This window comes from Lycium barbarum, chromosome 5 (assembly GCF_019175385.1).
Source record: "Lycium barbarum isolate Lr01 chromosome 5, ASM1917538v2, whole genome shotgun sequence".
In the NCBI taxonomy this organism is placed as follows: Eukaryota; Viridiplantae; Streptophyta; class Magnoliopsida; order Solanales; family Solanaceae; genus Lycium; species Lycium barbarum.
This window is the reverse complement of record NC_083341.1, coordinates 123,364,759-123,436,847: the sequence shown is the minus strand read 5'-3', so window position 1 is coordinate 123,436,847 and position 72,089 is coordinate 123,364,759. Positions and strand designations below refer to the sequence as shown.

Below are 72,089 nucleotides of genomic sequence, written 5' to 3'. Positions count from 1 at the left end.
TTCAACTTTCAAATATCTTTTTTCAAACAATATTTTTTTCTTTTTTTGAAATATCACCCTATTCATGTTCAAACGCCTACTTATTATTGTAAAGTACACAAAAGTGCAGTACAAAATTTTACTATCTAAAGTACACGAAAGTGCAGTACAAAATTTAACTCAAGGCTGCGTTCAGGGAGAGCTGATTTTATTCTGCATCATAGAAAGGGGAATCTAGAGTTATATTACTATTTGTTACTCCTATGTAATGTAATGGCTGAAGACCTCCTGAAAAAAGATGTGTGCAGCATTGAATATTGAAGAAAACAAGAGAAATAAAAGAGATCAATGATCTAATCAAATAATAGATATCTACTTGGATTTGATTTTGCCAAATACATCATAATTGGGTACTCTTTCATATAGCGCAACCCATTTTTTTTTTTTTAATCTTTTTCAAAGATGATATATCTTCTCAAATTCAATTCTATTTCCGTGATTAACAACATAACGGTAGTAATACATAGTTTCCAGGCAATTTTTTTTTCTTTTTTGCTATGACCAGCACTGAAAATACGCTGATAAAATTTAAAGTGGACACACGACTGTTCCAAGTTGATGCAAGAAACACACAACAGAGAATGACATGACAGACATTACTAATTAATTAGCAATTAGTAGCAAGATCGACACAAGCATTTGAGGACAAATTAAAATTACATACTAAGATCAATAAAATAAAACGTGACATAAACATGATTTGTTTTTCTTATATGTATAGGGACATCACTTACACCATCCTGTTCACAAGTTCCCAACGCACCCTCTACTAATACTAAAACTAAACCTTTCAAGAAAATAAAGCCCAACGTAGTTCTTTACATAACAAAATTAGCCACTGATCAATACTTTGCCTTCCCTTTTTCTTCTTTACACAAAGTGAAATGCTTGAATACTAAAAAATTGAACGTAAATGAACCATCCTTCAGTGAGTAATACCTTTGGCTCTTCAAGAAATTTCTAACAATTCACATTTTTGAACTCCTTTCACAGAATAAATCAAGCAGCGCGGATCATCATCAACAACTCTCTTTCTGCTTTCAGGCTATCGCCAAAATCCACTGTTCTTTTTATTCTTTCTATGGCAATACGAGCAGCTTCTCTCTCTCTTTGCCGTTGTGTCTTCATGAACTCGACTTTCACGTTCTCTTCACACAATTGATTTTCTTTTTTCTTCTTGATTTGTAGTTCATCAAGTCCACGTAATTGTTGTTCGGACTTGAAGATTACATTAGCGAATCGTTTCTTGAGCATCGCAGCTCGGATTTGTTTGTTTTCTTTTTCTAACACCGTAACATCAAGATCACCGGAATCAGAAACTTGAGAGATTTTCCTTTTCCGGCAGCAAGCCATCTTAGTTGCTACGGCAAATTTTGACTGAGAATAAAGCATTATGTTTACTAAGCCCTAAGCACTGTACATGTAAAAGATTTGAGCATATAGAAATTTTACTACGTGCATTACGAAATATATTTATATAGGTAACATTAGGATTTCCGATTTCCTATAGGAATAAGGTGAGAGTTTCCTAAACCAACAAAGCTAGTTACTGAATCAAATATGGAAACTTTCAAAAGTAAAAAAAACATTAACCAATTTAATGCAACCTAGTTTCTTGAACTAACGCGTTTCCTAAATATTTAATTTCTTAAACTATCAAAGTGCAGTTGTGCAATTAACTGTAGGCGGTGTTGTTAAATTATTTCTACTAAATCAAGGAATAATTTCTTCGTTTTTCTTTACCTTGTTATTTCTTATATTATTGATTTTTTTTTAATTTCCTGTTACGGTAATTAATGCACATAAAAGGGAGCCCATTATAGGAGAAACTTATTACAAGTGAAATGATATTATAAGAAAGACCCACGTAAAAGTTTCACAGGGTATATTTTATTTGAATATCGCTATTTAATTTGTACCTACTTTTTTTTTAAAAAAAGTACCTACTTTAATTATATTTGAAACAACTTCAGACATGTGGTGTCTTCCTCACGCTTTAAAATGTTTGAAGTTATATATGGCTGAAGCATTTTTTTCCTCATTCAGCCATATATAGTTAAAATTAGGTAGAAATGGTTGTATTTCAATCACATGTGCCTGAAATTCTGTCACGCCCCGAACCATGGCCTGGGCGAAACACGGCACTCGGTGCCTTACTGCATGTGACCGAGCGAACCACATGGCTTGCTGAATCATCATGAGGCATAACATGAGCGGAATATAACGTGAATGCATGATGAGCCTTTATAAAACGTAGTAAGTCATAATACTTAATAAAAATACTTGTTTAAACATGAGTGCGGAAATAACATGAATGAGCCAAAATGGCTATACGACTCCGAATGTCTGACATAACATAACTGACTTGTCTAGTCTATGAAACCTCTATCATGAGTCTGACTGGAAAACATACTTACTGGGACAAGGCCCCCAGCATACCTTAGATGCATAACTGACATAAATAGAAGTAAAGAAACAACCCCGAATGGGATGGGGCTCACCAAAAGCTGATACGAGCAATGTCCTAATGAGCAACTCTGTTGTCCTGTCGATCAATACCTGCATCGTGAAATGCAGGCCCCCGGGCAATAGAAAGGGGACGTCAGCACATTGAATGTGCTGGTATGTAAAGCAACTGAAATAAATAACTTGGGACATGAAATAATAATGATAGGAACTGAAACCTGGTCATGAACATGAATACATACATATATATAAAACATGGTAAAAATATCATACGTAGGGAGAGCAATAACTTATAACCGATACATGGTCTGGTGCTTGTGTCCAGCTAGCAAAACACTCAGTCCTTGCTAGGGAACATGAGATTTAATAAAGTATGAAAGGATCCAGTCATTATGAGAGATCGTCCGGGACATGGGTGGAGCGATCCTCATCCTACGGTGGCTACGTAGTTTCAGGCTATCTGAAGCCCTCCTCGGTAATTAAAGCAACTCCCAAAAACATGAACATAACATAGTTGGCTAAGAAGCCCATGATTTTCGTGAATTAACTTGTACTTGTCTTGTAATCATGATTTCACGAAATAACTTGTAAAATAAGTGGCACTTGCTGCCCATGGTTTTCATGAATATAACTTGTTTGTACATGGATATCATGAATTATAGCTTGCTTGCATGAACTTGTAAAACATATATAGTATTTTCTTGAAATAACATAATATATCATAAACTAGCATGCATGAACCCATGGAATCAGATATATGGGTTATTCATAGATTACAGATAGATTCTTAATAATCATAAAGAAATATTAAGAACTCAATGATGGAATTATAACAATTCATAGATAATATAATCATGGATATGGACCTAGGGTTATCATGAGCATGGTATAGAAACCCTAGTTTTCGTAAAGAATCATAATGTATGGATTATGAGGCGTGGGGAAGAACAATGATGTTCCCACACGTAGATAGTAACTCTACATACCTTAGTCGCTCCAAAACTTGAATTAAAGACTTGAGCTTTGAAGAAGATTTCCAAAATCTTGAATTCTTGAACCTTGAGATGGGGTTTCTTGAAAACCCTAATTTTGGAATGATGATTCTTGTTTAGATGACAAGGATAAATATTAGAATTGACTTGGAATGATTAGAGTAGGCTTACCTTGGTGTTCTTGATGATGGGAGAGAATAGAAGGTCGTTCTAGGGCTTGGGGGTGTGAAGAATGAAGTGAAAAAGCCTTAAAACGAAGTTTTATAATTGTTGTTGAACCCATTTTACGCCCTATTTTACGGTCCATAAAGGTTTTACGGACCGTATATGTAACCGCACATCCATTACAGTGATTTGGGCTTTCTGGACCAATTTTACGGTTGGAATATACGGCCCGTATAATTTTCACGGCCCGTATGTTCTACCGTATATCGGCAGAACACTATTTTAGTAAAACGGTCATAACTCTTTGTACAGATATCTGTTTGGCCTCCATAATATACCGTTGGAAAGGTAATTCAAAGATCTACAACTTTCAAGAGGAAATTTTCCCAAATTCCTTAAGTATTGTTCCGTATACGCATTTTAATGGAGACATAGTGCAAACTCACTTGAAAACACGCTCCGTAGGGTAGCTTCCGACTTTCTTTTGCTCATGGACTCTTCTCATGGCTTGATTGGGTTTCAAACACCATTTATATAATACTAAAATTGGGTTCATTATACCCCCGTCTTATGAGTCAAATCTTAGCCCGAATGCATGAGGTGTTACAAATTCAAGAAAAAATGACTAAATCAGAATTTCATCGATATGAAGCTTCACACACTGCATATCTAAAATTGTTCCAAAATGAGTAGACTTACAAACGTTTACGCACTCCGAATATATTTTAAATAGTGGTCCCAAAATCGAGTATACGTGCACTTCAGCAAGTACCAGGCCAATGCAAATCCGAAAAAGAGGCCAGAGAGCATCACAACATTTACCCTCAATCTAAAATGGTTGTGCCTCTATCACTCTATGAGAGCATTTGTTTGAATCGAATCTTTCAGTCTTTCGAATTTTATGAAATTTATATCCAAGAGGAGTTAGCTAGTCTATTGCAGATTAGAGATGTCACATGCACCCCCTACCAGGAGTATGACGGGCTCCGACCCGTAGGCCGGAAACCACCTGACTTATCCATTACTTTGAACATTATAATCCATAACTCAAAGAACACCTACACGCAGAAAAGGCCCAACATAGGAATATCCGCTCATTCAGCACATATGTACATGTGTGGACCGACAAGGTCGCCACAACATAACGTATATCATAAAGCCGACAAGACTAACAATAAAGTATCAAGAGCTCAAAATAAGTTGGTACATTCATTGGGACTGCAATTAATTAATTGCTTGGATAATTGGTTATTTTACCCAATCTATTGGGCTATCCACGGCACCATATTTTGGGCAATCTTTGTTCTTGGACACGGAAGTGGAGCTAAGTAGCCTCCAGGGCGTTCGACCCCCTTGACGAAAAATTACTGTATATACAAGTTTTTTTTAAAATGTATATACAGTAGATGTTGAACTCTCTTGGCTTCTTCGTGTATTTACTTCTTCATATACTCCACGTTGGACATGATGGTGGGCATGGCAGCTTTTCAGACAGCCAGTTGCTAAATAATGTAATTGGTCACATACTACATTCTGCTATTCTGGTAACCTATCCTCCCCACAAAACTCACCATCAGAACCAAGGAAATGTGGAGACGGATGAGTCTTGGGTGCAAATGCCGGAAAAGCTATACAAGAAATTAAAGTGGGTAATTCAACAAAGATTCTAACATACAAGATCCCATTTCCGTTGTTAGCATATCCAATGTACTTGATGAACAGAAGTCCAGGAAAATCTGGTTCTCATTTCAACCCATACAGTGATTTGTTTCAACCCCATGAGAGAAAATATATTGTAACATCAACTGTATCAGCGGACTATCATGGCAGCTCTCCTCGTTTACGTATGCGCCCTCTTTGGTACTCTCTAAATCTTAACCATTTATGGCGCTCCTTATTTGATTTTTGTAATGTGGTCGGACTTTGTTACTTGCATCACCATGGCTACGAGAAGAAGCTTCCCTGGTACCGTGGCAAGGAATGGAGTTACACCACTGATATCGACATATCTGAGATCGCCAAATGCTCAGGAGTTCCTCTATCCAATCATTTTCCTTCTTCTTGACGTCTTGTTGCTGGATATCTCGTTCGCACACATCTTTCGTTTGTTTCCCAGGCCTCTAGTGAGTTACAGACAGAGTTTGAAGAGGGGGTCTAACCACAGTTGATAGAGACTACGGATTGTTCAATAACATACATCATGATATTGGAACACATGTTATTCACCATCTATTTCCTCAGATAACACATTATCACTTGAGAGAAGCGACAAAAGCAGCAAAAGTAGTACTTGGGAAGTATTACAGAGAGCCAAAAAGCAATCAGGGGCAATTCCTTTTCACTTGGTGAAGGATATTACAAGGAGCATGAAACAGGATCAATATGTTAGCGATTCTGGGGAGATTGTTTTCTATCAGAACGATCCACACCTCTTCCAATCTTCTCCTCCAAAGCAAGACTGAATCAATCTCTGCAACTCACATGGGGGTGAGAGAGAGAGAGAGAGAGAGAGAAATCAAGAGAAACTCGCAACCTACTTAATTGACTAGTTTCAGAAACTTGGTCATAGCTATAGTTTTGTAATGCCAAACAATTGAAAAACAGATTTGAGGGCTAGAAAAACTAAGTTATCCTACGTAACCCCTGCTCATACTTAAACCTTTCAAGAAAATCAAGCCCAACGTAGTTCTATAAAATATTACTGGCTAACTAAATATGTTTTTTTTTTAAAAAAAAATCACAAACCAATACTTGAATTAAACGTAAGGAGAACGAAAATAATCCAAATCAGCACATGTTAATGTACCAAATAACTCAACCAGTACCCATGTACCTGAGAATTTTCTCAGATTTGGCTTGGCAAACAGGGGCAGTAAATTACTACAGCTGCAAAATGATTAAAAAAATTCTGTTACAATTGCTTGGACAATGAGCGCCAACGCTCAATACAACCAATATATACAAATTAAATCAACTGCTAAATTAAGGGGAGACTCAGATATTCCTGTAACCCCCCCCCCCCCCCCCCCCCAGCCCCCTTACTTTGTGCTAGCCAGGAAAATGTGAATCTATAGCTCTATCTATCAAGCAAGGGAAAATATATTTGTGTTGGTTTTTAATTAAAACATGGTGCCACAAAAAGGTTAAAAGTATTGATTGAAATTTCTCTCAAATTTTATTAAGCATAGAGGGTTTAAATATCTAACTTAACAACAGAAAATTTGCAGAATAATTTCAAAAGCCTAAAATGGCTCAACAACCTAAACAAATCTAATAGAAATTTGAAATTCAAATCCATCCTAAAACTGAGCAACTTATTATGTTAAAAGTTACTGCAGTAACTAAAAGCAATTTTCGAATATAATCAAATATAATAGTTTGAGCAATATTAAATGTACATATCATAGATGTACTTTCAGATGTGTAATGAGCTAGTTAACTATGGTTCTCAATTTTGTTTGAGAGGGCAGCCTCGACGATAAGCATGAAGGAATCGACAAAATCATCGCCAAGCTGATTAGGATCTGGAGTCATTCCTTCTTCAACTGCTATAACAAATGTTAACTTCTTGGCATAGCTACACGCATGAACCATTAGCCCCTATATGCAATTGAATTTAGCGATTTAGCGATATTGATATAAGTAGTTTATTTTTTCTTTAAATAGAACAGTATGAAAAATATAGAAGATTCATATATATAATTGATCTCGACTAGTTTAATTTGTGACTGGGGCATAGTAGATAACCGGTTGATTAAAGATACTTACAGTGGGATGTCCATAACATGTTGGGGCAACAAATGTCAATGGATGACCTGACCAAGAAACTTCTTCAAGCGGACCAATTACGTGTGAAAAGATTAGTGTTGTTCGGGATAGAATTCTTTCACAAAGTGTTGTCGCACCCTATGTTCCATGCGAAGGTAAAGAAAATATGTTAGGTCTAGATTACAAGGATAACTAATAAAGGAAATGGAAAAATAAAAATAAAGAATCAAACATATCCTCTTTGTTGAAAATTAAGTGACTAAGAGAAAAAGTGCAGTACCCTTAAGCCAAAGAACTTGAGGAAGAAGTGTAAACTATAAAAGATGCATCGAGACTCAAGAGAATGCTTCTTTCGATCCATTGATGTCTTAGCTTTGCGAACATAATCCAGAGGATTCTCTAATTCAGCTATAGTTAAGGGAATTAAGCTAAAGCTGAAACAATTTCCTTGTATCACTATGGCGTTCTTCTCAATCATTTCAGCTATAGCCTGCCATATGGTCATGTACGTTTATTGATTAGGCACATATATAATCTAAATCTTTTACATATCAATAACACGATTATATATCAATCTTTATTGAGCCCCTTTTTGCTAATACAACAACATTCATGTATGGGTAATTGAATAAAAAAATATCAATCTTTAAAGCAAAATATTTCTACATCAATGATCAATCTTTTGAACTCTATAACCAATCCAGAAGATCTTCCTTTTTAACGGGTATATGAAGAAATACTCACTTGAACTCCTAAAGCCGGTCTCAAATTCATTAGAACAGTCGCTCTGCATCTCATTCGTTCCAGCGAAAATTTCCTCTTACCTTCAACTTCTACTGTCATGTCAGGAAGAAACACATTATAAAGTTTGACTAGTATGGTTAAAAGCAAACTTACATTGTTATATGCAGCCACGAATTAAATATAAGCTTTCAACCTTAACTACTTAAAAAAAAAGATTAATTCCATAGCAAAAGTAACCTTCTATACGACTTTCACCTAGAATTTTATAGGTTTTGATTTCTGATCAAGATCGACTTTTCTATTCTGTTTGTAGGAGTACTTATTTTCTAACAAGTATACAGTGAGCTAATAAGGAGCTTAATTACCGTATCTTCGGTGGATATAACGAGATAATGCTGCTTGTGTTATCCCCAGTATAACGTCATTAACCGTCTAATTTTGCAAGAGAGAAGAAAAACATGAGCTTAGGTTAGAAATAAAGGCCAAAACAGTGAAACAGAGTTACTTTCAAAATTCAAACTAGAATACTCTGGTGAAAAGATAGAGAAATGCACCCAAAATTGAGTTTCTTTGGGAACATTCTACAGCTAGATTACGGCAGTTATGCACATAACTTATAGAACAATATTCCAAAATCAGCATTTCATTTCCGTTCTCTAAACTTTTACAATAGAAAATTGCATCTATCTAATTCCACTATCTCATTGCAATAATTTAGGGGTTGTTTGGTAGTTAGTTAGGAGCTAAGTTATTCATGTATTAAATTCTGCATATTAATATTATGTTTGGTAGCATTCTTTTGCTCTGTATAAAAATAAATACACCTAATACAGTGTTTGGTTTGCAATTTAGAAACCCGCATAGCTAATACATATATAAGTTATGAAGGAATTTATGTATCACTTTATGCAGGATAGGAGATAAAATAACTAATACAAGAATAACTAAACTCTGTATAACTAATCCCTATATAAAGTAGTACATAAATTCCCCTCATAGCTAATCCATGCAATACTACATGCATAACTCTAACTAGCTACCAAACGCCCCTTAGGATCTTAGAGTAAATTAACTCCTATTTTTTGTGAAAGATTACTAACTGGTACACTCGAATAGAATGTCCAGGGGCGGAGGCAGGTAGGGTTTAGGGGGTTCATCCTAACCCCCTTCGGCGAAAAATTACACTGTTTATATATGGTTAAAATTATTTTTTATGTATATATAGTGGATGTTAAACCCCATTTGACTTATTCATGTGTTTACCTCTTCGTATTCTGAAACCCTCCCCCCCCCAGAATATCGTGGCTCCACCACTGAGAATGCCCTATATATATGTATTTCGGAATTATTGGGAATATGCTATCACAGTACGTAAGATCACCCTTGGACGTAGGATGTGTTAGCTAGGTGCTGCCATACTCAGCTAATTAATCTCTCTAACGAAACGACTCCTTACAGTTTCTAAAATTGCATATATATATATATATATATATATATATATATATATATATATATTTTATGTTATTTTATTTTAAAAAAAAAAAAATTCCCCTCTTTCACGGAACTACAAAAATGACCTTAAAGGATTGTTTTTCCATCATAGTTCCGCGCCCACCGCGACAAGCTAAAAATCTAACTCATAGCATATTACTAGATGGCCTATGCCCGTGCTGTGCACGGGCCCAACACTTCGGATTATTGTGTATCTATGTATATGTAGTTGTGTTTAGATAGTGATTATACATATATATATATATATATATATATATATATATATATATATAACATTGTAGTTTGTGCTCCGTATCTAAAACTTTATTATATTCGTGTTTGCTACGAAAATTTATTAATACTTTTTAAAAGAGAAGACTTGTTTAAAAGAAAACTATTTTCCTCTCTTTGAGATAAAATAATAGCAATATTTAAGCATCAGTTGATACTTTCAATTTTAATTCGATTAATTTAAAGATGTAAAATACTTATTGTTTTTTATTGACTTTTGATTTGGATAATTTTAATTCAAATTATTAAATTAATTTTACATGTTTAAAACGAAACAAAGTAGAAATTGATTTTCTATTTAAACGAAGAAATGCTATTTTTTAATTTTTGGTAAATATTCTCAGTTTAGCTTATTTTACTTGTCATGTTGTCTTTTGCATGGTTTTTAAGGAAATGTGAATTAGAATTATTCATTTGATATTAATCTCTTTTCACATTTATTAGAGTAAGAATAAAAATAAAAAAGTAATTAAATTATATTTTAAGTATATTTAGTTTAGTAAACATAACAAATAAATGACATGGCGGAATAGCAAATACAGCAATTAAATATTTTGAAGATACTTTGGGAATTACATGAATATTATTTGATTTTTTAATATATGGGGTGCACGTTCCCTTTTTTTTTTTTTTTGACGTTGCCTTTTTTTTTTAAATATGGGGTCCACTTTTTTTTATGAGTTCGGAGAGGGTGGGGTCCACTTTTTTTATGAGTTTGGAGAGGGTGGGGTCCACCCTCCCTTTTTTTTTTAAGAGTGACTGACGACGAAGCATGGGTAAATCGAAGCTTCTATATAGTAGAAAAATAGAAATATAATAAAGTATTCCTATCTACTTTTTAGAAGAGTTGGTAATATAAAGTATAAAAAGTCATTTTTTTGTCCTTAAATAAAAAAGTGGGTGGGACCACAAAGGATTTTTTTGCCGTTAAATAAAAAAGTAGGACCGAACACGGACGACGATCTTGCCTCTATAAACCGACTCTTCTATATAGTAGTAATAGTAAAGTAATACATATAATTTTTTTATCAAATTTGATTTGGATAATTCTAATTCAAATTAATATATTAATTTTACATGTTTAAAATGAAACAAATAGAAATTGTAAATATTTTTTGTTTAACTCATTTTACTTGTCATGTTATTTTTCACACGTTTTTTTAAGGAAACGTCAATTAGAATTAGAATTTCACTAATTTATCTTATTAATTATTTGATCTCCATTTAATATTATTTTTTCTTTTATGACATTAATCTCTTTTCACATTTATTAGAGTAAGGAAAAAATAAAAAAATAATTAGATTCTATTTTATTTTAATATATAAGTATTTTAAATATGTTGTTGTACAATAATTTCATTTGCTCCCACTAATGGGTTGATACGCATGTGGCAATGAATCCATCATTATTGATTTAATTGTTTGATTTTCTAAGCATTTATTTTTAACATTATTTGTTCTTTTTAATATGGGTTTTACTTTTTTTTTTTTTAATATTGCTTGATTTTTTTAGTATGGGGTCTACTTTTTTTTTTTCATGTGAGTTTGGATGTGGTGGGTTCCACTTTTTTTTTGCTCTTTGTTATTTTTTTTTTAAATACTGTCTGGTGTTTAATATGGGGCCATGAAGAACTTCTATTTTTTAGTTTTTATTAAATATTTTTTGTTTAACTCATTTTACTTGTCACGTTGTTTTTTACACGATTTTTTAAGGAAACGTCAATTAGAATTATAATTTCACTAATTTACCTTATTAATTATTTGATCTCCATGTAATATTTATTTTTCTTTTATGACATTAATCTCTTTTCACATTTATTAGAGTAAGGAAAAAATGAAAAAGTAATTAAAATCTATCTTATTTTAATATATAAGTATTTTAAGTATGTTGCTGTACAATAATTTCATTTGCTCCCACTAATGGGTTGATACGCATGTGGCAATGAATCCATCATTATTGATTTAATTGTTTGATTTTCTAGGCACTTTTTTTTTCACATTGTTTTTTTCTTAATATGGCATTCACTTTTTTTTTAATATTGCTTGATTTTGTTAATATGGGGTCCACTTTTTTTGTGGCCTTTTTTGTTTAACTCATTTTACTTGTCATGTTGTTTTTTACGCGATTCTTTTAAGGAAACGTCAATTAGAATTATAATTTTATTAATTTACCTTATTAATTATTTGATCTCCATTTAATATTATTTTTTCTTTTATGACATTAATCTCTTTTCATATTTATTAGAGTAAGGAAAAAATGAAAAAGTAATTAAATTCTATCTTATTTTAATATATAAGTATTTTAAGTATGTTGCTGTACAATAATTTCATTTGCTCCCACTAATGGATTGATACGCATGTGGCAATAAATCCATCATTATTGATTTAATTGTTTGATTTTCTAAGCACTTTTGCATTTTAAGTATGTTGCTGTATAATAATTTCATTTGCTCCCTCTAATGGGTTAATATGCATGTGGCAATGAATCGATCATTATTGATTTAATTGTTTGATTTTCTAAGCACTTTTTTCTTTTTAACATTGTTTGTTTTTTTAATATAGGATTCACTTTTTTTTTTCAATATTGCTTGATTTTGTTAATATGGGATCCACTTTTTTTTTTTCTCGTGAGTTTGGATGTGGTGGATTCCACTTTTTTTTTTTTTAATTACTGGTTGGTGTTTAATATGGGGCCCAATTTTTTTTTAATATTAGTTGTTGTTTAATATATATGGGGCCCACAATTTTTTATTTTTGAAACGGACGATACACGGTTTTTTAATGAAACGTCAATTAGAATTATAATTTCACTAATATACCTTATTAATTATTTGATCTCCATTTAATATTATTTTTTCTTTTATGACATTAATCTATTTTCACATTTATTAGAGTAAGGAAAAAATGAAAAAGTAATTAAATTCTATCTTATTTTAATATATAAGTATTTTAAGTATGTTGTTGTATCCTGTATAATAATTTCATTTGCTCCCACTAATAGGTTGATACGCATGTGACAATAAATCCATCATTATTGATTTAATTGTTTGATTTTCTAAGCACTTAATTTTTTAACATTGTTTGTTTTTTTAATATGGGATTCATTTTTTTTTTAATATTGCTTGTTTTTGTTAATATGGGATCCACGTTTTTTTTAATTACTGGTTGGTGTTTAATATGGGGCCCAATTTTTTTTAATATTAGTTATTGTTTAATATATATGGGGCATTGTTTTTTAATTATTAGTTGTTGTTTAAAATAATAATATATATGGGGCCCACAATTTTTTTGGGGCCCTCAATTTTTTATTACGGACGACGAAAAATGATCCCACTCGTGCTTCTATATAGTGTAAATACTGCATGTAGGACAAGAACTTATTGACCCCCAGATGTGCTTTCCTAGTTTAAGCAATCAATAAAAAGAGATAAAATTAAAAGGCAATCACGAAAGAAACTATATATAGTCTCACAGACAAAAGCTTAAATCCATGAAAATGGATTAATATGTGTTGTATGTGATATTTAAGACCATAAGATTTAAAAGACTTTTTTATTTTTTAAAACTTTGTATCCAGTCAAACTAAGACACGTAAGATCAAATGTAGGAGTATATACTTACAACATTTGTTGCATTCTTAACAAATTTAATGTCGTTCAAACTAACAGTCCGATAGATAAATCTGTGACGATTGGACTTAAATCCTTGTGCAACTGTAAAAGGTGATTGAGAGTCCTTCAAGAAGAGCATTGTAGCTGTAAGCCGCAAAATATCCACAACCGTATTGAACAAAAGTTTGATGAGCAACCACAACTTTACGAGGTACTTCCATATCAACGACCAAATATTTTCTCGATTATTTATTGATAAGTTCGATTTGTCCTTAGAGGAAGAAGAAACTGGGAGTGTCGGCAAAGAAGTAGGATCTGAACTTGTCCGAAAAAGAGAGAGTAAGAGGGAAATGAGTGAAACTCCATCCCCAAGCGAATGGTGAAAACGGAAAATAGAAGTTGCCTCGGCATCGGATGTTTTCACGTTAAGGATGTGAAGATCCCATAAAGATTTCGACATGTCAATAGTTGTCGTGCTTAGGTTTGATATATAATCTTCCACAAACTTGTCCGTGTCCATATTAATACCAGCGATCTGAGGTACTATAACATGATCATCTATATTCACTGCCGTGGGAACTAATCGTATTTCTCGGCTGCCATCACTTTCATCCATAACCTGTTGTGAGTTGTGACAACACAAATTGACAAACTTCATATTTTGTACGTCAACCTTGTAAATTAAAGACGTTACAGTACTATCGGGTTATATATTTAGAAAAATAATTGCCGGCAACAGCTAAGACTTGAAGTAACCTAAGGATCGGACAACTTCGAGCATTAAGCTCTCTGCTCTCGCTATGCTCAGGTCCACATTGAGTCTTATGAACACAGCTTTGCATTTCTGCCGAAAGCTGTTTTCACTATTTGAACCCATGAGACTTGCACTGATGTACAGTATTAATCAAGACTACATGATACAGTAGTTACCTAGCTGCTCCAAATTAAACAATCTCGTAGGCTAGTCACTGACTTCGTCATTACTTAATTTGTCAAAAAGGAGCAAATTTTTACCATTTCAAAGTCAATTCTGCCTTACAGATAAAATAGTGCACCCGATATATGACTCAAGTCTCAAGCATTTTTGTATATATATATATATATATATATATATATATATATATATATATATATATATATATATGTAGTACCTTATTTGTGCTAACAGCATTTTTTAGCTACTATAAGTAGAAGTAGTTATGCGAACTAAACTTTTGTAAGTACCTGCAAACTGGAAAAGCGTGGGTGTTTAAGCAACTTGTGTTGTATTTCAGCTTTGATGGCATCAACCTTAATTGGTACTTTCCATCCCATGATTGCTACAATGCATACATTGTAGTTAGGTTCATGAAACATTCGAGAAGGTGGACTCAGTAATATTGCTTCTTCTTCTTCTCCATTTTCATCTAATTTCTTTGATATTCGTATAGGCTTGAGAACCATCTTGTTATCACCAGAGTACTCCATATCTTATACTCTATTAATTATGTGAAGATGATCACTAGCTGAACTACGAGGCGAATATTGCTGATAAGAGGCTCCAATTATTTAAAGAAAAAAAGGAAGCTTTATTGGGTACACAGAGAAACCAAAGTAGGTAGATTTTTCTTTGAGTAGATATATTTCAACCATAAAAAGTACGCTCTCATTAAATAGAATTTACATTCATTTTATATAGGAATATGTTTTCCATTGTAGTGCTGATACAAAAGGCTCCAATTATTTAAAGAAGAAAGGAATTTATTGAGCGCGCACAGAGCAAAGACTATTGGGCACGCACCGCGTCGGCAATGACATAAAGCCATTTGTGATCTATCCAGGAAAGTGAACTGCCCGAAAAGCAAAGCATTATTTCGAGGTACTAGAGGGAAAGATCACCACAACAAAATTTTCTCTAAGAATAAGATCGGTTACACCGCATATACAAAATGATACTGGGTACAAAATAGTCAAGGTGGGCATTGAAAGATCATGATCTCTCGCAAGCAAAGATAGTTTCTAAGCAATTTGGTCGATCGCTATCAGCCTCGTTTTTCTTAAAGCGGGATGGGCTCTAAGACAATTTCCACAACGAGTGAAGGCCACAAACCGACCACCATTTTAAGACTAACAATTTTTCTTTATTGAAAATAGGGGCAGAGAAATTTAGGAAAACAATTTTTTTTTATGAACGCCATAAAGTAAAGTTCTCAAATTTTTGTTTTTCCTTTGATATACATATAATCATGTTATTATTGGTTGCATTTTAGGGAATGAGAACCCCTAAATCTTATTTCATGACTTCACAGGGTACAACAATCCTTGGTTGCATTTTAGGGAACTAAAACCCCTAAATCTTATTTCATGACTTCACATGGTACAACAATCCCTGGTTGCATTTTAGGAAACTAAAACCCCTACCTTTTTTCATGATTTCACAGGGTACAACATCCCTGGTTGCATTTTAGGGATCTAAAACCCCTACCTTTTTTTTATGCCGTCACAGGGTACAACATCCCCTGGTTGCATTTTAGGGAACTAAAACCCCTACTTTTCTTTTCATGACTTCATAGGGTACGACATTCCCTGGTTGCATTTTAGGGAACAAAAATCCTTGCTTTTCTCATATTTTCATAGGTTAACTACCTCAGAATAAAGTCATATTTTCATAGGTTGACTACCTCAAAATACAGTCATGTTTTAAAAATTTCAGGTTGACTACCTCCGAATAAAGTCATATTTTCAGGTTGACTACCTCAGAATACAGTCACGTATTTAAATTTCAGGTTGACTACCTCCGAATAAAGTCATATTTTCATAGGTTGATTACCTCAAAATACAGTCACGTATTTAAATTTTAGGTTGACTACCTCTGAATAAAGTCATTTTTTCGTAGGTTGACTACCTCAGAATAAAGTCATGTTTTTAAATTTCAGGTTGACTACCTCCAAATAAAGTCATATTTTTAGGTTGACTACTTCTAAATAAAGTCATATTTTCAGGCTGACTACCTCAGAATACAGTCACGTATTTAAATTTCAGGTTGAATGCCTCCGAATAAAGTCATATTTTCAGGTTGACTATCTCATAATACAGTCACGTATTTAAAATTCAGGTTGACTACCTCCAAATAAAGTCATATTTTCAAGTTGACTACCTCAAAATACGGTCACATATTTAAATTCAGGTTGACTACCTCCAAATAAAGTCATATTTTCGGGCTGACTACCTCAAAATACAGTCACATATTTAAATTTCAGGTTGACTACCTCCAAATAAAGTCATATTTTCATAGGTTGACTACCTCAGAATAAAGTCATGTTTTTAAATTTCAGGTTGACTACCTCCAAATAAAGTCATATTTTCAGGTTGACTACCTCAGAATACAGTCACGTATTTAAAATTCAGGTTGACTACCTTCAAATAAAGTCATATTTTTGTCATATTTTCAGGTTGGCTACCTCAAAATACAGTCACATATTTAAAATTCAGGTTGACTACCTCCAAATAAAGTCATATTTTCATAGGTTTGACTACCTCAGAATAAAGTCACATTTTTAAATTTCAGGTTGACTACCTCCAAATACAATCATATTTTTAAAATTTTGGGTTGGTTGCTTCCAAATACAGTCATATTTTTAAAATTTTAGGTTGACTACCCTCAGAATATTGTCATGCTTTCAGGTCGACTACCTCAAAATAAAGTCATGTTTTTAAATTTCGAGTTGACTATCTCCGAATATAGTCCCAAGTGGTTTATGATTTTGCTAACACTCACAAAATTTTCCTAGTACAAACTAGGGCAGAAAAATTTTGTTCGTTTTTGTTTGTCTTTGGTGGCTTGCAGGTTCGCCCGCAAGCACAGAATTGATATTCAAGAATGAAGTTCCATATTTGGTCAGAGAAAGAAGAATGTTCAATCTCGAAGGCTGCTAGAGTTAGCTTTGACACATAAGGCGGCCCAACGTCTCAAGATACATCTTCTGAACTTGTAATCAAGAAACAAGCATTCAAGAATATTCTACGAACTGTTATTCGGAAGAGCATCAACAACTTATTCCAAGTTGCAATTTGAAGTCTCAAATTCTAACTTCAAGATCATACTTTGAGATCAAGGTACCCACTGAAAGAAGGTGAGGTGATAACTGAAGATCCAAGTGAAGGTCTAAAGGAAGATTCAAGACAAGTAGAGTAAATAGGATTTTGTATTTCCGTTCTTCTTTTGTTGTATTTTTCATTTCTTTAATGTAATAACAGGAGCCACGAACCGGAACCACGAAGGGACCTCACTCGATCATCCAACTCACCATTCCATCCTTTTACCCACTTGAACTACACGTGATCTGATTCCCTTATAACCCGGGATATGTAGGATGCCCAAAACCAGGACTCGGTCACATCCTTTTCTTTTATATCTTTTTGCCTTTCAAATAATGGTCAGGTCAAAAATCAGTCACAGTGTTCACTTCTTTGCCTGAAAACTCTTCATGTTTCCAAGCAAAGAGGGACATTCTGTGAACACCTAATTTTTGACCAAACATAAGTTTTTACACCATTTTTAGCGTTTAAATATTTCTTTTAGGTTTAATTAAATATTTTAATTTTTAATTCATTTTTAGTAATTCTTACTTTTAAAAGATCAAAAGCTACAAATATAGAGTCACATTTTAGGATAAGTTTTGTTTTAAAAAAAAAGAAAGAAAGGAAGTTTACAAAATATGTTTTCTTATAATTTAAGTTTTGATAAATAAGCTAGTGGTTTTAGTATTTCGCTTAGTTACGTTTTCTTTATTTTGGACTAGCTATTTAACTATTCTATATTTTTTAAAAAGTGATTAGTTAGCATTTTTATCTTCTTTTTTTTTTTTTTAAAAGTATCCATACTCACCTAAACAAACTAATCTGTTACAAATTCAAATCCTCCTAAGTCCCATTTCCTTTACGTCTAACCAATCCTCCCAATTCTTTTAAACCCCAAACCAATCCTCCCAATTCTTTTAAACCCCTCACCCCTTTAAACTCTCCCCAAACATTATCCTCTAACCTTCCACTCCCACACGTCCCTTTAATTATGCAGAACACCCACACACATACACTATAAATAAGGCAACACAACACACAGGAACGGGGAGGAGAACAAAAAAAAAAAAAAAAAACACGGAGAAACATAAAAACGGCAAACACACAAAAAAATAAAGGTTTTCTTTAAAGTTCGAGTTCGAGATTTCCGTTTGCGGTTTCGAGTTCGTGGACTTGAAGTTAGTCGTTAGTAACTGGGAAATCGGTAGAATATTGTAGCTTCATATTATTATTTTTCAGCGAGATATTTTCGCAAAAGGTAACACTCAGTCTTCTTTGTATAGTTCAATATCATGATTATATGAGACGTATCGCTTTTTAATTATCGTTTCTGTTTATTAAGCCCGAAGGATAAATAAACTCATCATATGTGTATACTTTAGCAACCGTCCACTGTTTAGCAAGAATAGAATGGAATAGCAGTATTTGTACGCTAATATTGGCATAATTAGCTTTAAAGGTAATTAATATCAAGATATAAAGATGAACTCAAAATTTTATGGTATCCTAACTAGAAGTTTAAATCTATTTTAGTTGACTGCCCGTATAATCTCAATTTATTTCCATCCTTTCAATTAATCTGCCAATGGGATAATACTTAGTATATTTTTAGCCTAAAGAGAACTTTCATTTAGTTAAATTTTCTTTGGTTATGAATTTTGAATCTGGATATTTGGTTTGAATGGTTTTTATGGGGAATCATTATTTCTATGCAATCAAAGTTAACAATGTTTATTTTATTATTAGTTTTATTCTTCTTTCGAATACATGAACTAACTACTGATTATCATTCTTTGATTATATTTTATTTCCCATCAATGATATCTTATGCACTGTGGTAACATCTTTGTTAATGGATGTCAAGATTAAAATATATGTTTTTTGTCTATACATTAGATAATCAGAATCATGCGTACACTAAGAATATTACTTGTACTATATTTATATCATAAAAAATAAATCATAATATATTAATTTACATAATATAATTTATATATCCATTTTTCCCTTTCTCTGTTGCAATTGGTAGTTTGTTTATGTGACTTTATCCGCGATTTTCTTCCAATTTAGTGCGATCTGTTGGTTTTAAAATATATCTAAAAATATGCTGGGTTTCTTCGATATAATATGAGTGGAAAAGGGACCAAATAATCATCATGGTTTAAGCAAGAAAAGTAGGTTAAAAATTCTAGGTGCGATACACAAGTTAAGGTCGCGTTTACGCGTCTAGCTGGCGTATGTCGAGGTTGAGGTCGCAACTACGCGTCTTAGTCAAGACTAGTAAAAGGTCAATAATATTTAAGCAAATCATAGGCATAGCTAAATAAATACATTTTATCCAAAATAATTTAAGCCGAACACAAGTTGATAAAGCGACCGTGCTAGAATCACGGGACTTAGAGAATGCCTAATACCTTCTCCCCGATCAACAGAATTCCTTACCCGGACTTTTGTTTTTGCAGACCAATAATTAAAGAGTCAATTTTCCTTTTGATCAGGGAATCAATAAGGTGACTTGGAACACCAAAACTCAATTCCAAGTGACGACTGAATAAATAAAATAATCCCTTTTCAAAACGTCACTTTAATTGGAAAAACCCTTTTAAATAAATCTAAAACTAATTTGTTTTTATTTATTTATGGTAAAAAAAAAGGGGGTGTGACAATATTTGTGAGGAAGTACGAAACTGTAGGAAGAGGGAGACTGAGAGATTTTCTTTAAATATATTTATGGATAAAATAATCTGTAGCTATAATTGTGGAATTACTACTAATATTTTTGGAAGCAAATTAAATGAAATATTTATTATTCAAACTATGGTTAGAACCTTGATTTAGTTAATTAAATCTTAACCATTAATTTTAACTCATGCCATGTGTCTCTCATCCAAGTAAGAACTTGGGAAAAATGGAGACATAAAAATGGAGAGGAGCCCCATCTGACATCAAGGGTCATGTAAATATAGGAGTAATGAATGCAGTGATCTCTTACCTCTTTTAAATCCGCAGACATACATGAAAAGAAATAAGAATCTTAAGTCCGCATTTAAAATCGGTGGTTGGTGCAATAAGAACTCTCAATTTAAGTTCTTGTGCCATTCGTTATCCGACAAGTATCTGAGAGTTGCTGCTGACAATCGAGGAAAGTGTTGTCACTTTTCTGACGATACAAACTTGTGGGCTAATAAGTGAACCAAAATCTTTCCAGATTAGGTGAAACGATAATCGGCATTAAACTTTAGATATGAGATAATAGTTTTTGTTTTCTTTTTTTCTTCTGATCCTATCTTTATACAGAATAATTTGGAAGTTAACTAGGGAGTCTCGATTCAACTGAACAGACTTCCCAACTAAATTTCACATATGAAATAATGTAGATTAGCTCCAAAATTTTGAATTGTTACTTTAAAACTATATTATTTGCTTGTGTTTTGATTAATTATAAGGAGTCGTTACATTCGCTGAAAGACTTCAAATATAATTGTATCACGGCCACCAAAGATAAAAGTGATGGGAATTAAGAGAGAGAGAGAGAGGAAGCATCTACCTACATGATAAGTGGTTGTTGCGGAATAATTCACCTGTTATACATCAGTGTGACTTATATGTAGATGTGTCTTGTTATGTACACAACTTGGATCTTATTAGGAAGTATAGTCAGACCTCTCTATAACTGCACCCGCATATAACAGCATCTCTCTATAACAACTAAGATTTTTCGGAATCGATTTTTTATGTTATATTTTACTTCTCTATAACAATATTTCACCTATAACAGCAACAACCAACTTTATAGCAGTACACTCTTTGTAAAATTATCCCCATATAACAGCTATCTTCTTTTTTTGGTAATATAATAATTAGCCATCTTTATAAAAATAGAATATCTATGATTACCAATAATAAGAGTGAAATTTTGACCAAATATTTGATCATTTAATACACTATTTATGACAAAAATTATCATATGAATATATATATATATATATATATATATATATATATATATATATATATATATATATATATATATATTTTCATCATTAAACGATTTTCCTTCGTTATACAAAGTATGATTAAGTTTAGAATTTGACAATTAAAAATGAAAATTAGATTTTATGCATCTTTTTTGCCTATAATAGCGAAGTATTATTTAAATGTCAATGCTGTTATAGTTGTATAACAGCCATTGTCTATAACAGCTAAAAATTTCGGACCCAACCATGCTGTTATAGAGAGGTTTAACTGTATCTTATATTGTTGACAATAACATAGGTACACATGGATAATAGTTCTACTTCATGGATGTTACGACAATCTTATGTGACCAAATATAATATTTTGAGCAATAAATGTACATATCACAACTGTACTCGTCAATGATTTATTGAGGAGCTTTCAAATGTCTAATGGGCTAGTCAACCTTGGTTCTCAATTTTGAGAGGGCGGCCTCTTTGATATGCATAAATGAACCGACAAAATCATCGCCAAGCTGGTTCGGATTTGGAATTATTTCTCCATCAACTGCCATAACAAATGTTAACTTCTTGGCGTAACTACACGCATGAATCATTAGCCCCTACAATATGCATGCATTTGAATTTAGAGATTTTGACCTTAGAAGATTGGTATAACTTATCTCAACTAATTTGTGACTGAGCATAGTTAATAATCGATTTGATTAAAGAAACTTACAGTTGGATGTCCATAACATGTTGGTGCAAGGAATGTCAATGGATGGCCTGCCAAAGATACTTCTTCAAGCGGACCGGCTACATTTGAAAAGATTAGTGTTGTTTGAGATAGAATTCTTTCAGCAAGTCTTGTCGCACCCTATGTGCATGCCAGAGCAAAAGAAGAAGAAGTTAGGTCTAGATTACAAGGACGACTAATAAAGGAAATAGAAAAAATTATAAAGAATCAAACATCACCTCTTTGTTGAGAAGTGAGTAAGAGAAAAAGAGTAGTACCCGAGAGCCAAAGAACTTGAGGATCAGTTGTAAAATATAAAAGGTGCATCCCGTCTCAAGAGAATGCTTCTTTCGATCCATAGCTATCTTACCTTTGCGAACATAATCGAGAGGACTCTTTAATTGGGCTAGAGTTAAGGGAATTATGGCAAAGCCGAAACAATTTCCTTGTATCACTGTGGCATTCTCCTCAACCATTTCAGCTACAGCCTGCCACATATATTTTTTTTTAATAAAAAACAATTACATATCTGATTATGTAAGATTATGTGAACTTAATTAATCAGGAACATATAATCTGATATTTTTACATTGAATTAACAACATTGTATATCAATCTTTAAGCAAAATATTTCTACATCAATCAAGTGAACTCTATAGATAATCTTCGAAGGTCTTCATTTTTAACATGTACATGAAGAAATACTCACTTTAACTCCTAAAGCTAGTTTCAGATTTACTGTAACAGGGGCTCTGCATCTCATTCGTTCTAGCGAAAACTTCCTCTTGCCTTCAACTTCTACGGTCATGTTAGGAATAAACACATTAAAAAGTTTGACTAGCATGGTTAAAAAGCAACCTTACATTATTACATGCAATCACAAATTAAATATACACTACCCTTTTTATTTTTTTGGAAAAGGGCCAAATATATCCCTGCACTATTGGAAATTGGCTAAATATACACCTCGTAATATTTTGGGTCCAAATATACCCTTACCGTTATACTTTGAGCACAAATATACACCTCTCCCGTGAAAGTTGTCCACCTTGAACATCCTATGCTACATGGCAATGATATTTGATAAGGTGGATGCCACTTGGCATTGCCACCTCATCACCCCTAACCCATTTTATACGTTCCATCTTTCACCACTAAAATTTCCACCCTCCACCACCATTTCCACCATGAAGTAAGCAAAAAATAATCCAACAAAACTGGCAAGCACAATCAATTAAAAAAAGAAGTGGTAAAGTTGCCCTACGTATTCAAGCCGTGGCTGAGTATATGATTTGGGAGATTTTGCTTGTTTTGTTAGAAATAATTCACTGATAGTATCAAACTTAGTAAAAGACGGTGTATTTTCCTCAGGGTTAGATCTTGTTTCAGTGCAACTGGGACCTTTCATATCCTAGTTTTACTCATATTGTTTTGTGGTGCTTCACTTCATGTCTCTCTTGCCTTTTGTTTGGTGTCAGAGAAATTTTCATTTTTTGCATTTAAAACCGCTTTAGCTTAGAGATTCTGATTTTGACATGGTGGAAATGGTGGTGGAGAGTGGAAATTTTAGTGGTGGAAGATGGGAGGAATAAAATGGATTAGGAGTGATGTGGTGGCAATGCCAAGTGGCATCAATCTCATCAAATATCATTGCCATGTAACATAGGATGTCCAAGGTGGACAACTTTAACGGTGGAGGGGTATATTTGTGCCCAAAGTATAATGGTAAGGGTATATTAGGACCTAAAGTATAACGAGGGGTATATTTGGCCCATTTCCAATAGTACAGGGGTATATTTGGCCCTTTTCCGTTCTTTTTTTTGGTCGAACACTTTCAACCTTAATTACGTAGCTAAAAATAAAAATATTAGTTCTTAAAGTACCCTTTTGACTCTCCCCTAACATGATTTATAGGTTTTGAGTTCTGGGCAAGATACATCGATTTATCTATTATGTTTGTTTACTTATTTCTTGTGATGAAATACATCTTATACCCTTTACAATCTGTTATTGTGGTATTTACAGGGAAAATATGGGTTGCAAATTTAGACAAAAAGAGATAAATAGAGAGGATATCATGAAATCTAAAATTTGTGTAGCTAGAGTGTGCAATTGAGCATGAAGTCTTTTGTAAAATTAAAGATGGAGCTTAATTACTGTATATTCGGTGAATATAACGGGATAAAGCTGCTTATGTTATCCCCAGTATAACGTCATTAATTGTCCAAATTTACAAGAGAAGAATACAAAATGGGGCTTAGGCCCCAGCCATAAAGGCCAAAACAGTGAAATAAAGTTACTTTCAAAATTCAAAATAGAATAAACTAGTGAAATAGAGAAATGCACTCAAAATCCAGTTTCTTCAGGAAATTCTACTACTAGCTAGATTAAGGCAGTCATGCACATTACTTACCGAACAATATTCCAAAATCAGAATTTCATTTTTGTCCTCTGCACTATTGCCTAGGCTTGGAGCACCCTAGGAAATATATATATCCACCCACCCCGTCTCAATTTATGTAACACATTTTTCTTAATTAGTTTTAAAAATAATGTCACATTTCAATATTAAAAGTAATTTAATTCTAAAATTAGAACTTTACACCTTAATGAGACGATTTATTTCACACAAATGTCTAAATCTTATTTTAGACTACAAGTTTCAAAAGTTTTATATTTTAAAAAAACTCCATACCCAATCAGATTGTACCACATCAATTTGGACGTAGGGAGTACAGGAGAGCAAATATGTCATCTGACCCTTAAAGTTTCTAAAATAGCATATAGTTCAAATCTCTTTCCCATCATAGTTGCCCACTGCGACAAAATGAAACAGATGGAGTATATACTTACAGTGTTTGTTGCACTTTTAACAAATTTAATGTCGTCAAAGCTAACAGTCCGATAGATAAATCTTTGACGATTGGACCTATGTGCAACCATGAAAGGTGATTGAGAGTCCTTCAAGAAGAGCGTTGTCGTTGTAATTAGCAAAACATCCACAACTGTATTGAATAAAAGTTTGACGAGCAACCACAACTTTACGAGGTATTGCCATATCGACGACCAAATATCTTCTCTATTGCTTATTGACAAATTTGATTTGTCCTTAGAAGAAGATGAAACTGGGAGTGTCGGCAGATAAGAAGGATCAGAAATTGTCCAAAAACAAGAGAGTAAGAGGGACATGAGGGAAACTCCATCCCCAAGAGAATGATGAATACGGCTAATTGAAGTTGCCTTAGCCTGTGAGGTTTTCACATTAAGGGCGTGAAAATCCCACAGAGGTTTCGACATGTCAATAGTTGTGGTGCTTAGGTTTGATATATACTCCTCGACCAATTTGTCAGTATCCATTTTATCATCGGCGATTTGAGGCACTATGATATGATCATCTATGTTCACTGTCGTGGGAACCCATCTCATTTCTCCTCTTCCAGCACTCTCGTCCATAACCTATTAACGTTTCAACGCAAATTGGAAACTTCAACTTAAATTTTATACATCAACCTTATAATTAAAGATGTTACAGTACTATCTGGCCATATATTTAGAAAAACAACTCCAAATAATAATTAGTTGGGGCATTAAGCTCTCAGGGAAGGGTTGGACCTTACTTTACATTTCTGCAAGAGGTTGTTTGTTTGGCCTGAACCCCTGACCTGCTATAATAAACTAAATAACATTGATATATTTTAAGTTGTCATTACATATAAGCTAGACACTGAATTAAGTGCCAAAACTACATGATAGTAGATAGCTGTCTAAAGCAACTTGTACGCTAGTTACTGACTTCGTCATTACTTAATAATTTTTGTCAAGGGAACAATTTTTTATTGTTGCAGAGTAACTTCTGCCTTATCAGATACAATAATGCACCCGACATGACTCAAGCACTTTTCTATATGCTTAAAGTTTACTCAGCCGTTTCACTTTAATTGACACAATCGTAATACGAGGGCCAAATTTATTTTCGGTGAATAACAAAGAATCATCAAGTTCTTTTTTCAAATTAAAGAAAAAGCAATGTAAGTCACAATAGTTAACAATTTAAAATATTAAAGAAGTGTTTAAAATATGGTAACAAAAAACGCATTTGAATCTTCAAATAGTAAAGTGTCACATAAAATGGAACAGATGAAATAGTACCTTATTTGTGCTAAATGCACAAACCGGTATCAATTTTCCTACAAGTTTAATTTAAGATTTACAATATGAATTAACAATGCAAAAACACCATCAGATTATTTGTAAGGGAACTATTCTGTAAACCAAACTTTTGTTAATTACTTGCAAACTAGAAAAGCGTGGGTGTTTAAGCAACTTGCGTTGTATTTCAGCTTTGATGGCATCAACCTCAATTGGTACTTTCCAGCCCATAATAGCTACAATGTAAACATTGTAGTTAGGCTCATGAAACATTCGAGTTGGTGGACTCAGTAATATTGCTTCTTTTTCTTCATTAAAATTCTTTGATATTCGGATTGGTTTGAGAATTATCTTTTCTCCACCACGCTCCATGTATAGAACCAATATTTATTAAATGATGATATCTGATTAACCCAACTATGAGGCCAATATTGCTGATAAAAGGTTCCAATTATATTTAAAGAAGAAAGGAATATTTATTGGGTGTAGACAATTTTTTTCTTCTTTTTTGAGTAGAGAGATTTCAACCGTACAAGGAAGCTCTCATTAAAAGCACAACTGTCTTGATAATTTACTTTTGGGAAAGTTATGGTTTAGAAACATTGCATCTTCTTAGTTATTGCCAAATTGGTTGCTACTTCCTTCGTCTCAACATAGTTATCATTTTTTTATTTACACGTCACTTGAGAAAACATTAATAAGGGGTAGCATTTTGACTATTTTATCCATAAGAAAGCATTACTATAAGAATATCATTTTGACTATTTTACTCCATTTTCAATGTTGTTATTCATACAAAGGGTAAAATGGGAAAAAAACCTACTTACTTGTATCTTGGTTAGTTAAAATGGCAAGTATATTTAGATGTATAATTTTAATAAGGACGACAAGTAATTTGAGACGGAAGGAATATCTATATGCTCTACCTTTTTTTCCGGTGGAAATGATAGAAGTATGAAATAGGTCAATCTCTCCTATTGAGTCACGTGAAGATGCAGAATAAAAAAGAACTCATTTATTCGTCTTATTTATTATTATTATTATTATTATTATTATTATTATTATTATTATATGTTAGACAAATTAATCTTATCGTTGGAACCCCCTTTTATTATTAAAAATAATATAATAATATAATTTTTGATAAAGGGCTGCTTCTCCAATGTCGTATCAAATTCGCGTGGCTATTGAGAACGAATTAAATCAGATGGTTCTATTTCTCAATCTTTCTGACTTGCTCCTATGAAACCAAGGTCGAAAAGATTGAAAAAATCAGTCATTCACAACCACTGATGAAGGATTCCTCGAAAAGTTAAGGATTGTAATCCTTTTTAGAATCGAATGGATTCGTTTGAAAGAGGTGTAGCGCAGTTTGGTAGCGCCTTTGTTTTCGGTAAAAAATGTCACGGGTTCAAATCTTGTCATCCCTACCTATTCTTAACGCCCATTAAGAAATCAATAAACACGATGTGGAGTCTACTAAACTACCTCAATTTATTAAATGTTTTTAAGAATTGAGCAATATTAAAGAGGACTATTTCTTTAATGCTAAGGGCATAGTTGGAAACACTTGCCAATTTTAATCTTGAATTCCTCAGGTGACAACACTTATTTTGGACAAATTCTTTTTGCTAGGACGACACTTATTTTTGGACCAAAGGAGTATAAAGGAATAATGAATGCAATGCTAATATTCTCTTATCTCTTAGATCCTCAGATATACATAATAAAAATCTTAAATCCGCATTTAAAACTCGGTGGTTGGTGCAATCAAAACCTTAAACACAAGTTTAATGGTTATCCTTGTGCCATTTGCTCTACGAAGAGCAGAAAGAAATAGCCGACAGCTGGGAAAATTACTGTGACTTGTTTTTGAAAGTTTTCTTTTCAAATATTACTCAAATCAAAAGCGAATATTGTTCAAGATATTTGGGGTACACATGTCGATGGTAACTCGATGTGGATCCTTCAACAGAGACTTAAATCTCTTGGAAGGAGACTTAGCAAGTGGTCCAAAAGGACATTGGCAATATATACTAAAAAGTTGAGGAATGAGAAGATGAGGTGCTAAGGCTTGAGGAGGTGGATATTGTCCAAAGCTTTGAGAAATCTAGGACTGATCTTAATAAGGCTCAGGCAGAATATGTCAAGTGGATGACAATGCAAGAGTCCCTCCTCAAACAAAAAGCTCATGTCAAGTGGTTTGAGGAAGGATATTGTAACAGTAGCTACTTCCATAATTTTATCAAGGATAAAAGAAGGAGACTCCAGCTTCACAGAATTAAATACCATAGAGGCAACTGGCTAGAAGATAATGATAAAATATCTAAGGCTGCAATCAGACACTTTGAGAAACTGTTTAGTCAAAGGCCTTCTTCAGTAAATCCTTGCACTCTGGACTATATCCCAGAGTGCATAACAGATGAAAACCTATAATTATTCCCTTAACAATATGTTATTGTGGTATTTACATGAAGAAATTGGTGTAGCAAATTTAGACTAAAATAGATAAATAGAGGATAATCCATCATGAAATCTACTCTTGAGATAGCTATAGTGCAATTGAGCACGCGGACCTACTTGGTTAAAGATGAACTCCAGAAATGTACATAAAATAACATTTCTAATTGTTAGAAAATAATATCGGGGCAAGTCAACAACTAATTGTGTACCTTTCGATTGCAGAGGAAATAGTTGAACTCACCACCAAAACAATTGCTCCAAGTCGAACTTCATCTCTCTTGGAAACAGAGTATTCTTCAAAAACTAGATGTCACCTTTTGGGTGTTTTTGAGGAAGAAAAAACAGAAAGGATTTTTGCTTTTTTTCTGTAAGTTCCATTCTCTATAGCAACTGTTACCCTTATATGAGGAGAAGAAAAAAAAAAGAACTGCCTTTGAAAGGAACCATTCCATTCTTGTATCCACGTTTAGGAGCAGTTTTATTTATTTTATTTTTAATTTTTTTGTCACACCCCAATCCCGATAGGGCATGATGGGCACCCGACCCTTACTTAGAGCCGAGCGAACCCGCTGTTTCTTGTTATAATCATAATCTCACAGGACTCTTAAGTCATGAAATAAAATGCATAATGAAAGCTTTTCGAAAACATTCTTTTCGTCTTTCTCGAATCAAATAAAATCTGTAATCATATGAACCTGTAAAGTAATGCATAATGACACATCGACTTAAATAGCCGCTTACAATACTGGCATACTGTATACATGACTCTGTCTGCAAAGTCTCTAACATAAATCAATATACCATAATATAGATACTCTGACTCGGCAACACTCCGGAAAGAAATGGAGCTCGCCAATCCAGCTGGAACATCTTCTAGCAATTTCCACTACTCATCTGTATACACCTGCGTGGCATGAAACGTAGCGTCCACAAGAAGGGACATCAGTACGAATAATGTACTGAGTATGTAAGGCATGAGTAACAACATAACATAGACATGAAAGTAACAAGGAATAAGAGAGGTAACCTGTACATATGAATGCCTCGTGGGGCGGATGTCATGCATGCTTAGCCTTTTTAAAAAAACATTTCAATACATATACATAGTAACATGCCCGACCATTAAGGCGCGATGTCATATATATAATATCCTGCCCGGCCATTAAGGCTCGGTGTCATATATATAGTATCCTGACCGACCATTAAGGCTCGGTGTTATCATCATTAGCCCGCGTCCGGGCCTCCTGCGTTCGGGGCAATATCATAACATGCCCACTGCAGTGGTGTGCACATCTACGTACCTGCCCGGCCGACTATAGCGCGGCGCGGTGTGAGAAAATACATATATATATATATATATATATATATATATATATATATATATATATATATATATATATATATATATATATATATATATAAAGCATGCATCAGAGCCAAGTAAAAGCCATAAGTACATCGGAGTGACGTAAGGTCGGTAACCTCCGATTATATTATGGAATAATCATCGTCGCTTTGTCTCACCTTGAAGGAACAATTATTATAAGGTGAGACTATTAATAAAGAATAGCATTTAGAGAAAACATAGAATAAGATCATAAATTTCATAAGGCATCAATTCATATACTTTTGGAATCTTAAAAAGAATAGTCATCATCCATGAATAAAATTGAGACATCAAGAAATAGTTCAACATTCTTATATCGTCATTGAAAATCATAAACTTGGAACCTTTAAACATGAAATTATTCTCATCATAGTCATCATAGAAATATTCTCACCCTTGACATCATCGTTGTCATTGTAAAACATATCCATCGTTGTTGTCATAAAAGCTTACGGAGTCATAAACCTCTGGTTTAGGTAATACGAACATTTTGGAAAACATTCATGAATTATTAGGAAGGGGTTATGCCTTGGAATCATGAAAATCTAACTTTTGGAAATAAGGAGGCTATGAACACATTTATGGAGTTATAATCATAGGAGTCATGCCTTGAAAGAAAGGGACGAGCCTTAACATACCTGAAGGATAATTTCTCGACTTCCAACTTACTTCCTGTCTTGCAATTCACTTAAGCTTATTTGTATCCTCGCAATCTACATATAAAACCATTCATAATACTGTTAGGCTCGTCATCGTGCACTTGTCTCAAAACTTTAATTAAAATCCTTTTAGATTCTGTCGAAATTCGGGCAGCATCTCCCCTGTTTATATGCCTAGCCCGAAATCATTATATCAACAACAACAATACCAACATCATCAATACCATTATCCATACCAATATACTCCCTAAAACATCTCACACGATGTCTTCTAAATTTCTCAACTAACCAACTTGTGATACGACTATTTGAATACTTTATTTCCGTAAAGAAGCTGAAATTAATACCAACAACATCAATAAAACATCCTCAACATTCTACAAAATAAATATATGTATTTTTATCCAATATTCTCTTCAAACCACAATCCACAAATCAACAACATCAACACAACAAACTATAACCTTATTCTTGTAATTATTCCTTAATAAATGATAATAAAGAAAGAAATTCAATGGTTCATACCTTGTATTTACTAGAGTGACAATATCTTCAATATTCACTTGTTCCCAAGCCACTCCAACACCAAACGAAATTATGAGGGTTTACCCCTTTTATAAGGGCTGAGGCAGCGTCACTGTAGCTACAGTACTGTAGCAGTCCTGTTTCTGCGTTGACAGCTCAGTTGGTAACATCTATAATTCTCTACTCCGATGTCCTATCGACGAGCGGTTTGTTGCATTAGAAACTAGACTCGCCGAAATTCATTTTAGGATTTTGAAACACCTTAAAACTCCAAATATACATGGAGATATACCCCTCCAAAGTTGACTAAAAATCTGCCCAACATTTCTCAATTTTTTGTCGAACTTATTTTCTTCAACTTGCTTGGTCTCGAAATCTGCCGAAACTCTCCATACACGATGCTTATCATTTATTATACATGATAATAGCCATGTTCTTGTGTTTCAAAATAGTCTTTTCCGATTACGGCTTACGAGGTCGTAATTCGTCCTTTTACTTCATTGTTACATACTTCTCACGGCTTGTACCTTCCAAAGCGTCATGGGACGTCTCCGACACTCCATTACTACGGTGATGTACGTGTCATGCTCATGCTCTGAAGGTGCGGGGTATAACATTTTTTTAGCTATAGGGTAACTTCTCCCAATAATTATCCTTTCTAAAACGGGCCGGGTCAGTCCACATGGGCGACCCAGACCTAAATATCCAACATCTCCCACATGGTGGACTAGACACAAACCAATACCATGTCAATAACACACGGTATTCATACAGACAAATAGTTCGTGCGACCTGCAAGCATCAAGAGCTACACCTATTAAGGTTTTACAAGAGCTCCATGTAGGAATTCAATCACATGCGGAAAATTTCACTGCTAGCTAGCATGAGAATTTTATTACTCGCAATACTCCAGACTTCATCTGCTACACCAGTAGCTAGTTATCTGATCCCTCGTCCTCTATAGAGGTGAACTCGAGTTCATGTTTAACTTTATATCCACAATTACACTTTATACCCTTATGGTAAATGTAATGGCCGGCCTGTGAATACAAGTTAAATTACTAATTTCTTTAATTGTCTTCCCTTTCTACTCGAATCTATCTATTTCAGATGAACTACTTTCCTAGACATGCACCGCATTGCCGAATCACTCATGGCTATTAGTGACATGCTAAAGTAGCAACACTGATTGAAACTTCAAGAAACACTCAAAGGTCAAAGGGTATTCCAATGAAAAGTTAATGTAACTTTTCAGGGTCTAACACAATGAAAAAGCAGGGATCCATTCTTCCATTAACCCATCGGTCACTTAGCACATGTGGTATGAAACACGTGATACGGTGTTCTCACCTTCTAGCGGCACGTGTGTCTCATTCATTTACTTATTCAACACCGTACAGATCTTGATCTAGACACCTCCAGATCTCTAACCTGAGCTTCTCTCTTCAATGATCCTCAAATCCATCTTCTTAGAGAAACTCATAACTGGCTTACAAACAAGTCATAACATGGTGGTGGAACTCATCTCTTCACGTTACTCAACGTAAGAAGCAATTGCTCGTGTGAGAGAGCCAATTTCGCGACTTGTTCGACACACTTTATCACTAAAATTACATCATCACATGCATATAAGCTATGAACACAAATTCAAGAGTAGAATATTGATGAAAATATCATAACAACTAAGTCATTTTATAATATAGAAATATAATTATGTCCTATGCAGACCTAAAGCCATAACGTGTTTCTCAAACAAGTCTCTAGATATCGCCTTTGTAAAAGGATCAACTATCATTTCTCGCATAGGTATGTATTGTAAAGTTACGTCTCCACTTGCTACTGTGTCTCTTACAAAGTTATACTTGATGTCAATGTGTTTGGTTTTGCTGTGATACTTAGGATCCTTTGTGTATGCAATAGCCGCTTGACTATCACAATGTAAAATCATTGATCCTTGAGAATTCTTTGTTATGCCCAAATGCTCAAAGAATCTTTTTAACGAAACAACTTCTTGTACTGCAGATGCACAAGCGACAAACTCAGCTTCCATAGTTGAAAGAGCTGTGCAAGTTTGTTTCTTACTTTTCCATGAAATAGCACCACCATTAAGTAAGAAAGCATAACCGGATGTCGATTTTCTATCGTTCCGCTCACCACTCCAATCAGCATTTGTATATTCTCTCAAGTGTAAATCATTTCCACTATAACATAGTGAATAATCAACAGTTCCTTTCACGTATCCGAAGATCCTCTTGACAACTTTCCAATGATCCCTTCCAGGATTAGACTGATACCTACTAACCAGACCTTTTGGCATAACAAATGTCCGGACGAGTACACATCATAGCGTACATCAAGCTCCCGACCGCACTAGAATATGGAACTCGAGACATGTCTTTTTTTTCTTTTTTTTCAGACTCTAGACACATTTCAAGGCTTAAAGTCTTACCGCTTGATATAGAAGTATCCATGGGTTTGCAAATATTCATTCGAAAGCGTTCCAAAATTTTCTTTATATAAGTTTCTTGAGATAGACTCAAAGACTTCTTAGAATGATCTCTTTGGATCTTAACCCCCAATATATAATCCGCTTCACCCATGTCTTTCATGTCAAATGACTTTGAAAGCCATGACTTGATGGTTTTCACATACTCCAAATTATTTTTGGCTAATAAAATATCATCCACGTAAAGGGAAAGAATTACAAACATTCCATTGTATTACTTCACATAGATGCAATGGTCTTAATCGATCATGGTGAAATCATATGAAATTACCTCTTTGTGAAATCTCAAATACCACTGCCTTGAAGACTACTTCAGGCCATAAATAGATCTTTTTTAATTTGCAGACTTTCTTTTCTTGGCCTTTAACGATGAAACCTACAGGTTGTTCCATTTAGATTTCCTCGTATAGTTCTCCATTGAGAAAAGCTGTCTTGACGTCCATTTGGTGTAACTCTAGATCCAGACGTGCAACAATAGCCAAAAGTAACCGAATTGAGGTAAACTTCACAACTGGTGAAAAGGTTTCCTCATAATCTATTCCAGCTTGTTGGGTAAAACCTTTTACGACCAATCGTGCCTTGTATCCTTCTATTGACCCCTCCGCTTTACATTTAACCTTGAGAACCCATTTGTTCCTAATATCTCTACGCGCAGAAGGAAGGTCAACCAGATCCCAGACTTTGTTGGTTCTCATGGACTCCAATTCTTCTTTCATTACTTTCATCCATTCATCTTTTCCAGGACTTGCCAAAGCCTCAGTCACAGAATTAGGCTCATCCAATTCTGTGGGAGATACCAAGGAAACGTAATCTTCAATCTCGTGTGATCGTTTAGGTATACCTTTTCTAGTACTTTTACGCAATTAAAGTTCAGATTCCTCAATAGGATTATGGGATTCAAAACTCCCACTTGGATCAGGAACCGATCTTTGATCTATTAAACTATCAAACATGTCTGAAGACATTGTCTGGTCATCTGAATTCAATATTTCATAAAGAGGCTTTCCTTCCTTTATTTCGCCCTTTTTGGGAAATCATTCTCTAGAAATGTGACATCTTATGATTCAATTTCAGTTGTACTCCATCTTTTAATTCACCAATGAACACATACCCTTTGGAGTGTTCTGAGTATCTTATAAAGATACATTTCTTCCCTTTTGGAATTAGTTTTCCAAACTTACCAAAATGATTTTTACATATGCAACACAACCCCAAAGTCATAGATCAATCAGGTTCGGTTTCTGACCAGCCCATAGCTCATAGGGAGTGGAAGTAACTGATTTAGAAGGCACTTTATTTAGTATATAGGCCGCAGTCAATAACGCATCTCCCCAAAAAGAGATCGGTAAATTTTCCAGCGCCATCATTGACCTTGTTATGTCTAATAATGTGATATTCCTCTTTTCTGCTTCACCATTTTATTGAGGTGTGTGAGGAGTAGTTAACTGCCTGGTAATGCCTTTTTCATTACATAATTCTTCAAACTGTTTTGATAAATATTCACAGCCTCTATCGGTTCTTAAAGTCTTTATACTTTTATCTAATTGATTCTCAACTTCATTCATATATCTTCTACAACATTCAAGCGCTTCAGATTTGTGAGAAATCAAATAGACGTAACCGAAACGCGTGAAATCATCAATAAACGTAATGAAATACATAGCACCAGACCTTGCTCTCACATTCATTAGACCACAGATATTAGAATGAATTAATTGCAATGGGGAATCTGCTCTCTTAGCCTTCCCAAATGGTTTACGTGTAATCTTTCCGGCAAGACCATTTTCATAAGTTGGCATTTCAATTTTGGAGAAAGGACCTAAATGCCCTTCCTTTGCCAATATATTCATCTGGTCCTGCCCTATATGACCTAATCTTGCATGCAATGTAATAACATCAACATCACTGTTACTAGAATAACATGTCATTACACAACGGTCAACATAATAGTCATAAGTTGAAGGATTATAATCTAAACGATAAAACCATCATAACGAAGTCCAAAACCATAAAAAATATTGTCTTGAGTAATTCTAACACCATTGCGACTAAATTTAAATCAAAACCCAGATCTAGAAAAACAGACACAGATACTAGGTTACGTCAGATCTCTGGAGCATATAGGACGCCATGCAACATCAAAGTTCGGCCACCACGCAAGTGCCTATCCCCTTGACTTCAAGCTTTGCATTATTTCCTACATATATCCACCTTGATCCAGGTGAGACTCGACGAAAATCCACAAATGTTTCTCGATCACGACTCACATGGTCGGTGGCCTCTGAGTCTACAATCCACACGGGATAAGATTCAGTTAATAAAACAGTGCTAGAAACATATGTAGCACTTAGAGAAGCATTTTGAAATGCTACCTTTTTCGGCTCGAGACACTCTGCCCTAGAACATGGCAGTTGTAGCATTTCATCTTACTCTTGTCTTTCTTCTTGAAAAACTGTTTTCCCTTCTTAGGATTTGGCTTGTTCCTTTTCTTGGAGGGTCCTTCTCCGATCTCCTTACCCTTTCCGTCATTTTTCCAATTCTTCTTGCGCTTGAAGCCAGAAGACTTTATGCCACTTGATTCTACCACATAGGCATTGGATACAGTTTTGGCAGTACCAAGATGCTCGTCTTCAAGCTCGACATGATGGGCAACATCAGAAAAAGTTTTGGTGCTATCATTATGGGTTAAGTTAACCTTCAAGTGTTCCCAACTATTGGAAAGAGATTGGATCACTGCCTGAACCTGCTGATCATCAGAGAGAACATGACCAACACTTTTGAGTTGAGCAATCATGTTAGACATCACCCTAAGGTGTTGTTTGACATTGTGATCATGACGCTTCTTGTAAGTGTCAAATTTGATAGTCAGCTGTCTAAGGCGGGTCACAGTAGTACCCCCATATGTCTCTCGTAAGTGTGCCCACATAGCATGAGCAGTAGGGTATTCCCCATATTCGTGAATGAGATCATCAACAACAGAACTCATAATAATTCCATGTGCAGTAGAATCTTTCTTTTTCCACGCATTGTAAGTTTCTAGATCTCTTCTGTGTTGGGTAGTGTTACCCTCTTCTAGGTGAATCAAAACATGATTAATACCTTCCAGAGCATCTTGCTCTTCCGGTACATACCACATTTTACGACTCCAGATATCGTAATTCTCACCATTTAGTTTCTCACCCTTGTTTAAATCAGCAACGATGCTCTTAGATGCCATATCTGTTGAATGAGACAATTAAGCAAGTTTTTACTCATCAATATTTACCCTTAAAGTAAAAGCATGTGATATATACATTCAAGCAAATCAATTTTCATAAAGGTTTCACATCTAGTGTAAAATCGAAAGGTCACAAAAGTTTCCAATTATCATCTACGAACTAAATGTATAACCAAAATTAAAATCATTTCTTAATGTGTATCTGATTATATTCGAGACTAGAATCACACAGATTCTTTAAGTCTTATCCCTTTACAACATTATGTTAATGCATATCAATTAATAATAAATAAATATTCATATGCATATATCAACAGAAAAGATAAACAAAGATATGTTCATAAAAGGAATTTACACAATTACAAGTCAAATTCAGGTTCTGCCATTGGTTCTTACAGTACTCGTGCAATTTTGTTAGATTTGGAATTACAACATATAAATTACAACTTGTAGTAGAATATCTCCAATGGTGCGTTTCTTTTGCTAAAAACTTATTCATGGGATTGTTTAATTAATTCATACTAGTCTCTAATAGATGCTGGTTGCATGTATTTAGTATAGAGTTTTAGCAAATTAATCATGGTTAATTAATTAATTCATATTTTTACTTCATTAAATCAATTAACCAAGATATATTAAACTGATTCGATATATGCATCTGATACTTGTAAGTGTACGTTTTAAGTGCATTAGCTAAGCTCCACAAAAAGGAGGGGCAAATAACCGAATAGCACATTTGACTGATCATAATCATATCACAATTCACAAACAAGAAGTAAAGAAAACTGATGATCACTAGAATAATTACTTGAATTACAAGAAAAAATTTAAATACTACTCCCTCAGTCCCAAAAAGATTGTCCTCTTTTGACTTGACACAAAGGTTAAGAAATAAAGGAAGACTTTTGAAATGTGTGGTACAAAACAAGTCTTAGATATTTGTGTGGCTGTAAATCATCTCATAAAGTTAAATTGTTTCTAAATATAGAAAGGGAAAATCTTTTTGGGACAGACTAAAAAGGAAAGGAGGACAATTTTTTTGGGACAGAAGGAATATAAGTTAAAATTAGGCGTGTCAAAATTAACTCCCCAAACTCACATAGGTTTGGGCGGTGCGCCCATTTTGACCCGTCCAATTCAGTTCATTTTAAAATCAGACTGATATGTCGTCCAAATTGACTCATGACAAACTTTATCAAAATGTTTTTCAAAAGATATTTTTTAAAAATTTGATATGTTATATATACAGATAATTAAATATTATACAGTCAAACCGCTTTATAATGACAGTGTTTGTCCGGAAATTTCATCATTGTTGTAGGGAGGTGTTATGTATGCATACTGACATTTGATATTTAGATCCCATTTAGCTGTTATAAATAAAAGTACGCAAACAATTATTTTTTTTGTAGTTCGAAGATTAAATTACTTGTAAAATTTTAAAATCTCAACTGATTTTCATATCTCATTAATTAAAAGTTAAAAAGACTAATAAATTATTAATAAATCCATAACTAATTGTACCATACCGATGAAGAATTAAAATCTAAGGAACATATGCATTTTAAGTTAATTGAGAATTTAAATATTTCAAGTTTGACATAAGAGTTCTACAATTGTATGTTTTTCATAAATTTCAATCTCTTAGTGATAATATAATGTTTAAGTTGACAAAGAATTTTTTTAAAACTTTCAGCAAAAGGGAATTAAATAGTTTTCCCTTGAATGTTGTTTAAGAGCTTAATAGTTGACTCTTTTATCTCGCCCCAAGTAGCAGTAGGCTGATACTCTTCGTAATATATTTCTTACAAAATCTTAGAGTATTACACAATATTTGAGTATGCTGTTATAGAGAGGTAATTTTACAAAGAATGTATCGTTATAGGTAGAATGTTGCTATAAAGAAGTAGAATATAACATGAAAAATCGGTTCCGGAGAAAATCAGGCAGTTATAATGAAATAATGTTAGAACGAATAGCAATTATAGAGAGGTTTGATTGTAATAGGCACTTAAACAAATTATTTAAAAAATGAACAAAGAAATTGAAACTTGGTATTACACACTACCTTAATAAATTTAGGAAACACACGTTTTGGAACTCTTTTTTCCTATAGGAATGGAATTTAGGAAACACACGTTTTAGAAGTTTTAGAACTCCTTTTCCGATAGGAAGAGGAAAGCTTAATCCTGCCTATATATATATTACATTCTTCTTCTACTTGTTCTCGCAAAGTTTATAGTTACACACTTCATTATTAGCCAAAAATTCGGTTTTTACTTATAGTAATCTATACTTTGTTCATGTAAGATGACTTGTTGCAACAAGAAAAAGGAAATGTGGGAAAATGAATTGCTCGAAGAAATCGAAAAAGGGAAGAAGTCTTTGCACTCACATGGCCCGAGAGAAAAAGAAATTTTGTTGCTGATTGGTGAGGAAGAATTTGATGAAGAACAAATGAAAAAGAAAAAACAGATGTGGAAAAAGCAATTGGGTGAAGAGATGAAAGAAGCCAAGGTGAAGTTATATTCACAATAAATGAAGAAGAAACGAGAGATATGGAAAAAGGAATTGCTTGAAGAGATTGGAAAAGCCAAGTTAAACTTACCGTGCCAAAGGGATGTTGCGACGATTGCTATAGAAAACCCAAAAAGGACTAGATTTTGACGATAAGTTGAAAGATTTTTTTTTTTTAATTGTTGATTGGTGTTCTATGTGATCGAAAAGTGTAAGAATGTTTTTTGTCGTGTAAAAGAACTATTTAGGGCTTGATCCTCATTTAAAGGTTTAATTAGTAGGGGTACATAGACAACTTAATTGTAATCAAATGATGATTAAGTACTCAGACCCTTTCGTAGAACAACAAACTAAAACAACTTTAATGATACCTTTAATTCGTTGACGAAAGATTCAAATGCTTGTATTGCACTGTTTACTACCATAGCAAAATTACTCACGTTAAATATTTCTCCTAATTGGAATTCCTCTGCTATGTTCTCAGAAACCGTTCCTTTTTATTTTCACTTTCGGTGATCCTTTTTTCCCACTATTTTAGCTATATGATAGAGATAAGGTTCTTTAGATGGTCTTTCCTATTGTATAATTCTTTAGTCTTAAGAGTTGGAGTTAGAAATGCATCCGGATGTCTTTTTCTTTGTTATTCTAATTTTGGCTTTCGTATCATGGATCTTGGATCGCGCTTTATGGCATTTTCACTGTCAAAAGAATCCCAAGATTTCTTGTGTGCCTATTATGGAAAGCGTTTGGACTGTGATTCTTTTTCTTTCCTTCTGTTTTTCTTTTGTGACTTGTTAGAAACGATAGACTGCGTAGGAAAGGGATCGGGTGGGGGGAGTGTCTACCTCCTCTCCCAAACCCGATGAACGGCAAATCGTGCTAGATCTACCGATTATCAAGTTAGCATTTTTTGTTTCTTGCATCGAATATGAAGAATAGTATTTTAGAAAAATCAACAATTTAATGTGTTTTGCTATTTCACGTTTAACAAGTTAATGACAAATAATGTAAGCTCATTCTATGGAGTAAATACTTCTTATTGGTGCAATTTTTTCGTGATGTAGTATCCAAAAAATATTATTTAATTTATCTCTTTAAACCACGACGGTTAAGTATAGCATTCTCATTCTTTACTGAAACTATTTTTTTATGATAGTTTATTGAGGTGTTGGGGAAAATCGCCCACATACAAGGTGTCAAAATAATATTGAGTCTTACGGGAAAGAAAAAGTGACAAAGTGATTTGCTACAAAAAGCATCAAATTTTCAATATCGACTGAGTATCACAATTGCTCCGTAATTCATAGAATCCACAAATGGAATTGCTCAAAAAGGACTAATTGTGTCACGGTGCAACCAGCTAGAAACACTACTAAAAAAACAGGGATTTTCGACCAAAAATTTCGACCACACGAGGTCGAAAAGGCCTTTATTTCGACCAATTTTTCGACCACACGCGTAGGTCGGTAACAGGTAGGTCGAAATTTTTTTTCGACCACACGTGGTCGCAATCACATTCTACCGAAATTAAGGGAAAATAATTTTCGACCACATGTGGTCGAAAAATTAATTTTATATTAAATTATATATTTAACTTTTTCGACCACATGTGGTCGAAAACACTATTTATATTTAAATATAAAAAAATTATTTTCACAATTTCGACCACATGTGGTCGAAATTGTAAATTGGGCCCAGATTTTCGACCACATGTGGTCGAAATTTTGCAACCATATTGCTAAATTTCGACCACACGTGGTCGAAATTGTATTTTTCTGGGTACAATTTCGACCACATGTGGTCGAAATTGTGAAATATCAGAGCTAATTTTCGACCACCTGTGGTCGAAAATCTGGAATATTTTTTCCAGCATTTGCCTGTTTTTGACATCCCACCTGCCAATTTTCAAATAACCAAATTCATCAACCAAAACAGTCATCCAATTCATCAACAGTGCAACACAACAACCATAAGCAATGTTCAAACACTTGAACACTTAAACATTGTCCATTCAAAATTTCAAACACTTAAACATCATAAACTATGTTCAAACACTTAAACATCTTAAAATTAAAAGTAGTTGTAGTTCAAATTAAAACTACATTCAAACCCTTAAACATAATATACATATCCATTTAAATATAGCAGAATTAGAATCCAAAAGCACATTAATCAAAAAGGTCCATGTTCGGTGTCCAAGAGCTTCAGAAACTCTGAGAATACTCTTCTCTTCCCCATTTTTCTTGCTTGCATCCGCCCAAACATCAACAGTCTCTAGCAGTAACACATACTTCCTCAATTGTTTGCCTGAGTTGCTTCCACTCATCCAGATATAACAGGCATGAAGACTTGGAGCCCTGACCGTCCTTGATGACACTTGCAACCCTTGATTGATTTTGAAGAAATTGCGTGAACCTACCACTGAATTAAAGGCGACATACACACTGATGTCATACACGAGTGCCCAAAACACCTGTAAATTAAGAAAACATTATCATGATTCACTTAATTGAGAATGAAATCCACAAATGGGATAATGACAGAAACTTATACTAGATTGTATAATTGGTAGTCATTAGTGCAACAATATTCTGATTCTCCCCGATCAATGTTGAGCTAAGTTTTCATAGTAACTCCTCGGATACATTATCAATATTGATATAGCAAATATGCTTAAAATATCCACCAAGGAGTGAATATTAGTTTTTCTAAAGCACATTTAGTTTAACAAGTTGTTAACAGATAACGATCATCTCAAGGAAGTTTAGCTCCAAATCATGCAATTTTCTTTTTATTTTCTAATTCATTTGTACATATATTATAAACTGTATTCCCGGAAAGCTGTAAATAGTACATCTTCAAGAAATTGATATAAGAAAATGGCCCTTCCAATAAATAGTGATATAGAAAGTTCAGCTACATATTAGGAAAATCTTTGAACAGACATCATATGCCATTTTTCACGAAGCACATTTAGCTACCTTGTATAGCCTAACTGGAAAACCAGAAACAACCTATTTAATGCCATCAAAATATATGCAGCTACAATTGAAACACCAGAAGTGTGCCAATTTCAACCAGCTTAAGATTTTCATTCAAAAACAATAAGGAAAATGAAGAAAACAAGTTTCAGTAAGCTTCTGATATTATCTGATTCAACCAGAGGAAGAGGAAATCTTAAAATTGCAAATCAGGAGGTTTTGGCTCTTACAAACGACAGACTTAATTTGACTACATGCATTAAGCTAATGAAATCTTCGGAGCATTTTGAATAAGCAAGGAGATATACTTTTGTATAAAGGCAACTGCTGCAAGCTAGAATTTTGATCTCTCCCTTTCTTCCTTATTTATTAAATTTCCTTAGCAACTCATCATACTTTTCTGAGTGTGCATACCATGTTTTATTCATGTCGACAGTTCTCATAAGGAACATTGAACAAGAACAGGGAAAAACAGAAGGAATAATAAGAATTTACAACCAGTAAGCTCATAGAGCTATAGCATCAACACTCTACTTTTTCTCATGTTCCACAAACTACAAATGGATCTTGAAGAAATACTCCAGCACTCAATATTTTGGTGATTTAAAAAAAAAATACAATATACATATACATATGTATATCCTTGTACCTTTTTTTTAGAAGGATATATCCTTGTACATATTAATAGTACTGGGTTACAAGTTGGCAACGCCAAGACAATCTCAATCACATGGAAGATTCGTTTCACCAACATAGAAAGACAGACATAGAAAATGACAAAGAAAAAAATTGAAAATCACAGTGGTCCCTTTGTGCAGCTGGAATAAAGCATTTATCCAAAAGAGTGTGTAAATTTACTACTGTACTAATTTCTTTGTTATCCAAACAAAAGGAAAGGAAGTTGGTCACAATTCCTAATAGGGTTTCCCATTTTAATTTTTTTATTTCAAATAATCCAAAAATACTTAAATCCCTTGTCCCCATTTTTTCTTCAAACACTACAATAAAAAATAAAAAAATAAAAACATGAGATTGTTATGCATTGGTAGTGTTCATGACATTGGAAAAAAATAAACGTACCTGAAAATAATGGGTTGCGCCGCCGACGGTGAACTGGCGGTGGTCGGAAGGCAGTGGGTTGAGGGTCTGGGCTGGTGGGGTGGTGGGCTGGTGGTGTGGGTAGAGAGGAGAGGGAGAAAGGTGGTGTGTGTTGGTAGAGAGAGGAGAGGGAGAGAGGAAAGAGAGAGAAAGAAAAATTTTGAATTGAAAAGTAAAGACCAGATGTGGAATAAATGTGGCCCAATTTTCGACCACATGTGGTCGAAAATTGTTTTTTTTTTTTTTAAATTAAACGTTTCTCATTTATTATTTATATAAAATTTAATTTCGACCACACGTGGTCGAAATTATATTTTCATTTTAAAAAATTGACCCCGTGTGGTCGAAATCCTACTGAAAATTTTAAAAAAAAATTCTTGATTTTTCGACCGCGCGTGGTCGATTTGTTTTCGACCAAAAATGTGGTCGAAATTTTTTGGTCGAAAACGCCCTTTTTTTTAGTAGTGAAACACTAGCAAATCAAGCCGTTGATTGTTTCGTGATTCATTGTGGATGAAATTCGACTCTCAAAGGATTGATCCTTGGCTTGCCAATGGTGCCGATGCCTTAATGGTCCTATCAATTGACGGATGCTAAAATTATAGATGAGATATGGACAATTGGTTTGAGGCCTAAATTTAGCCTGCTAGATGAAGTAGAAGAAACTCTTGATTGCTTTTTAATCATATACTTTGAGTAGTTCTATTGTTCTACCAAAACATATATACTATATAGTATGTACTATATAACAGGTCAAGTTAAAGAACACAATCTAAAACAAACATCTTGTAGCGGATATCATTGGTACCCTTCTGTTGTCTACACCCTTGACGCAATTTGAATTTTTTGTCACGTGAAATTCTACCATCCAAATATAATGATGGCACCATTGGTCCAATCAACCTTGTTGGGCAAAACTCTGAAACTCCTCTTGCTATCTGAGAATTACACATGCCATATTCAAAAAGAGAAATAAGTTTGAATAGCATTATTGAGTAGAAAATTTTCTTTCCTACTTTGTATATAGTCAAAGGTATTGAAGGCGAAGCCTTGGCGGCAACCATAAGTTGTTGGCAAGTGATCAGGAGGTCACAATTTTAAACTGTGAAAACTACCTCTTGTTTACTTCAGACAAGGAAGCTACTTTGGATTTCAGATCACTGGTCTAATTTTGAAAATGGCCAACTTTTTAGATACAAGGCCACAAAAGTGACTATTTGCGCAAATTAGCCGTGGCACTAAATTATTTATAGGGCCTGTTCGGATATAAAAAAAAATCTGCTTTTCTTGGGAAAAAATTCAAATAATTACTTATTTAGTTATACATTTAATCAATTTTTCTCTCCAACTTGAAATATTTTCTTTCAAGTGAACCATTTTTTCAAGGTAAAAAGTTCTCTCACAAAATGTCAATACTTTTTCAAGTTAAATGTATGTCCAAACACAACTTCAACTTTCAAATATTTTCAAATAATTCTTTTTATTTTTTTGAAATATCACCCTATTCATGTTCAAACGCCTACTTATTATTGTAAAGTACACGAAAGTGCAGTACAAAATTTTACTATCTAAATATTGTTACAAAGGATAATAATCTTGGATATTCTAGTTAGTTTTGTTCTCTGTTGATCAAGTTATTGAATTTTTGCGTCTCAAGGATAATACCATGTTAAGCTTAACTCAAGGATGCGTTCAGGGAGAGCTGATTTTATTCTGTACCATAGAAATGGAAATCTAGAGTTATATTACTACTTGTTACTCCTATGTCACGTAATGGCTGAAGACCTCCTAAAAAAAGATGTGTGTAGCATTATTGAATATTGAAGAAAACAAGAGAAATAAAAGAGATCAATGATCTAATCAAATAATAGATATCTACTTGGATTTGATTTTTTCAAATACATCATAATTATATACTTTTTCATTTAGCGCAACCCAATTTTTATTTTTTACCTTTTTTAAAGATAATATATCTTCTCAAATTCAATTATATTTCCGTGATTAGCGAGACAACTAGTGATATTGAGGAGTCCGGAGCCTAAAGGGTATAAAAATACACGATTTTTACCAAAAGGGAATGTCCAAAAATTATTATACCAAAAGGGGTATATCGTGGGTTGATCCACGATATACCCCCAAAAAAAAAATTCACCTTGACAGACGATTCAACGAAAAAAAAAAATTACATGTATAACGTGGACTGATCCACGTTATACAATATAAATTGTATAACGTGGATCAGTCCACGTTATACAATTATAACTTGTATAACGTGGACTGATCCATGTTATACAACTTATATTGTATAACGTGGATCAGTCCACGTTATACATGTATTCTTTTTTCCGTTTTCCAAATACTCACTCGGTAAGACGCTGCCTAGATTTAAATCATATTCGGTTATGTTTTTAATAAAAAACAATTATTGATTTTTTTAATTTTTAAAGCATGATTAACTCAAATAAATATTTTAACACATGCAAATAATTAAATGTGTTATATATGCGAACAGAAATAAAAAATTAAATATAATTTAAATAAACGTCACACATTAACTGAGTAGTAAATGTTAAATTACATACTAACTATTAAACTGCACAAGACATGTTATATATTCTTGGAAGAGTACATAAGGAAACAACAATTGTACAAGTTAAGAAAAAACATAAAAACCAACAAGCAACAACAACTACTGATTTCTATCGGGGCAACAATTCTTGTTATGACCTATTTGCTTGCACGTACTACACTTTCTAGCCATGTGAGCAGGAGCTATATCCATTTCATTCCTCCTTCTAGTTGTACTCCGCACTCCTGAAGTTCGCTCGTATTTAGTGTTTGCAATTAAACTGAAGGGAGAAGGTGGCCAATATGCCTCATCACCCAACGGTGAAAAATTTCCACTGTACGTTTGCTTATGAAACCTGCAACTGTAGTACTTGCTACCATAGGTCTTTGGTTGAATTCCGCGAATATCACAAAATTTAATTGCATGTGAACATGGCATATGGTAGTTTCTCCACTTTCCACACAAACACTTTTTCCCTTCGGCAGAGACTTTATGTATATTTCCGCCCTTACCTTCGTGTGCAAATGTCAGAATCTCAAAGACCCCTTCAGTTGCATTGTATTGCTGCATGTCAGTATGCTTTAGGGACCTCTCCCAGTATTCATCAAACTTCTTTTCAACAGCGCGCGGCCAAAACCTTTTATCCGCAATCAACAAATCAGCAAGGGTGCTTCTCTCAACAAACCGATCAACAAGATTTTTAAACGTATAACGGACCATGGCAGTAACGGGCAATCCACGAGCTTTCTTCAATAAACCGTTGTAAGACTCGGAGACATTCGTTGTCATAGCCCCCCACCTATGACCGTTGTCCTTATGCAATGTCCATTTTTCCTCCGGAATAGCTTTTAACCACAAATACGCTGGAGATGACATTGTTTTGATTTGTTCCATCCTCATTTTATACTTCTTCTTCTGGTGCTCTGTAGCCGCCAACCACATTAGCTTCTCAAGGTCACTGCTGAGGAACTTTTTATTGAAGTTGCTTTTCAAATGCCGAACACAAAACCTATGGTGTGTGGATGGTGGTTGTAACCAATCATGTGTTTGGACACATTGCAAGATGCCCTGATGACGATAAGAAATAAGTCCAATTCCTTATCTCTCACGAACAATATGTCTCCACAACAACACAAGGAACCACGTCCAGGACTCAAAGCTCTCACGTGCAACAATAGCATATGCAAGTGGAAAAATGTTATTGTTCGCATCAATTCCAACAGCAATTAGTATTTTCATTTCATACTTACCGTACAGATGAGTACCGTCTATTGAGATGACAGGCCTGCAACTTTTGAATCCATCGATGCTTGGTTTATAAGCCCAGAACAGAAACTTGAAGATGTGTTCACCTTGCATTGTAGTTGATTGGTGCTCCCACTCAACAACGGTCCCCGGATTGAAATATTTTAAGGCAGCCATGTATCGGGGCAATGTCTTGAAAGAGGTTTCAAAATCACCAAATACCATTTCAATAGCTTTCTTACGCCCTTTTTGTGCTTTTCTATAACTAGGAGTAAACAAATGCAATCCTTTTATTTTTTTTCTGAACTGACTTAATACTGATGTATGGATCGACCATAATATATGGTATCAACATAGTAGCAATTAGGTGACTGTTCAAATTGGAATGATCCATTCTGTAATCATCCGTCAGACAACTGTGGTGGAGATCCGCTTTGCCTGCCTTCCACATACCACTTGAAATTTCTCTAAAACGAATCATCCACTCACACCCCAACATATGACGCTTTCAAATAACCCTCCAAAATTTACCTTTGGACTGATCACAAATGAACTCGTTCTTTTCTTTGAGACAATATTGTCTCACTGCGCCTTTCATTTCCTGCTTGTTCTGAAATAACATACCTAATTGCATAGTACAAGGAAAATTATCAACCCCTTAAAAATGGTCCAACAAATAAAAAGAATATTCATTGTCACCATACTAACCTAATATGATAAATTCAGGTTTTCTACAATCCCAAAGTGCAGATCGAATTGGACTGTCATCTCTCATGAAGGCAAAATCATCTGGGCCTTCTTCTGTGTTGTCCAAATATGGAGTCGCATTAGAATGGTAGCTAACGTTACCATCACTCGGAGTAGTAATGTCTTCATAAGAATGACCATCACCATCAGATGAGTGATCATCGTCTGTTTCTGTGTGATCTAATGGGATATCACTATCTGACTTATCGGAGTGATCATTAGCTACGTCGTTATTGCTCACAATTTGTGTGAGCTGAGTCAATACGGGGTTTTCTTCAAAATCGTTACACCTACATAAATAAATAAAATTAAAATGAGAAAAGATTATATTAACCCCAAGGACAAATTAAAAAATAAAAAATAATCAAAATAACATGCCGATTACAAAATGAAAAATAAAAATAAAGTTATATTATAAAAATAGTACATGAGAACTAAATTACATGTTGTATTCTTTTTATTTTCCATGGATGAACAATGAAAGAGGTTAGTTAGAATTTGCAGTATAATAATTTACATAGTTATCCTGAAAGTTATATTATAAAAATAGTACATGAGAACTAAATAACATGTTGTATTCTTGTGATGGTTAAACGCACAAAGACATTGAATAGAACATAAATGAGAAAGTTTTCATAAAACATCGTTATATTTACCTTTCTGTAAATGACTCTACTTGAGTAGGGTGATATCGAACTATACTACCGCCACCTAATTCAGTTGTATCTGGAACACTACTCGGTCCAGGAATATCACAGCTCTGCATAGTCCAACCAAAGTTATGTGACTAGCTACCAACTCCTACCATTGTTTCTTGTTGAAGTGTACCTCTTTGAAGCCCAATATTCATAGCGGGAAGATACTTTTACAGCAGCATGCGTGACTTGATGACTGCAACGATTCTCTGGCGTAAAAAAAATTTCGCTTATCAATTATTGCGCGAATCAATTACCAATCAACAAAATTTTATTGTTGCAAAACGTTGGCCAGCCAACGTTTTACGACAATTTATATTTTGGAGGAAAAACGTTGGCAGCCAACGTTGCAACAAAATATGAATTGTTGCAAAACGTTGGCTGGCCAACGTTTTGCAATTCATATTGTTGCAAAACGTTGGCTAATTCATATTGTTGCAATTCGTTGCAAAATGTTGGCTGTTTTACAACAAAATTAAATGTTGGCATATGCAGTATCTTCTCTGTAGATATTTTACTCCTCATATCATTTAATCAAATTCACACTTCAATGCTTTTGTAGCAACACTTATATCTGGACCAATGACAGCAACCAATACTACAATGCAAGATGTTTCCTCAGCATGAATAAGGCCAGCCAACGTTTTACAACAAAATTTTATTGTTGCAAAACGTTGGCCAGCCAACGTTTTCCAATTCAATTTTGTTGTAAACTTTACACACATTAAATATGCAGAAACGAGGTGAACCAGAATTGAATAAAAATAGACAGACATTGGCAAATAAAAACTATAACTTGTCCATCTTTTTCCGAATTCAATAAAGTTTACATACTAATACTTCAACATGAAGTTACCCACTATACAATAAAAATTTAATTTTTACAGTGTCTCCCCCCCCCCCCCCCCCCCCCCCGTGCCACACCGAGTTTGCCGACGCTCTCGTTTTGATCTACGTTGGTGAACCTCCTCTTGTATCACACCTGCATCCTGTAAATGCCATAAAAAATAGAAGTTATTTTTGTATGATAAATTTTCGTAGCAATTACTTTGATTGTCTACGTAAAATCGGGCAGCATCTCCCCTGTAACAAGGAGTTCCTCCAATACCATATACCAACACAAACAACCAAAGCAACCAAGACAAAACACCACATAACAACCACAAGTCTCCAAAAACTTTGAATTAAAAGCTAACCTGTGGCTCTAAAGTCTGTACATGCGGCACAGGAATGTGTGAGGATCCAACATCAAATGTCATGGGAGACTATGCAAAATAAATAATATAGACACATAAGGTAGCCATTACTTTAAACAAGATACAAACTATTTGAGTGGTTAGAATACTCACGTCGGTAAAACTCAGTCTCCTCCCAATTGAAGAGCTCTGTCCAGTGAATGCAGGTAAAGGCCCCTCAGTCATCCCATAAGAGCTGCTTGTCTGACCACCAAACTGTTGGGCCATAACTGCGAGGCTAATAGGCCCAGACGATGCGAATGCCTGAAAAGGCCCCTCACTTCTGATTACCGCTGGTGATTGAACCTCGGGAGTAGACGTCGATGAGGTGGACATAAAATCTATTATTGGGTGATATGCATCATCATCTGCAGGCATCGTTGAGTTGGGCATATCTTGATCAAAACGAACCTCTTCCTCATCAACCAACTGGTGATCCACGGGAGCTTGACCCCGTCTGTTACCTGATTGGCGTCCTCTACCACGCGCCGCAGGTCTTGGTACATTAGGACGTTGATGACGAGGCACTTGCACAGTAGGCGGCTCAACATACTCTGCCGGTGGTGTATAATATGGAGCGAAACTCAACATCATCCCAGAGAGGCAGCAGCCATGGACTCTGTATTAATGTGGCTAAACATCTCTGCAATTTCCTTCACTTTATCAGACTTGGTTGGATCTTGGATAGTCTGCTGAGCCAACCTGTACGATTCTTGATGTCCTAAAGCCTAAAAAAAAAAATTGCAAGATTTGATAGTGGTCTAAGACACATATAAAGACATCAAACATCTAATGGAATGTAATGTACGTACCAGTGCCTCATGCCTGCCTGCCATGTGTTGGTATCCTCTATCCACTTTATGCGCAGGATTTCCTATGAAAGTGCGCGAGTGACGTCGATACCAACAAAAATACTCTGATAGTGACTCTGGGTCTTGAGTTTCATACTCGGCCAGAATTAACCTTTCTCGACGATTTCCCCACAAAAAGTCTGTTTCTGTAAAATATTGTTGATCCTCCAATTTTATAGCATACCGCTTGTCACGTTTGTAATGAAAAGGATCAATCTCAGCACATGGACCCGGAATATGTTGCTTCCTACCAAACTGTCTGAGAACGCGGTCTACCATGTGCCACTCTCGATAGATCCCACAAATAAGGGGAACCTTCGCCATCCAAATATCTCGGCCACGCCGACACCACTCAGGGAGTCTATTGATGATGGCCTCTGAATAAGGCTGCCACACAAACTACGATAGAAAGAACATAAAATTACATGATAATAAAATAAATAAATTACACATAAGCATAACTATTATATCAAAACGCCATTAACAACCATAATTATGATAAAATACCTGGCCATCTATTAGGTTGTCCAATACATCCCTACATATGGGTAAAACATCACGTGCCTCATTTTCGCCGGATTTACGATGAGTCCACCTTCGTGCAAGAGCCGTGTGTGGCGGAAGAGCCCTGCATGGTGGCTGCATCGGTATAATGCGCTCCCAAGCCCAAACCTATATTAAAATATTAAAATAAATACATAAAAACCTTATAACTATCAAATAGGACAACCAAATAAAATTATATAATTTTAAAGGTCACGTACCTGCAATAAGGAAATGAATCCACACACATCCTTGGCTTTCCTCAACGAAGCGCGGCATAAACAAGTATACAAATATGACAATGCAGCTGCTCCCCAAGTGTGAGTGTTACATCCCGTATTTTTGAACGTCGGATTAATTGTAAGTTGAGGTGGGGCCCACACGTCAAGATTTTTTTTGGGACATGTGACAAATTATATGAATCACATATGTGAAGTTAAACACAACTCAAGAAGGACCCTTGGGCCAAATCAAAGTGGAAGTCCTCCAAACGAATATTTTTAAGAAAACGTTTTCGGGTGACCTAACTTTGGGGGGGCAAAAACGGTATTATAAGTTTGGAATTTGGAAAAATACCAAGAAATAGAAGTTGTAGATAATTGAATTATCTTTCCAACCATAGGTCGTGGGTTCCCAGGTGACGTCGGGACAAGGAGATATGGACGTTTTAATGCAGAAAGGTTAGTGGGCTAGGCCCAATCCGAGCCCAACCGGGTTAGGCCCATTACCCAAGTTTTTATAAGTGAAAATTTCGGCCTTCCTCCTCATTTTAAGACCTGTAACAACCAGAAAATTCTGGAAAGAGAGAGAGAGGAGCTTTGGAGAGAAGAAAAACTAATTTTGACCAAAATCCGAGCCCCGAATCCCGAAGCCCATGAAGGGAAAAGTGTTGTACGCTGCGTTGTCTTCAATTTGAGCTAAAAATCAACCAAGGAGGAGGGTGATAACGTGGTGGCTGAATTCTTAAGGTATGAATAAGGTTCCTTTTCATTGCTAACAAGTTTATTTAATGTTTTAACGGATTAGAACAGGAAAATAGCGATATAAATTCGTCCGTTGGCATTGTGAATTATGGAATGAGATTTGAAGAGAATTTTGGATGAAAATAAATGTAGTTCACTTGTATAATGTGGAGGAAAAATGGTTTAAGATGGCATGAAAAATTGTTGGAAAATGATTATAGGAACTTATGTGATTTTAATGTAATTTTATGTAAATATGGAAATGAAGTTTTAAATGTGAATGGCTATGTTGGTTGGTGGATTTGGAGGGATGTAAGTCCATATTAGCATGAAAGGTTGGTTGTTAAGTTGTTATGGGAAGTTTTGTGATTTTATGGTAGATTTATGTAATTATGAAAATGGAATTGTTAAGGTGTAAATTATGATTATGGTTGATGAAATTGGAAGATGGAAATATGTTATGAATATGTAGGTTGAAGATTTGAAGTTTTGGGTGAATTATGTTTTGGTGGAAAGTTTGTATATTTTGTATATCTTGTGAATATTTCGTAGAAATGATATGAAATATTTCCAAATTATATTGTGATGATCTAGATGATGAATGTGAAACCATTGAGGTTAGTTTGGAAATTGAAGTTGAAATGAAGGTTATGACATTATGTTGGGAAGATAGCTAGTTAAGTTATATTGTGTTTACAGTGATTGTTGTTGTTGTTTATGTTGTTGTTGGGTTGTTGTTGATTGTTTTGGCCGAGTTAAATTCTCGGGGATGCTATATGTATAGGGGAGATGCTGCCCAAATTTCTGTAGGCAATTATGAATAAAGATTGAATACTTAAAGATTGGAAATTGAGAATTTGTAAATGTGACCAATTGCAGATTTTGGGCGAAACGGGAATTGAATTTGGAAAGGAGTAAAGAGCATACAAGGTATGTAAAGCTATCCCGATTATTCTTTTGGCATGTCCTAGGTGTACTAGGATCGGATTCGAGCCTCGGAAAGTATTCTGCTCATCGGAATCCGCATTTGAAAATACCCCTTTTTCATTCAATGGAATTGAACCCTATAAGTATGCTTTATTGAAAGAATTGTGCAAACTTCCGCAAATTGTTTAGAAAATTATGGAATGTCCCCAGAATCTCCGTAGGTGACTTTATAAGCTTAAAATACGTAATTTGAGCCCACCGCTTCGTTTGTCCCGAGGTGGGCCCACTATTTCCGATTTTACCCTTTTAGTGGTTATGACTTGTCTTCGAGCGTTTTTTTTTTAAAGAAATGTTTTTAACTACGCTTGTAATTACTAAATAAAACTTGTTTTAAATATTCCATTAAGTCTTGTAAAACTGTTTCGGAACTTGGAAACGAACTTAGAAAGATTATGCTTCTGTAATCCATTATGACATCCGAAATACACTCACTATGATTCTGTCCGATTTCATTATTTCGATTTGTCATCCGATAGGTCTTATTGAGTCTCTGGAAATATATGACATTCGTTTGAATTATTTTGATAAGCCCCATAATGTATTTTGAAACATGAAAATGATTACAAAAAGCTTATTTTGACATATGCTATTGGGATATCCGAAATGCATACACTATGATTACTGCTCCGCTTCTGTCATATGGTTTGTCATCTGAATTATGCTACTGAGTCTCCGTAAATGTGCTATATTTTATTTTGCATTAGTTTCTCACTACTCCATTCGTGGATGCCCCAATGTTTCCCACACTGAGCCCGGGCCAGGATATGTTGTCAAGCGTATTCCTCTGCATTGTTCGCCGTGCCTCGATGTGAGGGGGCAGGTATACATGTACATGGGTTGTGGAGTATGCTGTGCCATGTACACACTCTGATATGATATGATATGATCTGATATGGCCATCTGATATGATATGTTATGTTACGGGGTTATCCCCTATTCTGCTCCTTATGTGTGGTGGCACCAGCGTCGGGGGGTGGCCACGTTCTGTTTGCCGAGTCCCTTGGAAGGGGTCGGATATGATATGGTATATGTTTCTGTACACACTCCTCATGTTTCGAAAATATGCATTTGATACTTCGGATGTTACACTCACTTCTCTGTAAGCTCTGTTTCGGTTATGATCTTGTTCCATAATGGGACCAGGTACGACATATGTTTCCAGCGAATATTATTTATGCTATATGATCAGCATTTTGCTAATCTGGATATTCAGTTCATTTTCTGTATCTTCTGCTTCGATTATGACTTTGTTTACTACGTTCCGTGCTTTACATACTCAGTACATATTTCGTACTGACCCCCTTCCTTCGGGGGCTGCGTTTTCATGCCGCGCAGGTACAAACGACAGGTTTGCTGATCCGCCCGCTTAGGACTTTATTCTGCTATTTTGGAGCGCTCCTTTATCCGGAGCCCATATTTTGGTACAGTCTTCTGCTATCGTATATATGTACATTATTCAGGGGTACGACGGGGCCCTGTCCCGTCTTATGATTCTGTTATGTTCTGTAGAGGTCTGTAGACATACTTGTGTGGGTTCTGTATATGTTTTGGATGATATGATCTGTGACAGCCTTATCGGCTTCCATGTACTATGTCGGTTCATTTATGATAATTACTAACGCCAATTGATTTTTTTTCATTTAAAAATATTCTGCTGATATGCTAGTTTGGGTTATTGGGTACGTTTGGGTGTCCAGCACGGACACTAGTCGCGGCCTACGGAGTTGGGTCGTGACAGTGAGGACCCACAGCTGGGCCTTGGCCATACTGTGAACCCTTGTGCCAGCCCCTTACAACTGGACACCATGACTTGTCATGACATACTCAGGTATTGTAGCAGTGAAATCACAACAGTTCGCTACGCCCTGCAGAGCTTCGAACCCGTGACCTCAGGCCTTTTGTCCTCCCGAAGGAGACGACTCTCACCAATTGAGCTGCAGCTTGTAATATCAATATCTCCGATATCCGCTTTGAATCCACGCTAGAATCCACCACCCAACAATACTAGAATTATGATTCTGCGCTACCCGAGCCTTGATTACTCAAAATCACTCCAATTCCTCACTTATTTTGTGACATAAATGCCCCTAATGTTTGCTGAGCTTACCAACTGATTTTTAGATGAAATTGAAGGGGTTTTGGTCCTTTTATAAGGTTCAAATTCGGGTCCAGGGGGTACTGTAGCATTTTATTGACGAGCCTATCTTGTAACGTCCATAATTTTCTACTCTGATGTCGTATCGACGAGTGGTTTATTGCGTTGGAAACTTGACTCGACAAACTTTATTGTAGGATTTTGAAACACCTTAAAACCTCTAATATACTAGGAGATATACCCCTCCAAAGTTGACTAAAAATCTGCCCAAAATCCTGCCAACTTTTTCCAAATTTTCGTCAAACTTAGTTTCTTCGATTTTCTTGATTATGAAATCTTCCGACACTCTCCATACATGATATTTATCACTAATCATACTTGATAATGGTCATGTCCTTTGGTTCCAAGGTTGTCCTTTCCGGTTATAAGATCATAATTCATCATTTACTTAAACAATATACTTAATAATGCTTCGCTCCTCACACTCCAAAGTTGTTTTACCTAGCCTAGCTCGACATACTTACATTAAAATTTAATTAGCGCTTCTCCGAGGTACGGGGTGTAACATTGAAAGTGCGGGGTGTAACAAGAGAGACTAAGTGGCACTCAATTTAGCCTATTAGTAAAATGTATACAGCGGTGACAATAGGAGGTGGTTCTATTTTCGTGACAATACATAGTCTCCAGACAATTTGTTTTTCTTTTACTATGACCAGCTCTGAAAATATGCCAATAAGTTTGAAGGGGACAAACGATTGTTCAGTTTCATGCAAGAAAAATATATCACAACAGAAAGTTAAATGACGACCATTTAGCTAGTAGCTAGACCGACACACGCATTTGAGGGCAAATTAAAATTACATACTAAGATCTACAAAATAAAAAGTAACATAACCATGATTTGTTATTTTTATATATATAGGGGCACTATCATCTTGTTCATAAGTTAGCCTACTCTCAAACCAAAACAGGTTCAGAGTTGGTCGAGAGCATTAATTAAATGGGGTCTAGATCTGGGAATAAGTGAGATTGATCATAAGAGCAGCAATGAGATTAATGTGTGCCCCTCCTCCATTTAGGCTGGCTGAGATACGAAATGCAATTCCAAAGCATTGTTGGGTTAAGGATCCATTCAGGTCCTTGAGCTATGTATTCAGGGACCTAATATTAGTTTGTACATTCATTGGGATTGCAATTAATTAATTTCTTGGATAATTGGTTATTTTACCCAATCTATTGGGCTATCCACGGCACCATATTTTGGGCAATCTTTGTTCTTGGACACGGAAGTGGAGCTAAGTAGCCTCCAGGGCGTTCGATCCCCTTGACGAAAAATTACTGTATATACAAGTTTTTTTTTTTAAATGTATATACAGTAGATGTTGAATCCTCTTGGCTTCTTCGTGTATTTACTTCTTCATATACTCCACGTTGGACATGATGGTGGGCATGGCAGCTTTTCAGACAGCCAGTTGCTAAATAATGTAATTGGTCACATACTACATTCTGTTATTCTGGTAACCTATCCTCCCCATAAAACTCAAAATCAGAACCAAGGAAATGTGGAGACGGATGACTCTTGGGTGCAAATGCCGGAAAAGCTATACAAGAAATTAAAGTGGGTAATTCAACAAAGATTCTAACATACAAGATCCCATTTCCATTGTTAGCATATCCCATGTACTTGATGAAGAGAAGTCCAGGAAAATCTGGTTCTCATTTCAACCCATACAGTAATTTGTTTCAACCCCATGAGAGAAAATATATTGTAACATCAACTGTATCAGCGGACTATCATGGCAGCTCTCCTCGTTTACGTATGCACCCTCTTTGGTACTCTCTAAATCTTAAACATTTATGGCGCTCCTTATTTGATTTTTGTAATGTGGTCGGACTTTGTTACTTGCATCACCATGGCTACGAGAAGAAGCTTCCCTGGTACCGTGGCAAGGAATGGAGTTACACCACTGATATCGACACATCTGAGATCGCCAAATGCTCGGGAGTTCCTCTATCCAATCCTTTTCCTTCTTCTTGACGTCTTGTTGCTGGATATCTCGTTCGTACACATCTTTCGTTTGTTTCCTGGGCCTCTAGTGAGTTACTGACAGAGTTTGAAGAGGGGGTCTAACCACAATTGATAGAGACTACGGATTGTTCAATAACATACATCATGATATTGGAACACATGTTATTCACCATCTATTTCCTCAGATAACACATTATCACTTGAGAGAAGCGACAAAAGCAGCAAACGTAATACTTAGGAAGTATTACAGAGAGCCAAAAATCAATCAGGGGCAATTCCTTTTCACTTGGTGAAGGATATTACAAGGAGCATGAAACAGGATCATTATGTTAGCTATTCTGGGGAGATTGTTTTCTATCAGAACGATCCACATCTGTTCCAATCTTCTCCTCCAAAGCAAGACTGAATCAATCTCTGCAACTCACATGAAGAGAGAGAGAGAGAGAGAGAGAGAGAGAGAGAGAGAGAGAGAAATCAAATGTGGTTGTGTGACCAAATGTGTTAGTTATGTGATTGGGTTTCATAGTCACACTTCATTTATATGCCAAATGTGGGTTCTATTAACTTTGCATGCTTCAATGTCTTGTGATGGTGTACAACATTACTTGTGCTTTATTACCATTACTTTGCTTGGAAAAGAAAGTAGAGGTTAGGAAAATAGTTAATAGCAACAATTTGGGGCATAACCTTCATCTAATAGCTTGAGTTAAGAATAGGAAAGCTAGTTGAGACTAAATGAGTGTTCGCATATAAAACATTCTAAGGCTTGGAAAAGCTTAGAATGAAGTTTGCTAATTTGGTTGGAAAACGTTTGGCAAGAGTTAAGTGACCCTTGGTCTACTACACTTATGCATCGAAATGAGTTGAAGTAAAACCCAAGCGCATTACTTTCCATTGGAACCACATCCTTATTGCCTTTAGTAATTGTTAATTCAAAACCAAGCGTTCTCTCGCTAATGATCATGACAATAATTAAAACCAAACACTTTGTACATTCCCATCCCTCGAAATATTGACTATTAGTCAAGCATTACACTTAACGAGTTTATTTCTTCACTGTATTCTCTGTGGGATTGTACCCCAACCTTATTGGGTTCTACATTTGACAACGACTGCTTACTCCTATTTTAGAGGCGTAACTTGGGCGTATCAAATTTTGGCGTCGTTGCCCGGTAATACGGTCTATAAATTTACTAACTAGTGTAAAACTTTACTTTTAATCTTTATTTCTCTTCTTATTTTCTTTGGTTGTTGTGTGTTGTGCAGGCAATCTAGACGAGGATGGTAATCCAATTCAAAATCCACTAGTGGCAGTCGTCAAAGAGGCGGCAGGCTATACAGCCGCAATTCCGCCCCCGACTCTAATTGGAAACTCGAGTTTCCACGTGACCAACACCATGCTACACCCGCTCAACACTAAGGGCCTATTTGCCGGTCTACCCAAAGATGACCCATATAGGCACCTTAAGAACTTTCTTGGGGTGTGCTCCACCAATGTGCATCCGGGCATCTATATTGAAGCAGTCAAGCTACGACTCTTCTCGTACTCCCTAACGGGGGAAGCCACGGCTTGATTATATGATCTTCCATTCGGGTCCATCACTACTTGGGAGGAATTGACCGAAGTATTCCTAAAGAAGCTCTTTACTCTATCCCGGATGTTGTAACTCCGTGACGAAATCAACAACTTTCGTCAACTTCCTAATAAGGCTCTCCATGAAACTTGGATTCGTTTTAAAAAGAAAGTCAAAAGTTGTCCCAAGCATGGGTTGCCCAATAGCGTGCTTCTACAAATATTTTATAGGTCTTTGGACTCGGTCAACAAATCTGTGGCGAACAACATTGCGGAAGGATCTATTATAGATAATTCTTATGCTGCAGTTTGTTAATTGTTGGATAAATTGACCAAGACTAATGAGGCATGGAATACTAGGGAGATGGGAGTAGGTGGAGGAAGTTTCTCCAAGAATGTACTTACTCGTGAGATGATTAAGAAGGATGAAGAGAGAGATGAGTCCATGGCAAAACTTGTTACCCAAATGGACCTTCTTACAAAACATGTCATGGGTGGTGGAAGTAAGGCGGTAAATGTGGTAGGATCTTGTGAAGGGGGTTCTCCAGACGAGCAATTCTTCCAAATGTATGATGAGGAGGCGAGTTATATCAACAATCAAAGGGAGGGTTCCCAACCAAACTACCAAGGTCCTAATCAAGGATATTGGCGGCAAGGTTAAGGGAGTCAAGGTTGGAACAAGGATCAAGGTAACTCGAGTTGGAGAGATAATTGCGACAATAACCAGGGGGTTACAATAACAACTACAACAATCATCGAAGTTCAAATCCGTATGTCCCTCCAAAGGAAAATAAAAAAAAATCTAGTCAACTACCTACGAGTGATCTCGCTAGTTCAAAAATCGAAGATATATTGTCAAGAGTGTTAAAGAAAGTGGAATCCACCGATACCTTTTGCAAGGAGACAAGAGATGAAGTGAAATCAATGGGGCAAGTTGTTAGTTCTCACTCCACCTCCATTAAACAATTGGAGTCTCAACTTGGCCAAATCTCAGCTATCCTCAACCAAAGGCAAAAAGGCACACTCCCTAGTGATACGGTTGCAAATCCAAGTAATGATGGTGATCATAAATGCAATGCAATTACTGCTAGGAGTGGCAAAACAATTGGGAAGAGGAATTGGAGAAAGATGATGTGTTGGTAGATCGTGAGAAAATGGTTAAAGAACCCATTGTTGTTGAAGAAGAAGTGACTCCAAAAAAGAAGCGGGCTAGTATTGAAAAGCCCATTGTTGTCGAAGATGCTCCGGAAATTGATGATGCTTCAAAAGGCAAGGAAGTGGTAAAGGAGGTGCCAAGGGCTTCACCACTCGTTCTAAAGCCTCATTCTCCATTTCCTCAACAATTGGCAAAGAAATCGGGTGATGGAAAATTTCACAAATTTATAGAGAGATTGAAAGGGCTTTCAATTAACATTCCCTTGGTGGAAGCACTTGAACAAATGCCTGGTTATGCCCAATTCATGAAAGATGATATGACCAAGAGGAGGAATGCTAGTTTTGAAACAATGGGAGTTACACATCATTATAGCTCTATTGTGACAAAGGCCTTGGTTCAAAAGAAAGATGATTCGGGAGCTTTCACCATCCTTTGCACAATTGGAATGTATAAATTTGGCAAAACACTATGTGATCTTGGAGCAAGCATTAACTTGATGCCGCTTGCTATTTTTAACAAACTGGGGTTGGGGATTCCCTGACCCACAACAATGAGATTATTAATGGCGGATAGAACCGTGAAAAGACTGGTTGGTATCCTATATGATGTGCTTGTGAGGGTTGATTGATTAATTTCTCCAGCCGATTTTGTGATCTTGGATTGTGAAGTTGATTTTGAGGTACCTATAATCTTGGGGAGACCTTTCTTGGCCACAGGGCGTGCTCTTGTAGATGTGGAGAGGGGTGACCTAAAATTTAGAATGAATGATGAAGAAGTCACTTTCCATAATTGCAAGTCAATGAAACAACCGGCAAATATGAGTGTGGTGCCGGATATTTATACGACTGATGAAGCCATGGATACAACCATTGAGCATGAGCATATAGGTGATATGTTGGCGGCGGTGATAATGAACTATGAGGGGGAAGATGATGAAAAGTTCAAGGAGACAGTTAATGCATTGATTGGGTTGGGGTCATACCATTACAATCCAAAGAAGCTTGATCTTGATTTAGAAAACTGTGTCACTCCTCCCGCAAAGCCTTCCATTATTGAGCCCCATACATTGAAACTCAAACATCTTCCTTCACACTTGAGGTGTGAATTTCTTGGTCCTAACAACATATTGCCTGTGATTATTTCCACCCGGTTGACTGATGAACAACGAGAAAGCTATTGGTTGGTGTATTGCGGATATCCAAGGGATTTCGCCTGGTATTTGTACTCATAAAATTCAACTTGATGAAGAATGTGAGCCAAGTATTGAACATCAAAGGAGGTTGACCCTCCTATGCAAGAGGTTATGAAGGTCGAAATCATCAAGTGGTTAGATGTTAGTGTTGTGTACCCTATATCGGATAGCTCTTAGGTTAGTCCGGTTCAATGCGTGCCCAAAAATGGTGGAATGACCTTGGTTGCAAATGCTAAAAATGAATTGATTCCCACTCACACGGTCACCGGATGGCGGGTTTGTATGGATTATCGGAAGTTGAACAAGTGGCCAAAGAAGGATCACTTCCCAATGCCATTCATGGATCAAATGCTTGATAGGCTTGAGGGAAGGGATTATTATTGCTTCCTTGATGGCTATTCCGGGTACAACCAAATCACCATTTCCCCCGAGGATTAAGAGAAAACCACTTTCACTTGTCCTTATGGGACCTTTGCTTTTAAGAGAATGCCTTTTGGGCTATGTAATGCACCCACAACCTTTCAACGTTGCATGATGTCTATTTTCTTTGACATGGTTGAGGAGTCAATTGAAATCTTCATGGACGACTTTTCCGTGGTGGAGGACTCCTTTGATGAATGCTTGGATAATCTTGCCCAAGTATTGAAAAGATGTGAAAAGACAAACTTTGTCCTAAATTGGGAGAAATGTCACTTCATGGTGAGAGAAAGGATTGTCTTGGGGCATAAAATTTCAAAAAAGGGGCTTGAGGTTGATCAAGCTAAAATTGAGGTTATTGTCAAGCTTCCTCCCCAAATCTCCATAAAGTGTGTTCGTAGCTTCCTTGGGCATGCCGGATTTTATAGAAGATTCATCAAGGACTTTTCAAAAATAGCCAACCCTCTATGCAAGTTGTTGAGAAGGAGTCAAAGTTTGTATTTGATGATGCTTGCTTGAAGGCATTTGAGGGCTTGAAAGAAAGACCCACATCGACTCCTATCATCATTGTGCCGGATTGGTCTCAACCCTTTGAGTTGATGTGCGATGCAAGTGGATTTTTCATAGGGGCCGTTCTTGGTCCAGAGTGGGATAAGATCTTCCACCTGATTTACTATGCAAGCAAGACTCCAAATGGTGCCCAAATGAACTACACGGTCACCGAGCAAGTGTTGCTTGCTATTGTGTTTGCTTTCGAGAAGTTTCGTGCTTACTTGTTGGGAACCCATGTGATTATTCATACTGACCATGTGGCTCTACGTTACCTCATGACAAAGAAAGATGTTAAACCGAGATTGATACGTTAGGTCCTTCTCTTGCAAGAATTTGACTTTGAAGTCAAGGATAGAAAATGTTGTGAAAATCAAGTGGCGGACCATTTGTCTCGTCTTGAAGATGGGGGGCGTCCATTGGATGATCTTGAAATAAATGAATTATTCCCTGATGAACAAGTGATGGCGGGGTCATATGATATGATTCTATGGTATGCCGACTTTGCAAACTATCATGCTAGTGACATCATGCCCGAGGATTTGAACTTCCACTAAAAGAAGAAGTTCTTGAATGAAGTCCAGAAGTTCTATTGGGATGAGCCATATCTATTTCAGGTTTGCATCGACAACATCATAAGGAGGCGCATACCTGAAGTAGAAATGATGTCGATCATTGAAGCATGTCACTATCTCCGATTGGTGGACACCATAGTAGTTCAAGAACGACAGCCAAGGTTCTTCAAAGTGGTTTCTATTGGCCTACCATCCACCAAGACGCCCATGATTTTGTGAAAGCATGTGATCAATGTCAACGACAAGAGGGTATTTCTAGAAGGCATGAATTTCCTATGACACCAATTCTTGAGGTGGAGTTGTTTGATGTATGGAGCATTGATTTCATGGGGCCATTTGTGAGTTTCCATAACAACAAATACATCCTTGTAGCGGTGGACTATGTGTCCAAATGGGTGGAGGCTGTTGCGCTTCCCACTAATGAAGGCAAGAGTGTCACCGCATTCTTGAAAAAACACATATTCTCAAGGTTTGGAACTCCAAGGGCCATCATTAGTGATGGGGGCACTCACTTTTGCAACTGCTTATTCAAAGCGCTTCTTGAGAAATATAGAGTAAAGCATAAAGTGGCCGCCCCTTATCACCCCTAAACAAGTGGTCAAGTTGAGGTGTCGAATCGGGATATCAAGAGCATCCTCTCCCAGACAGTTAACGCAAATAGGACTGATTGGTCGAGAAAGTTGGATGATGCTATGGGCATACCGAACTGCATATAAAACACCCATTGGCATGTCTCCCTATGAATTGGCATTTGGCAAAGCTTGTCACCTTCCGGTGGAACTGGAACACAAGGAACTTTGGGCATTGAAAAAGTTGAATCTTGATTGGGGAGATGTTTTGAAACTAAGGATGGATTAACTAAATGAGCTAGATGAATTCCGATTTAGAGCCTAAGTGAGCTCTTCCATCTACAAAGCCTGCATGAAGCATTTCTATGACAAGAAGATCTTGCAAAGAGAGTTCAGTCCCGGGGACCGGGTGTTATTGTTCAATTCAAGACTCCGGTTGTTTCCCGAAAAGTTGAAATCCAAGTGGTCTGGGTCGTTTGAAATCACCCAAGTGTTACCACATAGAACACTTGAACTTGTGTGCCCAAGTGGAAATAAAATCAAAGTTAACAGGCAAAAGGTTAAGCATTACTTTGGCTTACCCAATGAAGCAAAGACAATGGAGGTCACCAACCTCAATGAACCATAAAAAAGGGGGTAAAAACCATCGTGCCACGACGTTAACTCAAATGCTTCTTGGAAGGCATTCCAAGTCTTTTGTTTAATGTTTGCATAAGTGTGTAAGATGCAAGGATACAGAATGCAAGGTGAACTGTGGGAAGAATTGGAAGAGAACCTGAGAAAATTAAAGGCAGCAGTGAATTGCAGCCTTGATGCGGTACTGCAAATCATATTGCGAGGAAATTTTGCGGCCGCAAACTTCACCCTTCAAAATGGTTGTGGCCAAGAAAAAAAGAGGAAGTTTGCGAGCCATTTGAGGCACCGCAAAATGATTTTGCGGCCGCAACATGGCTCAACCCAATCCTCCAGTGACACGTTAGATAGGTGGAGTTTGCAGTGGGAATGCGAGGTCGCAAACTTGATATGCGACCGCATTCTCCCTCCAAACTCCAAAGGTATAAAAGGTTTATGAAATGTTTTCTTCTTTATTTTTTTTAAACAAGACGACTGTGACCCCTTATCTGCCCTAATTGCAATTTCAAGCATACACCCCTCAAAACCGACCCAATCCCCTCCCCATCTTGTGTTGTGGTGCGTCTGTTGGCTAGTAATCAACAATTTCCCACTTGAACATCTCTACTATCGATCTATAAGGTATGTTAAATGGCTCTTGATACTAACTCTTTCAAATCTTGCAATCTAAGCATGGTACTAGCCTATAACAATGCCTTATAACTCTAGTGAGATGCATGAAATGCTATTCCCACTTGTTTTAATCGATTTATTTCAGTTTGATAGGATGTGAATTTTTATGTTTGGGAATTGTTAGATTAGGGGTAGGGGATTGCTTGTTGGTATTTTCTCATGTTGGTATTACTTATCTGATTGGGGGATGGGAGAGATTGACCTCAAAATGCTTAAAAATCGCAAAACATGGCGAGGGCCTAATTCTTGGGGACGATGATGGATTTGTGACCTTAAGCTGAGTTTGCGGACCGCAAACTAAATTTTCGGGGTCGCATATCCATCGCATCTATGGTTGTTCTGGAAGTGCCCTCACCAAAAGTCAGCAATTTGTGAGCAAGATGTGGCTCCGCATCTTGGATTTTGCGGCCGCAGCACCACAAACTCAAAATGCGGTCACATCTTGGCTATTCTTCCTGTGAATTTTTTTTTGTTTTCTCTGTATCATTGCTAGTTTAATGCTTTCTTAGACCCATAAAAACAAAAAAACAAAAAATTCCCTTTGTTTTGTTTGTAGGATCTAATATTTGTTGACTGTACAGGATGACTGGCCACAAGAACTTGGCACAAAAGAACCCAGCAAGCCATACTAGAAAGAAAAGGAAGCGGCCTGCTCTAGGTGTTGGGCCATCTACAACACCTCAGTTTACCCTATAATGGTCCATACATTACTCACCTTGTATAAGCAGATGATGTTATTATTTTTACCTCTGGTGGTAAGAGATCTCTAGACTTGGTTATGCAACAACTTCAAAATTATCAAAAGTGCTCTAGACAAAGGATCAATGTCAACAAGATTTTCTTCTTGGTAAAACCCAAGGCCGCCAACAACATGATTCAGAGAATTAAAGAGGTAACGGGTTATAAATATTCTAACTTTCCTATTACTTATTTGGGTTGTCCTTTATATGTAGGGGGGCAGAGAATTGCTTACTATAGTGATATGATATCCAAACTGGTGAAAAGGACTACAGGATGGCAAGGTAAACTTCTTTCTGTTGGGGGCAGAGCTACTTTAATCAGGCATGTCTTTCAATCTTAATCTATTTATCTTTTGTCTTCCTTAGAATCCCCTAAGACTATTTTATTACAACTTGAAAAAGTTACACGACTAATTTCTTTCGGGGTTCTATTGAGGAGAAACACAAATATCATTGGAGTTCTTGGGACAATATGTATTTTCCAAAAGAGGAAGGTGGTCTAGGCTTTAAAAGTATTTTTGATTTTAGTAAAAGTTTGACTATGAAAAGATGGTGGGGGCTTAGAACATGTAAATCTTTGTGGGGTACTTTTATTTTAGCTAAATATTGTTCTACCCATCCTGTTGCCTCTACTATTCAGCCTACACACTCCCTTGCTTGGAAACAGTTGGTCAAAATTAGAGATCAAGTGGAAGAACTTTTAATTTGGAAGATCAATAAGGGCAATAGTAATTTGTGGTGGGATAATTGGTGGGAAATGGTTGTTGTAGCTCATATTATTCATAGAAATGATTTAATTATGTCCAAAATGTCAGTGATGTTATTACTAATGGAAATTGGGATATAGATCATTTACAACTTCTTGAATATCTTGCTGAACACATCAACTCCATTGACATAGGTAATCAGGAATTTTTCGATACTCCTATTTGGATGCCTAACAATAATGGTACTTTTTCTACTGCTTCTGCCTGGAGATATATTAGACAGAAAAATGAGGTTTCTGATTTCTTAAAGAAGATTTGGCATAAACATTTACCTTTTAAAATGTCCTTCTTAATGTGGAAATTTTTTAAAAGAAACTTGCCTTTTAATGATACTATTGCTTCTAGATTTGGGATTGACAATGATGTCAGGTGTTTTTGTTGCCCTATTGATGAAAGAGATACTATGCACGACACTTTCATTGGTGGTAAAATTGCTGAACAAGTGTGGAATATTTTTGGAAATCCTGTTAGAATTTCTTGGGAAGATATACCTATCACATGTATGCTTCAAAAGTGGTGGAATATCAAGTCAAAAACTCACTTCATCAAACTATTCTACAAATTACACCTGTAGTAATTTATTGGGAGATATGGAAAGCAAGATGCTTAGTCCTATATGGAGGTAACAAATTCTATACAAAGAGGATTCAATATAATATTCTTTCTCATCTGAAATGGGTTGTCTCCAAAGCAAAAAGTAATATTGAATGGAGCTCCAGGTGGGAAGTATTTATCAACAAGTCATGAGTCTCATTTCCAAGATTGAATGTACTGTGGTTAAATGGTTGAAGCCCCCTGAAAATTGGGTGAAGGCTAACACTGATGGGAGCAGAGATGCATATGGAAGAGCTGGAATTGGAGGAATTTGTAGAGATCACAGAGGAATAATTGTCATGGCCTTTGCTCGAAGTGTGGCTATGGATACTAGTAATATGGCCAAAGCCAAGGCTGCTCTAAATGGCCTGGAATGGTGTTCTCAAAATGGACATAGTAATGTGATTCAAAGATTGTGGTTGAGATGATCAAAGGCAACTACAATATCCCTTGGCAAATGAAGAACATCAATACTTGTATTCAAAGTATATCAAATACTATTACTTGTCAGGTTCGACATTGTTATAGGAAAGCCAACCAAGTCACAAATGCCTTAGCAAAATGGAGTATTACAAACAAGAATTTGAATATTTCTGCACACGTTGATCTTCCATCGAGGGCCCTCGGACCTTAGAGACTCGATCTCATGCAAATAGAGTCCTTTCGGCATAAATAGAGGAAGAATTTTTTTGTATAGAAATGGTAATGGAAATGCCAACGCTCTTGTACAATTAGAAGAGTGGGTTGCATTGAGTGGCGATGCCAAAACCATAAAATTAGTTGTCCGAGAAGCTCCCTTTGCCGCCCCTTGCTGTTAAGTCTCCCTTCAGCCCCATGACCATGGATATGTTTATTCTACTTCAAAAGATGATGAAAAGCCAAATGCATTGCATGTAAAGATCGGAAGTTATGATTCTCGTGTTTTTTTTTCCTAGCAGTCATTGGCTGCAAACAGGATCGGAGGGTTGAGCTTTTGCTCCTCTCTAGCTTTGTAATTTCTGATTTATTGATATAAAGGTCACGCCACCATACTGCGATAATTTATTTTTAAATGTCATGTCATTAGTGTAAGAAAGTATCATTAAGGTCAAAATGGAATTATTAGAATTTAAAACTTACTAAATATAATAAAAAACATTTTCTTGTATAAGATTAAAAATGAAAGTAATAAACATATAATAAAATGGAAGGAGTATCTTATATGGATTTTTTTATTTTATTGTTGGTTTTAAATAGAGATAAATTATACATTGAAATGATGAGAAAATGACCATTTAGTTGTTTAATGTTAAGATTTTGAAAAATATCTTGATAATGTATTCAAATTTAGACAAGTTAAATGAAAAAAAAATATAAAAAAGAAGTTATCACATTATTTGTATTGACATTACTTGCTTCTCCAACAATAAACAAACATTCACATAATTTTATTCATGCAATATCTGTTTTACCTTTTATATTTTTAGCCCCACTTTGACAGATAAAGTAATTGACTTATAATTTTTCATTTCAATTTCTCCAACAAATGAAAACTGCAATGCTTCAATCAATTATTATCATGTTTTTATTTGATAGATACATGCAAGAAAAAGAAGTATTTTGGAAAAGTAGTTCCCATTTTTTGTTGCATCAATTATTCCACTATCACAAGTTTTTAACATCAATAATTTTTTTTTTTTCATTTTGATCTTTTTCTCTTTGGCAATGCACATAAAACATGACCAACTTACATGTGCTTGTATCGTGCGATTGGAGAGCTCTTTTTGCTTTGTAGCTTGCTGTCAAGCTGGAGACTTTTAACTACAATAATAATCCATATTAAAGACAAAAGTTAGATCATCACTTATATGATAATTTATGTTGGTACATATTGCTTTTGCAATAACGGAAAAGTTTAAACATATAGGAGTAATAAAGATATACTATCAACATTTTCCTGCCAAAATGGCATAAAATAAAATTAATCGGCTTTATATTTTCTACCTTAGTGAAGCTAAAAAATATAGCGAATTACCATAAAAATACATTTTTAATGAAACTAAAAAATATAACAAATTACCATAAAAGTACAGATTTATTTAATATTTTCATTTGAAAAGTATATACTCCCTCTGTTTCAATATATGAGAACCTATTTCCTTTTTAGTCCGTACCAAAATGAATGATCTCTTTCCTAATTTGAAAACAAATTCACTTTATGAAATGATTTACAGCCACACAAATATTCAAGACTTATTTTGAACCACAAGTTTCAAAAGTCTTCACTCTTTCTTAAATGTCGTGCCCAGTCAAATGGGTTCACATAAATTGAAACGGAGGGAGTACTATTTAGCTTCTATTATGGTCTGAAATTCATCATGTATAATATTAATCTGTAAGAACTATAAAAATGTTTGTGCATTCCTCGATGATAGTCTAGATAAAATACCTCTAGTCTATTTTGTAAGGACCTAATCAAGCTATTACTACAACAACAAGCTTTAAGCCTTGTGATCAAACTCTTGCATCAATTCTTGAAGAAACAGAACAATAACATTACTCGTCATTTAATCAGTATTCATCTTTTTAATTTTTTGCACGTATACCCACTCTGATGCACAGTATCTGAAGTTACGCTTGACAAAACCTAACTTCAGATAAAAATGTCTGAAGTTACATATATGTGAAGTTCATGCATTTCTACCTAAAGTTCCAATAAAATGGCTGGACGTCAGTTATTTTTTTACTGAACTTCAATTATATATGACTGAAGATTAATCATTTTTGCTTGAACTTCAGCCATATGTGCCTGAAGCAAGACAAAAATGATTGAAATTCAGGTAAAATGGCTAAACGTCAACTATATATACCTGAAGTAAGACAAAAATGACTGAATTTCAGTATCTGACTATATTAAAGCAGTGAGGCAAAAATGACTAAACTTCAAACATATATATATGTATATGTATATATATATATATATCTTTGTTAAGACTAACTTCAAATAATGTCTAAAGTGGATACACATGCAAAAAAAACTTTTAAAAACAGGCACAAATTTAATAATGGCATCAAAATTGGGTCTCCACGCACTTCCCATGCATTACTCCACTAAAATACTTAAAAAGGACACGAATAGAGAGTAATATATTTGAATGACAATCATATCACAAAAAACAATGTAAAGTAAAATAAAGATCAGCTGTGAAATTACTTGAACTAGAAGAAATAACTTAACTACAAGTATCCGTTAAAATGGGCCGGGGTCAAATGGTATAACCCATATTACATGTGACTGAAATCTAGCAAAAATGATTGGACTTCAGCTATATGCGACTGAAGTTTCGGGAAAAATGGCTAAACTTTAGCTTATATGTGCCCGAAGTAAGACAAAAATGATTGAAGTTCGTTAAACTTCAGCCATATGTGCCTGAGGTAAGGCAAAAATGACTGAATTTCAGTATCTGACTAAAGTTCAAGCAGTGGGGCAAAAATGACGAGACTTCACATATATGTGCCTAAACTTCAGCCACACGAAACTTCAGATTTTGTTAACACTAACTTCAAATATAGTATGTCTGAACTGGATACACGTGCAAGAGACAAACGTGCACAAACTTAATGATGGCGTCAAATTAAATCGGGTATCCGCGCACTTCCCCTACATTCCTCCACCAAAAAATTTAACAAAAGACACGAACCGAGAATAACATATTTGAACGACAATAATATCACAACCAACAATGTAAAGTAAAAAGAGATCAGTTGTGAAATTACTTCAACTAGAAGAAATAACTTAATAAGAAGTATCCGTTAAAATATGGTCAGATGGTATAACACATATTACTACAATGCTACGACCTCCATCAAGAAACCAACGGTACCAGGGGCGGATCCACCCTAAGGGGTGGGGGTGGCATGGCACCCCATAGATTAATAATTCTTTTATATACTTATGTTGTAATTTGCTTAAATTAGGTTAAATATTTGATCCTGTCACCCCCAGTCTTAAATTAGACAAAAGGGTCACGGCTGATAGACACAAGTTCGAATCTATCTTGAATATTTTTTTACTCCCATTTTTCTTTGTGCTTTTTTACTTGCTTTGTTCCAGTAATTCCCTTTTCGGCTTTCCCAATTTTCTAGTTATCTTTTCATTATTTATATTGCCTTTTCTTTTTCCTATTATTTTATCTATGATCTCTAGCAAGAACACACAAAGAGAAACTTCAAAATCCCTTAAATTAAGAATTTCTCTTAATCTCAAATCTGTGAGTATTTAAATCGAAAAACTTGGGTCTCAATGGGAATTTTGGATTGAGATAAAAATTCATTTTTTTTCTAATTTCTTTTGTTGATTACTCCCTTCGTCCATATTTACTTGTCTATAATTGACTTGGGACACTCTTAATAAACAACCAAAAAAAATGAGAAATTAATTGGAGTACTTAATAATAAGGATAAAATAGGTTATAAAACGGTAAATTATGTCTTGGTTTTTCAAACTATATAACTTACAAGTAAAAGTGGACATATATTTTTAGTATAATGGACAAATAAAAATGGACGTAGGGAGTGTATTATAAAAATTTATGTTATTCTATAATTGTTAAATTCAATTTAAATTACTTTAATAGTTAAATTGTGATGGAAATTTCGCAAGCACTACTTAGAAAAAACATGAAATTTATGATTTATTTTTGAGAACTTGTAGTTTATCTAATCCTACATTTACTTATGGGGTGTATTTACCTATTGAAAAGTTTTTCTATTATTTTTCTTATTTTGTTTGGTGTAATTCCCTTATTGAAGATGTTATTTTACTTGTGCAAATTCATTTTTAATATACATGAGATACAAGTCTCTCGGTGAAAACGTTGATTTTACTTTTGTTG

General features: G+C 35.2%; 4 protein-coding genes, 1 long non-coding RNA gene and 2 pseudogenes across 10 annotated transcripts; 3 read left to right on the top strand and 4 right to left on the bottom strand.

The window, feature by feature from the left end:
* Positions 1-4,496: 4,496 nt before the first annotated feature.
* LOC132639731 (omega-3 fatty acid desaturase, endoplasmic reticulum-like) lies at positions 4,497-6,583 on the top strand (annotated as a pseudogene).
* Positions 6,584-6,996: 413 nt separating this feature from the next.
* On the bottom strand, positions 6,997-15,081 carry LOC132641357 (wax ester synthase/diacylglycerol acyltransferase 6-like). Of its 2 annotated transcripts, XM_060358319.1 has the most exons (7): positions 14,792-15,074; positions 13,578-14,186; positions 8,540-8,606; positions 8,175-8,263; positions 7,711-7,920; positions 7,431-7,568; positions 6,999-7,262 (listed from the first exon to the last, which is right to left on the bottom strand). In XM_060358319.1, exons 1-7 carry the CDS (start codon positions 15,032-15,034, stop codon positions 7,098-7,100), a joined length of 1,521 nt encoding a protein of 506 aa, XP_060214302.1. In that variant the 5' UTR covers positions 15,035-15,074; the 3' UTR covers positions 6,999-7,097. The 2 variants fall into 2 exon arrangements, with proteins under 2 accessions (XP_060214303.1, XP_060214302.1); XM_060358320.1 differs by lacking the exon at positions 7,711-7,920 and having other exon boundaries at positions 6,997-7,262; positions 14,792-15,081.
* A 6,798-nt stretch (positions 15,082-21,879) lies between these two features.
* LOC132639729 (wax ester synthase/diacylglycerol acyltransferase 5-like) lies at positions 21,880-26,839 on the bottom strand. The gene is made up of 5 exons (XM_060356157.1): positions 26,609-26,839; positions 25,172-25,774; positions 22,597-22,806; positions 22,322-22,459; positions 21,880-22,205 (listed from the first exon to the last, which is right to left on the bottom strand). The coding sequence occupies exons 1-5, from the start codon at positions 26,837-26,839 to the stop codon at positions 22,041-22,043; spliced, it is 1,347 nt and encodes a 448-aa protein (XP_060212140.1). The 3' UTR covers positions 21,880-22,040.
* Positions 26,840-41,711: 14,872 nt separating this feature from the next.
* LOC132641356 (uncharacterized) lies at positions 41,712-44,499 on the bottom strand. Of its 5 annotated transcripts, none has more exons than XR_009582824.1 (2): positions 43,803-44,499; positions 41,712-42,214 (listed from the first exon to the last, which is right to left on the bottom strand). XR_009582824.1 is itself a non-coding variant. In XM_060358317.1 (2 exons), exons 1-2 carry the CDS (start codon positions 43,474-43,476, stop codon positions 41,846-41,848), a joined length of 474 nt encoding a protein of 157 aa, XP_060214300.1. In that variant the 5' UTR covers positions 43,477-43,776; the 3' UTR covers positions 41,712-41,845. The 5 variants fall into 5 exon arrangements, 2 of the variants coding, with proteins under 2 accessions (XP_060214300.1, XP_060214301.1); XR_009582825.1 differs by lacking the exon at positions 43,803-44,499 and adding an exon at positions 43,031-43,362; XR_009582826.1 differs by lacking the exon at positions 43,803-44,499 and adding an exon at positions 43,137-43,362.
* A 6,402-nt stretch (positions 44,500-50,901) lies between these two features.
* Positions 50,902-51,807, bottom strand: LOC132639728 (serine/threonine-protein phosphatase 7 long form homolog). The gene is made up of 3 exons (XM_060356156.1): positions 51,670-51,807; positions 51,124-51,561; positions 50,902-51,039 (listed from the first exon to the last, which is right to left on the bottom strand). Exons 1-3 carry the CDS (start codon positions 51,805-51,807, stop codon positions 50,902-50,904), a joined length of 714 nt encoding a protein of 237 aa, XP_060212139.1.
* Positions 51,808-52,268: 461 nt separating this feature from the next.
* On the top strand, positions 52,269-55,279 carry LOC132641355 (uncharacterized). Its single transcript, XR_009582823.1, has 2 exons — positions 52,269-52,673; positions 53,547-55,279. It is a non-coding gene; the product is annotated as an uncharacterized LOC132641355 (long non-coding RNA).
* A 1,517-nt stretch (positions 55,280-56,796) lies between these two features.
* Positions 56,797-58,184, top strand: LOC132639727 (omega-3 fatty acid desaturase, endoplasmic reticulum-like; annotated as a pseudogene).
* The last annotated feature ends 13,905 nt before the right edge of the window (positions 58,185-72,089 follow it).

Excerpts from the sequence above, each read along its gene's own strand:
- LOC132639728 (XM_060356156.1), bottom strand. The coding sequence starts at position 51,807 with ATGCAGCCACCATGCAGGGCTCTTCCGCCACACACGGCTCTTGCACGA. Across the intron at positions 51,562-51,669 it reads ACAACCTAATAGATGGCCAG|TTTGTGTGGCAGCCTTATTC; the intron begins GTATTTTATCAT and ends TTTCTATCGTAG. Across the intron at positions 51,040-51,123 it reads CAGGCAGGCATGAGGCACTG|GCTTTAGGACATCAAGAATC; the intron begins GTACGTACATTA and ends TTTTTTTTTTAG.
- LOC132641357 (XM_060358319.1), bottom strand. The coding sequence starts at position 15,034 with ATGGAGTACTCTGGTGATAACAAGATGGTTCTCAAGCCTATACGAATA. Across the intron at positions 8,607-13,577 it reads TTAAGAATGCAACAAATGTT|ACGGTTAATGACGTTATACT; the intron begins GTAAGTATATAC and ends TTGCAAAATTAG. Across the intron at positions 8,264-8,539 it reads TTATATCCACCGAAGATACG|AAGTTGAAGGTAAGAGGAAA; the intron begins GTAATTAAGCTC and ends ACATGACAGTAG.
- LOC132639729 (XM_060356157.1), bottom strand. The coding sequence starts at position 26,839 with ATGGAGCGTGGTGGAGAAAAGATAATTCTCAAACCAATCCGAATATCA. Across the intron at positions 22,807-25,171 it reads TTAAAAGTGCAACAAACACT|GCTGTAGCTGAAATGGTTGA; the intron begins GTAAGTATATAC and ends TATATGTGGCAG. Across the intron at positions 22,460-22,596 it reads TCAAGTTCTTTGGCTCTCGG|GGTGCGACAAGACTTGCTGA; the intron begins GTACTACTCTTT and ends GCATGCACATAG.
- LOC132641356 (XM_060358317.1), bottom strand. The coding sequence starts at position 43,476 with ATGTTGGTGAAACGAATCTTCCATGTGATTGAGATTGTCTTGGCGTTG. Across the intron at positions 42,215-43,371 it reads TATATCCTTCTAAAAAAAAG|GTGTTTTGGGCACTCGTGTA; the intron begins GTACAAGGATAT and ends CTTAATTTACAG.